The sequence below is a fragment of the Cryptomeria japonica genome, chromosome 7 (assembly GCF_030272615.1).
Source record: "Cryptomeria japonica chromosome 7, Sugi_1.0, whole genome shotgun sequence".
NCBI classification, from domain to species: domain Eukaryota; kingdom Viridiplantae; phylum Streptophyta; class Pinopsida; order Cupressales; family Cupressaceae; genus Cryptomeria; species Cryptomeria japonica.
The window spans coordinates 415908990-415981078 of record NC_081411.1 but is presented as its reverse complement, the minus strand read 5'-3'; the positions used below and the strand labels follow the sequence as shown (position 1 = coordinate 415981078).

The 72089-nt window shown below is 35.5% G+C and overlaps 1 non-coding gene and 1 pseudogene across 1 annotated transcript; one reads left to right on the top strand and one right to left on the bottom strand.

Moving 5' to 3' along the window:
* Positions 1-16649: 16649 nt before the first annotated feature.
* On the bottom strand, positions 16650-64144 carry LOC131855834 (elongation factor 2-like; annotated as a pseudogene).
* Positions 33412-33483, top strand: TRNAV-UAC (transfer RNA valine (anticodon UAC)). The gene has a single exon. It is a non-coding gene; the product is annotated as a tRNA-Val (tRNA).
* Positions 64145-72089: the final 7945 nt, after the last annotated feature.

The window sequence follows — 72089 nt, the reverse complement described above, 5'->3', positions numbered from 1 at the left end:
GTTAAAACACCAAGTTTCACTGATGAATACCATGATATTTATGACCCTGTTATCCATGGTGAAAAGCGTATCATAGATATTAGATATACATTGTCTAGTAAGGTGGCAGATGCATCCAAGGCAAAATTTACTATTTTCAACCCAATGTTACAACAAAAAACAAATAAAATCGCATTGTGGGATGTTGGATTGGGAAGCATGGTGTTACCTGAAGTATTCCCTTGCCCTGATTTTGTCATGGTCTACGCCGAAAATTATGATGAAGATAAAAAAGCAATTGTCAATAAAAATACAAAAGAGGAAATTCTATCCATAAACGAGGGAGAATTTGCTCGTTTGTTGAACCTAGGATTTGAAGCCCAAAACTCAAACGTCCAAATTGACCTAGGAAAGCTGGCAGAGAATTATGAGAGTCTTGATCCAAGTCGCAAAGATTCATTTATCAAAGGTCTAATAAAGATTGGTACTGGTATTGTGTTGGATCAGAATCCTAAGCCTCCTTATGATTCTAAAATTTTTGTTCCATGGGTTGGGGATGCTATTTCCTTGCTATCGTTTTGCCTGGGATTGGAAAATGATAGGGAAGTGGGTGCAAGCCTTCTTGAATTGATTTATAATATCCATTGTGCAAGTCAGCCAGTAAGATATAATTTTATTGAGCACATTGTAAAATCCATGCAAAAACAGTTACTAATGATAAAAAAAGGTTCTTGTAAGACATTTAGGTTCTCATCCTACTTGTGCTATATCCTTCTATCCAAGTATCGTGCAATATTTGAGACTAACAAGCTTCAAATTGTGAGCTATAAGATTGATGAGAAGATTGGGAAGAGAACAGAGTGTCCAATATATGATTGGACCCCAAAGATAAGGATGCATGATAACAGAAAGAACTACAACCATTTTGTAGACTTCTTTTTGGCACCAATGTATAATGAAATTACAAGCACTCCAATGCCTAGGTTGCCTGTGTCTTGTAGAGATTGCATTCAACTCGGAAGTCAAATAGAATTGGCTGACTGGTTCTTCATGGAAGAATTCACTGTGTTAAGGTTTTACGGATCGGCAGTAAAACCATACAGACTTCCAATACATGTGACAGAGAGGGTATTTGCATTAGAGTATGTATGACAATTGGAGAGCACAGGTAGACACTTCCATGGTTAGCAAAAGAAGAGCATATTTCCTTCCTTGCCTTTCTCATGTGGAGGGTTCACATTTGAGAGAAAAACATTCATTGTGGCACATGATTTCTTGACAATTTTTAACTTTGGTGATGAGGGTCTCTGGCAGTATGATCCAATCGGTGTAGTTCAAGCAAGGCTTAAGAAAAATGGGAACTCTTCGACATTATGTCAACATGAAAGTAAGCCATTGCTAGAAAAGCTTAGAAACAAGGACTCTTGGGATGAGGCTAAAAAAGAGATGGAGAAAATTGCAGCTGACAATAACATTTCAATAGAAGAAATTTCATCACAAATTATGGCATTGCAAATGCACACAGAGAGGACAACAGAGGAGGGCCAGGGCATCCAAAATAGGAGGTCCTACAATTTCTACCTAAAATCTGCTAATCCATCTAAAAAAACTATTCCCAAATCAATTATGCACGAATGTAAAGAGAATTATTTCACTCAAACCAAAATAAATGATTTTTGGACTATGAGGAGGAATCTCGGTGAACCAAAGACAAGTGCAGAATTTGAGAGCATCGATGAGGATGCAGAGTTTAGCAAATTTTGGGATATGAAGCATGGTGGGACTGAAGGTGATGATGATGAGCATGAGGTTTCCATTGAGCCCCCTCCAACAACTACTACAGTCCCTAAAATATTAGGTGGAGTCAGTGAGTCCATGAAAGAAAAATATAGCAAATGGGCAAACCTTGTGGAAAAAATGGGTTTTGAAGGTGGTGGTCTAGGTCCCAGAGGAGAGGGCATTTGGTATCCACTTTAGGTACAACTTCCATCACAGTCAAAATCAAAAGGTCCTTATAAACCAGTCATTGGACTTGATTCTTTAGATTCATCAGGGATAGGTACTACTCATTACCCTCAGGGTACACCTACATTTGTTTCAGGTTCAAATCCACAACCACCACCACATCATGGTATTCCCATTGGTGGTGAATCAAGTGCCACTGCCACTGGTGGGGAATCTGGGGATAGTATTCCTATTAATGTTCAGTCAAGTGTCGCTGTGATTGGTGGGGTTGGCATGGGTACTACTACTGATACTAGTTGTCTTGGTGTTGGACAAGGGCAACAACAAAAAATCTCTCGTAAGAGGCCACTAGAGGTATATACTCAATCTCATACTATTGAGAATCCTATATCAAGTGCCACTGACACTACAAATCAATCATTTGCAGCTTCAGATCACACACCTCAAAAGACTATGAAAACTACACATGAAAGTGTCAGTGAGAGTGGGACAACATTAGGAACTGTTGTTGGTAATCCTTGTCAAGCATTAGTTAAAACCATAGGAATAAGTGGAACTAGAACCTATGGTATTCCTATGTCACCTTTCAAACATTCAATTGCTTCAGCAAGCCCAGATTTTCAATTTCGTGATTACTATGAAAAATATGAACACACAACAAAAGCAAATAAAGAAAAAAAGAAAGCATTTCATAGGAATTCTATGTCTGAAGTTGTAAACGAACAACCTACAAGGAACAGGGTATTTCCAACATATGACCCACAGAAAGATATGATGGAGTTCCTGGTTGTTATGCCCCCAGACACATCTAAAGATAAAAATCCACCACACAGTCAGATAGATCCCTCTCAATTTCAAGTTAGCACCCTCCAAATGGATTTTTCCAAAGTACATAATGTGGACAAAATTAGTGTGTCAAAAAGGACTAATGAAGTGGTCTACACTTCACTACTAAAGGTGGAGAGAGAAAAAAATAAATTGGAGAAACAAATAGAAAAGTTACAGGCAAACCTGGAAAACGAAAAATCAAGGAGGAAAGCAAAAAATAGCAAGTGCAATGATTTACAGAAAAGGATTAAAAATTTGGGCTTTGCAGTAGAAATTGCAGAGCAGGAGAAGAAGGATGCAGAATTGAAGGACTTGACTGAAAAACTGGCTAAAAGCAGTAAAAAAATTGTTGAGGAAAAAGCTAGTTTTCAAAAATTATACAAAAGTTATGAGTCTGCTGCAGTAAAAATGAGAAAGTTACAGGACCTATTGGATCATGGGAAGGAAAAAGAAAAACATTTGCAAGAGGAAGTAGAGGAAGAAAGAAAAAAATGTGCACAAATGAAAGAAGACCTGCACAATGCAAATGATAAAATAAAAACTTTGGAGGATACATTGAAAGACAATATGAAAAATACAACGAAGTATATACAAGAAAACATTTGGCGGCGAATAATGCAGAGTAGTGAGAAGTTGTGTGAATGGTTTCAATTGACTGAAAGTATGAGACAATTTTTTATAAAAATCAAAGGGCACTATGAGAAGAGCACACATGTTTATTCAAAAGAGGAAATGGCAAAAAAGATTTTGAAAGTAGTCTACAGTTCCAGTGATAGCTACTTGGCATCCAAGGGAATTAAGAGCCGCATTGATGCCACAGTTAAGACATCATCTATCATTCAAAAATGTCAGAAGCTAAGGGAAACATCAGAAGTTATGGACAGTTGTGGAAAAAAGATAGTGAAGCTGCAAGATATGAAAAATAATTTGATTAAACTTGGTTTGCCTAAGCCTGTTGACACATCAAGTAAATTCATTGGAGAAGAAGCTTACAAAAAAATCATGGAGATAAAAATGAAGTCTGATTTAGACTTGCTTCCAAAGGACACAACTCCCAAAAGCTTTCTGGAATTCATCCAACCATTTACAACTCTAAATACGATATTGGATGAAACAGTGATGTCAAGTAAATCTTATAAATATGGAATGTTGACGAAATTGGAGTTGACTTTCCATAGTTTACAGAATATTGACCTTCCATCAGACGAAGAGTGGAGCACCCTACAAAAACTAACATAGAATTCTTAAGAATCATAGTATGTATTGCACAATTTTCTTCTTTTATTCTTAATTTCAAGGTTTTATGTTTTTTCTGTTTGCTAATCCAACCTATGAATCTATGATGCACTGGCTAATGCTATTTTGCTAATCCAGCCTATGAATCTATTTTATGAATAGGAAAAAAATAGCACTCACTATTGCTATTTTGCTAATCCAGCCTATGAATCTATGATGCATAGTGCAAAACTTCAGCCAGTAAATTTGTATTCTCAAATTCTCCCTTGCTTTAACATTTATGCATTTCTCTATTTCTGATTAGTAGGTTTTAGGCACTGCTATTATCTATGTTTAATTTGTCATGACGTGAATTAATATTTAATTTTGAACTTTGTTTTTTGAACAGGAGACATCAAACATGTAGCAGATGTTAAATTGCTAATACGGCCTGTGATGGCCATATAAATATGTTATGAGTTTGTGATTTTGATGTTCAATGTTCACATGTTGCAAACTTGCAATTCGACTTGAAGTTGTTGTTGCTCCCTTGTTTCTATAAAATGGAATTCAGGGTCATTTGCAATTTTGCAAAGGGTTCTACTTCTGAAACTTTGTATTCATTTTTGCATGGACATTGGAGAATCACACAAGAGTTGTTGTTGCTCTCTTGTTTTTATAAAAGGGAATTTAGGGTCATTTGCAAAGGGTTCTGAAACTTTGTATTCACTTTTGAAATTGGTATGGAGAATCACACAGATTGGAATTTGGTGTATTACTATTGAATGAATTGTATCATATGGCTATATTTTGAAAGAATTAATGAAAATCTAAGTTTTGGACATATGTATTACTATTGAATGAATTGTATCATATGGTTCTGAAATGTATCACACAGATTTGAGACTCAAACATGTATAAATAAACAATAAACATCTCTGTATCAATAAAAACATTATGGCTTTTTTTTTATTATGCTATTTTAAATCTGGAAATAGAAAGTTGAAAAATATAATTACAAATCAATATTAAATTCTAATTGCAAAAAGTAATATGCTTTTGTAATATGAATGATGAGATACAATAATAAGATTAATAAATACCAATCTCTTACTATTACAGTTGCCATTCATCCTCATCAAATTTAGTGCTTTCTTGATTCCGTCTGTGGTTTCTTCACTCTAAGTTTGAGTCTGCATATCTTCGCTGAACTGCATCTCAATGCTACTAGTAGCTCCAGTAGTCCCACTGGCACTTTGGTTTGAAGTGTTGCCCAAACCTCTTCTTTCACATTTGGACCTCCAAATTTGCAGTGCCCTATCATAAGGAAAAGTGTGGACATCATACCTAGATGTATAGAGCCTCTTCTTAGCTTTGATTTTAGGAACCCCAAAGCACTGAAAACTCTCTCATCTTCCACCGAACCCAATATCATGGTAAGGTATAAATCAGCAAGCTTCACATATTCTGGCATTGAATCATGCAAGGTTTTGCTCTCAGCTATATATTTCCAAACCCTTGTTACTAATCCCTCTTCGTGGGGGTTATCCATTTTGGCATATTGTTCTTTCATAGTGTATGCAAAATGAGCTGATTGCTCTCAAAGATGAGTTTCGTCTAATATTCCATTTATAGTTACTCCATTAAATTCTCTGGAAATGTAAAATTGTTTTACCAAAGTCAGTAGCTTACTTCAAAAATCAGATGCATTGTTGAGACTCCAATAATGAGGAAACACAATAGACATGGCTTCGAGTAGGTTGTCAGGAGGGAATTTGCTTCTAATTTGTAAGGAAAGATCATATGCAATTTTCTTCACAAAAGTAGTTACAGTCTCAACAATCTTGTTGAAATATTCCTTTGTAACTCTTGCTAGTTTCTTCCTGGGGCGCTTTCCTGGTTCCTTGGGGTCGACTTTGGCATATAAGTGCATTGGTATCTCAACTCCCTGTACATTGGCACATACCTCCCTGTCTGCACCGATTTGTAAAAAGTTATCAGGATTGTTCAAATCTATGAGTGTCCGCCACTTAACAAATTTTTCATCAAATAGTGTTGGTTGATTTTGATAGAGATTGTCGAGGGTCAGGCATGTCATCTTACGCAACGTAGCATATTCTGCAATATACAGAGCTCTTTTTTGGGCAGCCTTCATAATATTCCTCATTTCCTCTAGCATGGGCAGAAGAGTTGCTAAAGTTAAGAGTGTCTCTAAATTACTTAACCTACCAAGAAGTTCTGGAAATTTTGGTTGATCTAATTCGTCTCGAGTTGTGTGAAATAGTCCAATCAAGGATGGATATTCTGAAAACACTTGATGCGCTGAACCATCCAAAGAGATCCATCTGGTATCATTATCCTTGAGAAGCTTGTTCCCATCAGTTAATCCATCAGCAAAGTTTTGAAATTCCATAAATCGCTTGGGACTTTGACATAAGTGTGAGTAGAGCTCTCTGATTAAAATTTCATTTTTTTTAACCGAAGCAAACTTGCTTACAATTCCAAAAGTTAGATTCATTCTATGAGTCATGCAGTGAATTGCAGTAATGTACGGTGCAAATGAAGTTTCAATCTTTGTACAAAGTCCGTTCCTGTGACCTTGCATTACTAAAGCTCCATCTGCTCCAACACAAACCAATTTTTTGGCTACTGTCATGTCATCCATACCTCCATATTCAATTAAATTTCTCTTTACTAGTTGAAATAAATTTTCCACTGTCGCACTCTCCTTCATTTTAGCAACAGATAGTAGATGAGGTTGGCAGGTATGATTCTCTACAGTATAAACATGCATGCATACCCATGAAGTATTGTCTACTGCGGTAACGTCGTCTAAAGAAAATGCAATGAAGTTTGACTCTCTTATTTTTTCCTGTACATCTTCTTTTTCAACCTCAGCAAGACAACTTGCCCATTCCCATCCACTGTTTACTGACCAATGTCTATTAGGATAGTTAGGAACTTTCAAAAAGTGTAATAAACCACTAATTGATGGGAAATCTGTCATAGCACACCCTCTGCTCAAAATATGAAAAACAACGCTTAACTGAATAACTTTTCCTAGTTGTTCTATTTGCATTGCTTTTCCAAAAACAACTTCAATAGAACCTTTAACTTCAACAAGCTTCATCTGTAATTTCTCATGAAAATAATACTCTTCGACATTCCTCACATGCTTACATTCATCTTTTGTTTTCCATCTTATCACTGATTTTTTAACCCCGTCTATCATTTGTTTTTCATAAACTTTACCCATATGCTTTTCTATGGTGTCAAATTTTAGCTGCAACCTAATTTCCTTGTTATGTTTCCAAGTGCAAATCTTACACCTGCATTCTATTAGAGGCTCGCCTTCAATTGGATTCTCGACTGGTTCAATGAATGGATACTTTGATGCCCAATTAATTTAAAAATTCCTCACTGACATATCCCACTCCTGATCCTTTTTTGATTGTGGTTCACCCTTTTTTGATATGACTATTCTTTTCCCCTTCCGTGCATTATCATCAATGGCATTATCACCCAAGTCGATTATATTATTCTAGCCAACTTGGGTATCTACCAGATAATCTTCTTCAAGATCATCCTGATCTGAGATATCAGGTTCGCCGCCGTCTTCAACATGCGGTGCAGGTGGCGAATTTTGTACTTGTACTTGTGATGATGTACCTTCCTGATTTTCACATCCAATGCTAAAGTACGAAGACAGCGTTATGCTTTTTGTTGGCCTCTCCTGGCCTTCCCCACTTGTAGGTTTCCTACCCCTCTTCCTATTCGACATCTCCAACGAAATAAAGGCTGCCAAAAAAATATCAATTTGTTGAAGAAGCAATAATAGGCTATAATGTATAATATACCACTTCAAAAATATGATCACTCACCTTTAGGCTTTAGGTCACTAGCAGTCACCAATACAGTCAACGACTCAACAACAATGATTTTCCTTGGTCTGAAACTTCACTATTGATCAGAATTCAGAGCCTAGAATCCACTAGATTGTGTTGAGATATTGAGATAGATCTGATCTTTGCATGTATTTATACCAATCCTTATATGGTGAATTCTGCGGGAATTTTATATGGTATACAAATATTTGACGAATCTCGCGTAACTATAACACGTCTTATGTAATTTTCGAGGCGATTATAGGTCATCCAAATATGACTCATGTAATTTTCGAGGTGATTATAGGTCGTCCAAATAATAGGCGAATACAATATTGTTGGCGAAAGTTGGGGTGAATGGAGACACGCGTCAACAAGATGTCGGGCGAATTGGGTCCCCCTGGCTAACAAATCTTTGCATGCCTATAGGCGAATTAAGGTAATCTATTAAGGCAACCACAGAGAGTGTAGGTGAAACAATTATATTTACCGTGGGTCCACCATATATTGTATTGGCGAAATCATCGCATAGAAACATTTATTTGCATAAAACATATGGCGATCGAGCTGTGACTATGACGAAAAATGATAATGTTCTGGCGACATGGCCACCCCCAAATGGTACAAAATATTTGCCATTTTCGACATGGCCGACGTGAAAAATTCGCCACTAAAGTAAACTCTGATGGGGACATGGGGAAACATGGGTGACATGTCCCCTTCTAACCCTAGGGAATGTAGGTAAAAGCAATTCTGGTTATATTAATTAGGTTAGAGAAATTGACACAAGATGGAATAACAATCCAAACATGCCATTTTTTTTTATCTATTCTAGATAATGATGATTAGGATCTATTTGTTTGCATTGTTTCTCAGGGGTTATAGAATGATTACTGGATGGTTCCATTTCTAGGTGATTGTATAGTAAATGGAGTTGTATTTAGCTTAAAATCAAACTCAAGCTATCTCAAAATTACAAACTCTAGGATGATCTTGAGTTGTGATAGATTCTATAACACTCTATACTCTTTTGATAGTTGTAGACACCTAAAATTGTCATGTCTAATTAAATGAATATCTTTATTTATTTAATTATTTAAGCCTAATTCTTCTATTAATTAAATAAATCTTTATTTATTTAATTAATTCATTTATCCTCTTTTAGCCTTATTTCTCATTTTATTTATTTAAATTATCATTTTCCCTAAATTAAATAAATAAATATTTGTATTTATTTAATTGATCCCACTTCTTCTATTATTTAAATAAATCTTTATTTATTTAATTAATTCATTAACCTTTTCTACCCATGACATATGTCATTCATCTCTTAATTCATACACTACCTACCCTCTCATTATTTTCTTATTTCCTCTACCTACCCTCTAATCATAGCCGACCATTTATCTTTTACATCTCTTAATCTTATCCCTCCATTTCTTAGGGTGTCTTCTATATAAGGAGATGCTTCCTTCATTATCAAACCCCAACTGACTAATCAATTGACTACACTACGCATTCGATTTTTCATATGCAATCCTACTTGCAACCACATTTTCGTTTTTTGTTGAACTCTTGTGCACATAAAATCTGAGAGCAAATATATCAAGTAAGATCAATGGAGATAGGAAGAATGGAGATCCAAACCCTATTGGACATGTGATGGTATAATCTTTGTGATTTCATTTGATTTGCATTGTCTTAGGTAATCTTCATATGTTATGGTGGATCTTTGTTGTTGTTAGGCTAAGGTTTTGTGGTTGAATCTATTTAGTCTTTCAATATTGTTGTTATCCATTTTCACCATATACAAACTTTAGGATGATCTTGAGTTGTGATAGATTCTATAACACTCTATACTCTTTTGATAGTAATTTGTATTCATACTATTGTAATTTCTCGATTCTTAAGTGACCAATTAATTAAATTAATTTTTTATTAAGTCATCCAAAATTAAAATCAAATATCTTAAGATGAATTAATATTGATTAATTTAATTAATTAATTGTAAAGTAATAAAAGTTCCTCAAATCGGCTTCTAGAAGTGTTGTAGAAATATTATTGAGTTAGCCATATCCATCATTGAGTAACGACTACCTTAAGGATTTGGCTGGCAATAAATATCATGAAGTCTCCTCCTACACTCAGTCCCGGGTATGTGTAGATTTTATGTGATGTCAAAGTCTGAAATGAAATTATCTGTTTGTGATCAGATCTGATAGGATATAGATAAAATCGAACTTAAGGTTGGGTGTTAGTATTTGTTTATGTTAAGTTGTGGTTATCATTTCTATGATTATATAAATTTCTTGACATTGAAATCCATAAAAAAAACCAGACCATAGAAAATTCAGAAAATAAGAACTCATTGCTTACATGCAAAGTGTTTGACGGAATGTAAAAACACTAGGATTCAGAAAAATAAAGCGATTTATAGCTATTACAGAATTTGCATTGAATTTAAGATCTGAGCCATTCCCAATCCAATTGGGTACAATATGTGGTTTGTATGCATTATACATATACTTCATTGGCAACATCAATTTTTTTTTCATTGCGAAATCTCAAGCAACACTCAAACAAAGAAAGACAAATTCAGAAATTCAATACAGTAAGGACAAGAAATCAGTCATTACTTGTTAGAGATACTTCTGTGGTATTAGAGCATAAGCACACAAACCTCAGCTCAACACTCGAAAATAAAATCAGTTTTTGAACACAAACTGTTTGACAAAATGCCAATAGGTCGAAATCGAAGAATTAAGGCAGAATAGGCAAAGGGTTATTACAGTGGTATCAAGCGAATTGAAACAGAAGGTCTATGATCTATAGCAAATAGCTTCTACAGTGTCCAAAATATATGTATTATATGGTGCCTTGAACCTCTTCATGGACATGGTCAAGCCAATTGAAACGGAAGGTCTATGATCTATAGGATACAACTTCTACAGTGTCTAAAATATATGTATCACATGGTGCCTTGAACCTCTTCATTGACATGGTCAAGCCAATCAGACTCGCTGTGCATTTTGATTCATTTTCTATTAACCAAATAAATGCATCTAACACTTCCACATCACATGCCCTGCACTGTATTTAGTACATAGCAAGGAAGCAAAAATCGTTTGGGGAATTAATCGGCAAATCAAAAGTATATGATTTTTTCAAAAAATTGGGAAAAAATCGGGAAAAAATCAGATTTACAAAAAAACGTAAAAAATTGTAGAAAAGCAATCAAAAACTACTTTTTTTATATATATTAAGTTATTTCCATAGCGTAGAGATATTGTAGGCAAATAAAATAGACACTTGAACACATGCATTGCAGGAAATAGATTTCCGTTGTTTATGTTCATATCACCGATTACGTTGCACAAAATATACTACACCATAAATAATATCTAGATGGTGATAGATGTCAAAATGTCAATTACAATAGAGTTTGTGACTTTGAACAAAGTCAACTTGTAAACTAAGTACAAAATTCCAAATTATCAAATGTAGGCAATGACATGCTAGAGGGCAGGAGGCTCTTATGATGAAGCTCCTGAGTGAGAGCTTGTCCTAATTCGATCAATCCATTGAGGAGCAAAGTTGGCTTGCCTCATGATATCAAAATCGTCAGTCTCAAGTGGACGATCAGCAACAACATCATCATCATCATAAACATCATCATCATCATCATCAACATCTTCAGCAGCAATCAACTCACACTCTGGATATATCTCATTGAGGTCAATTGGCAAGCCATCCTCAATAGTTCCTGATTTTGCCCATGTAGAAATTAGTGTTTCCCTTACAAGTGAAAAACACAATGAATAGTGAATAGTGAATAGAATTTCAAAAACTGCAACTATATTTTAATATTCTCACCTTGAGCTTTCCTTATCTTCAAGCGAAGGTTGTGATGAACAAATACCAAGTCATTCAGCCGTTGTTGTGATAGGCGGTTGCGTTTTTTGGAATGTAGGTGTTCAAAAACACTCCAATTACGCTCACAAGATGATGAGCTGCACGGTTGGCTCAAAATGCGCACTGCCATCCACCTTAAATTTGGTATTTCATCTCCAAAAGAAGCCCACCATGCAGCTGAAAAACACATCAGATGGAGATGATATTGTAAAACTAATAATATCTTATAATCTTAACGAGCTTAATGAGCATGTTGGCAAAATAAAGAGATTCTTAAAAGTTTATAGTCTACCTGGTCGAATAGTCTTTCTGCTTTGTATAGCAGCCCTAGAAGAGAGAAAACCGTTAGCATGCTTGTACACTTCCAACTCTATCGTAGCCGCATCAAATTTTTCCGTCAGGAAACATTTTTTCCAAGCACTTGAAAAATCCTCGTTTGATCTCAGCATCAATTTCCAAGAAGTCAGTCTTATAGAATAACAAAGGATTGAGAAAGTATCCTACAACATGGAGAGGAGTGTGCATCTGTCCATCCCATCTCCTATCAATTATGTCCCACAATGGCATATACCTATCCCTGTTATTTTCCAACTTACTCCTTATCACCTCCTTGGCCCTATCCATGGCCTCATACACATATCCCATGGGGGGTTTTTCCCCATCCACTAGTCTCAAGACTTTTACTAAAGGCTCTGAAAATTCTACAATCTGCTCAATTGATTCCCAAAAGGTGGTAGAATACATATACTTTGCCACTGCTATGCCATTTGCTTGAAGCCAGACTCCATCCACTCAGCTGAAACAAACATTTGCCTCAAATTATCTTTCTGTTCACATGATGTTTGTAATGCAAGGAAATATGTTGCAAATCTTGTCACCCCTGGTCGAACTAGCTCCTTGCCTCCTGTGAAAGAGCACATTATAGCCAAAACCCTCGTGTGATTATAAACAAATTTGGTAACCTTGTGAGTCTTCTGAAAGGCCACCTTAACCCATTCTATTTTTCCAATGTCCTCTAGGGTTAGATCAAGGCAATGTGCTGCACATGGTGTAAAAAACATAGAAGGGTATTTATTTGTCAGAAGTCTCCCTGCAGCAACACAGGCAACAACATTGTCTGTGATAAATTGAACCACATTTTGTGGCCCTACATCCATAACTACCACGTCATACATCTTAAACAATGCATTTGTGCATTTCATCATATGAGATGCATCCACAGATTTTAGAAAAACAGTGCCAATCTCACAAGAGACAAGGAAGTTAATGAGAGTTCAGTTCCTTCTATCTGTCCAACCATCTGACATGATACTGCAACCAGTTCTAGCCCACCGTAACCAATGTTGTTTAACAACATCTTGAACATCGTCTACTGCATCTTTCAACATACCAACCCTCAATGACTCATAAGATGGGGCTTGAAACCCAGGTCCTATAGCTGCAATAGCATCTACCATGGGTTGCCAATATGGATTTCTCGAAGCATGGAATGCCATGTGAGAGGAGTACCAAAAATTACCAATTGCCTTCTTTGCTTGTTCAGTGACAGTTTTCCTCCATCCCGTACTCTCCAAAGTGGTTTGTGATCCTGGTGTAGTACGAGGTTGGAAGAAAGTATTAATGTTTCCTCCACCTGTGTTTGGTCCACGTGCTATAGAATTAGGAGTTGACCCACATTCCCTAAAACTCCCATCTTCGCCATCCTCCTCACCCAAATGCTTCGTCTTGGGATCTGCAGAACTAGAACCTAGTTCAACCCCAATTCTTGCCTTTTTGGCCCTACTCTCAGCAGTCCTGTCAAGAGATTGCTTTGCCTGATACGAGACATCTGCAGGGCATGCTTTGCATATCACGGTGTTATTTCCTCGTTCTTTGGACAAATGCCATTTGAAACGATAAATTCCACCACTGATCTCTTCTAGACACCAATTGCACTTGACCTTCGTGCTACCAGGAATTGCTGTGCAATGTGTCCACGCAAAGTCTTTTTGACGTGGCATTTTGATCAAGAATCAGATCTGTAAAAACATTACACTCAGTCTTAAACTTTTGAGGGATCTAGGGTTGGGCTTGTGTATAATAATTGCATTTTAATTACATTGACATGGGAAATTGGAAACCTAAATGTACTTGAATTTCAAGTTTACACCAATGGTATACTTCAATCATTGCTCAATACATAATCTAGTAGATGACCACAAACAACAGTGACATTAATTCATAAATTTACGACATCAAGACAAAGAACTAATAGTAGAAGTCACACAGTTATATGGGCACCTATATTAGACCTTTGACACTTAAAGAATCAATAATATGTAAGGTAGATGTAAGAGCAATGTCTGTGACAATGTTAAGAGCAGTGTTAAGAAGAGTAAAATGACTATTGGAGGAGGATGCCATGCAAAGTTATATCAAAATCAAGATCAAATAGAATATTAGTTGGGCAAAGCTAAGACTTCATATTGTCACAAGTCATAATAAAGACACAATTTCATAAGCATGTTAAGTAGACTGGTTTCTAAATGCCCTATGACAAGTAATTCCCCATCCTTTGTTAGGATTGATGATTAGGAAATAAGGATTGGGGCTTAAGTATAGTAACTGCCAAATGTATTATGAATCCTAATTGTTCCTTCACTTATGAATTGTTTTCTATCACAAAAAACCAAAACAAGGAAATTCTTAAGTGATATGGTTGAGCAGTAGGGTTTCTGTGGTAGTCTACCCAATTTTATAAAAAATATATCTCTATTTTCTGTACAATTTAAACTGTATAAATTAATAAAGAAAATGGAGTTTAATATGATTTTTATTATATAGAAAATAGAGCAAAAATATATATACAAAAAACATATACATAAATTTTTAAAAAATATTTTATGTATAAATTTCCTATATATACTTTATTTTTTGTAAAAATTTATACAGAAAATATAGCCACTGTATAAATTACAGTGGCTACATTTTCTGTATAAATTTTTTATAGTGGCTACATTTTTTGTATAAATTTTTTATAGTGGCTACATTTTCTAATTTATACAGAAAATAGAGTATATATTTTCTACATTAATCTATGATTCTATACTAATACAAAAAATATATAATTAATTCTGTATACAGCCATTAATATAGAAAATTAATACAAAAAAATTATAAAGAAAAATTAATACTATATTAAATAAAGAAATATACAAAAAATACTCAGTTTTTTTAATTAATTTTCTATAAAATACATAAAATTAATATAGGAAAATTAATACTCTATTAATACAGAAAATCACATAAAAAAATTCTATTTAATATAGTCTATTTTTCTGCATATAAATACTCTATTTTTTGTATTAATTTTCTATAAAATACATAAAATTAATATAGTAAAATTAATAATCTATTAATACAGAAAATCACATAAAAAAATTAATAATCTATTAATACATAAAATTAATAATCTATTAATATATAAAATTAATATAGGAAAATTAATAATCTATTAATATTTATTTCTGTATATTTCTAGCAAATCACATAAAAAATACAGAAAATCACATAAAACTTTGTATGTCATTCAATATAAAAAAATTCGTGTAAAAACCTGGCAATGGCGGAAGACCTCTTCCTGTTTTCGTCGAGCTCCTGTGCCTCTTCTCTTCCCGTCGAGCTATTCCGCGACCCCACAATGGCTTCTGTCTTCTCTTCCGATCAAGCTATTACGCGACCCCACAGTGGCTTCCGTTGTTAATTTACAAACACCTTCCGCGTTTTTATAAAAATTCTCACATTTTCTAACATTTCGCGGCGTGTTTAGGGTTTTCGTGGGGATTTTTAGGGTTTTCGCGGGTTATTATTCCGCACTGGCGATTTTTACGGATTAATCGCGTCTAATATGTTCGTTATTTTGCCGATTATACCCGAAAAAATCGTTGACCGCGTTGACCGATTAAAACGTGATTTTTGGGGGGAATTAATCGGCTAGACACCTGATCAACGATTAATCGGGTATAATCGCGTTTTTTTCCAGATTGTTGCTTCTATGGTACATAGAGAAAGAAGGGCTGAGTTTCAAGTAAGGAGACAAATGATAGACTCTGAAAGGATATGACCTCAAAATAAAGAAAAGAGGGCAGATTATGGAAAAATAGGCATTTCATCAGGATTGTTTTCATGGTTGCCTAACACTGCAAACAATCACTCAGGTTGTGGATGAAACAATGCTGATATAGTGTTGTTGTTCCTGCCCACAATAAATAGTGCCTAGTTCAAAATTTTAAAAAATCAAATTGTAGCATACCACGTTTGAATGATCATACATCCATACATCACACTTTTATATATATGTACTATTTCATGTTTCAAGCATGCTTTCATTTGAATATATAAAATAATCATATGACTAATCAGATTAGGTAATTATACGATCTAAGGAATGAAAATTAAACAAAATAAACAAATGATAGCAAATCATCAGAAAATTAATTTTGATATGATAATTTTCAAATTTTATAATCACTTCTAACATCTCATTGGAAGATAGTTGGCTAGACTAAATATGTTAATTTCAAAGTTGCGATGATAGCCATAGATATTTGAAGAATAGAGTGTGTCTTCTTCAGTTTCAAATTACAAGGTGATCAATGTGATTAGAAGTATCACAATCAAAACCTTGTGGACTATAATTGAACCAAAAATAGAATAAACAAAAATTCGATCTCTCAAGACCTCAAATGCCTAACTCTATGAATATCCTGGAAATGAGAATGAAAATGGGTTAAAGACACAACTAATAGTCTAAGAATACTCAAGATAACTAAGTAATTGGAAAAATTAAGAATAATAAAAATACTTGAACCTAAACCAATGTAAGCTTTACAACTTATCCTCAAACTCAAACAAGGGCATCATTTGCTCCTTCAGACCCTTTCTCTTACGGATATCAAGAACCAGCTTCTCAGCTTGAGTACCATGCTCTAGTGGATCAGAGCCCATCATATCCCAGTGATCAAACACACATTAAGGGAAAGCTTGACTAGAAGTTGTTGCTTAGAGAGTGCTAGACAACCCAAATGACTCTATGATTGGCAAATATGCCTTGATGTTGTAGAGCGGAGTTCCTGGCCTCCACATTTCCTCAAACATGTGGCCCCTCTTTTGATTCGGCACACCGTAAATGCCTCCAAGTTCCTATTTAGGAGCCTGGATTTCTACAAGATATACTAGCTCTAGAAGCCTTGGTTTGATAGTGAGCTGAGCTGCATACATAACCCTTCTGGCTGTTGGAATAATCTGGCCACCTCCTCTATGGATGGCATCAGTATGTAAAACAACATCACAAACCTCAAAGCAAATGCCACACATGTTCTCCTCTGCTAGAGAACCTTCCTTGGATTCCCACTAAAATGCTGCAACAAATGAATCCTTAATTTCATTCAAGTACGAAACTCCCTTACACATATCTACAACCATGTTGGGACCAGTTGTTTTAGGCCCAAAACACCAAATCTTCTTAGCCAGATCTTTGTCCCATCTAAACTCCTCAAAAAGGATTTTGGCACAAGCCTTAGGATCATCTCTTGGGCCAATGCAAACTTCATCAATCTCTTCTGGAAGACCTTCTTCAAGAGGTCTTGCTTCAAAATAGAGTCTGTGGTGTTTATTTGGAGACTTGCTCATTACAAAACGAGATGACTTTGTTGGCAATTTGGCACTAAGTTGTCATTGATGTCAACCGGTTTGGCAAGATCACTGGTAAGTTAGAAGTGGTGACTGATATGATGGTGATACACATGAGAGTGAGAAGACAGAAGGAAGGCTACTGGTACACATGACTCGGGTCATCTACCGGTAAGGCATAAACCGGAATGAAGGCACAACAACCAGTGGACGACCGGTGAACAAAACTGAAAGGATGGTTGATGGTCATATCGGTGAGATAAGCTAAACCGATAGTCAACCTGGGTCGACAAAGTATGTCAAACCGACATAGGAATCCAAGCAAAGGAGGATGTTGACAAGCACGACAACTGGATGTCAGGTGGAGGTATTGCACAGGTCGGTGGAGTGTGCATCAATGTAACAAATCTGCATGCAGGTTGGCTTTTATGAGGAATCCGCAAGTCACGGAGGATGCCATAAGATTGCGGCTCGAGGAAGGCTAGCTGGAAAAGCAATCGCACTGATCTTGCAAGAAGATTTGATCTTCGTACCTGATAGTTGAAGGAAACAGCAAAGCCATTAATGGCGAGTGATAGAGAAAAGCAGAAAAGTGTGGTGCAGATCTCCAGATTTAGAAAACGGACATTGGAATGCGAAGTTCGGATGGCGATTGATTATTGTCATAAAGATCACATCCCTGAAAAGCAGATTGAATCAAAGTGGATTCAGATTGAGCTGGAAAAGGAAAACCTAACATGGCAGTGTTTGAATGCATTCTTGACGAGAATCCATGATTATAAATATACAAGCTCGAAACAAAAAAGATTGATGCTTGTAGAGAAGAAAAAGAGAAAAGAGAGCTTAAGTGCAAAGAAGGATCATTTTGCCTTAGAATTTATTCTAAGAAAGTTGCAGAGTGAGTGAGCAAGCAGACCGGTGAGAGGGTTTTACCGACAGTGATTGAGTACTGGTATAATTGTAGCAGGTGCAATAGTTAAGAAAACCAGTGAGGTGTGTTAGAGCAAGACAACATCCAAGCGTGACACAGAAAGTTGCGAGACTATGAGAGAGAGAGAGAGAAGAGAGGCCAAGAATCAGAGAGTGATCTCACAACTGGTAGTGTGAGATCCAGTGGAGAAGAAAAGACTATCAACCGACAGTAAGCCATTTGATGAAGAGTTGTAGAATTGATTTGCAACAGGAAGCCTTAACTGTGTCTAAATTGTTTTTCAATATATACATCACCAAGTTGGAGCTTGGTGCAGGGGTTGGTGCTCCTTGGGCTGGTGCCCTGAAACAGAAGGGGTTGGTGCTCCTTGGGTAGGTGCCCTAAATCTTTGTAATCCAGTGTTTTACTTGTGAGGTTGGATTGGAGTAGTAGTCTCCAGCAACATTTCTCACCGAGGTTTTTCCCATATTGGGTTTTCCTCGTATATCTAGTGTTGTGGGTTGCATTTATGTGATTGTTCTCTTTGTTTTCCCTTTTTGCTTTACTGGTTTGATTGTTTGGTGCTTAAGATAATAACCGGTAATCTGAAGTTGTTTTAAACATTGTAAAAGAGTTTAGGAACCACTGATTCACCCCCTCTCAGTGGTACTCTATGTTCAACAATTGGTATCAGAGCATAGGTTCTCGGTTGTTTATAAACCTTGGGTAGGTTCTGGACTTGAACACAATGGCAAGAAATGAGTTTGCTTCCTCAAAAGCCCCCATGTTTGATGTATCCAACTATGCCTTTTGGAGCAAAATAATGTAGACCTATATTTCCTCCCTTGGTTTTGATGTGTGGATGTCTGTCAAGAATGGGTATGTTGTCCCTAGTGTTCCTCCCACTGATCCAGATGCCAAGAAGGAGTAAGAGAACAATGCAAAGGCCAAACATGCTATCTTGAGTGGATTGTATGATAACGAGTTTGTCAAAGTCATGCATTGTGCATCAGCCAAGGAAACTTGGGATAAATTGCAGAGATTATTTGAAGGAGATGCAAAAGTCAAAGAGGCCAAGCTGCAAGCACTAAGGAGCCAACTTGAAGGCATCAAGATGAAGGATGATGAAAAGATTGCAGATTATCTTCACAGATTTGATGAAATTGTGAATACCATCAAAGGGCTTGGTGAAGAAATTGCAGATGAGATCCTTGTAAAGAAGGTACTTAGGTCTCTTACACCTAAGTATGATACAAAGGTGTCTGCCATAGAAGAAGCCAAGGATCTAAAGATCTTTTCAATGGATGAACTATCTGGCTCACTAACAGCCTAAGAGATGAGAACAGCCGGTGATGCTTCCTTAAGAAAAGAAGCAGCGTTCAACATCACCCAAAAGGGCAAAGAAGTAGCTGCTCATAAAGGATCCAGTGAAGACTCTGATGCAGAGGTAGCAAACTTTGTTAGAAAGCTGAAAAGAGGATCTGGCAAGTATAAAGGAAAGCTACCACTCAAATGTTTCAGCTGTGGTAAGGTTGGACACTTTGCTGCAAAATGTCCTTACAATGAAACTGGTGGAGATTAGTCAAGAGAGTTTAGCAAATTTGCTGGGAAAGATAGAGAAAAAAATGTTTACCGGCAATGAAGGAGAGGCTACCAAAAGCAAAACAACCTCTATACTATTGAAGATGATGCCACATAGGAAGAAAGTGCATCAGAAGATGACTGCCATGAGAATGACATAAAAGTTAATCTCTTTATGGCACTTGATGAACCAGTTGGTGAAGATGAAGAAGAAGAGGATATTGAAGTTGAAGTGGATTTAGAAGGAGAGCTTATAAGTTCTCTTGAGGAACTGAGTAAAACAAGAAGAGAACTCAAGAAGGTCAAGCATGCAGTAGTAGATGAACAAGGTCTCTTGAAGCAATCCCTGGATGAGTCCAGTCAAGTCATATCTGACTTGAAACTGTAGCTGGAAGAAACCAAGAGAATATGTGAAGTTACATCCTTTGATCTGATGAAGAAGGAAAAGGAGCATCAAGATCTGGAAGCAGAGATAGTGAAGCTCAGAAAGGAGCTTGAGGAAAGTAAGGAAGAAATAAAAGTAAGGAGCAAGTATGAAGGCAACACTAAAGCCTTAGATAAGATATTGAGCAAACAAAAGCAATCCAAAGATACCAATGGCTTAGGCTTTGAAGAAGGTCAAAGTTCAAACAACAAAGACAGATCCAATAAAGAAATAAAGTCCACCTCCTCAAATGAAGGTGAAGAAAAGAGGACATTCACTGTAGGCAAGGATACCAGTAAAAAGACATGTGGATGCTGTTGGAAATTGCCACACAAACTGGTATACACAAGCAATGAACCGGAGGCCACACTCATCGTACCGACATGCAGATCCTAAGAGAAATGCAAGAGTTGACCATGAAGGATTCACTAGAGTCAACCGTATGAAGGGAAGACCTCCGATGAGACAGTCCTTTGCAGGACCAAGGCAACCTAACTGGTATGTTTCTAACTTTCATGGTTATTGTTACCGGTGTAACAAATTTGGGCATAGCATAGCTGACTGTAGATTAACCAATAAGCCCTCCATGAGTTGTGAAAGTAGAAATACATTTAATGCACTCTGGGATATGAATGTTGTTTGTTATCAGTGCAATGGATATGGTCATAGGAGTTTAGAATGTAGGAAGAATAAACTGGTGCCCCACAATAATGTTAAGGATTTATCTTTAAATGAAAATGTGAAATGCTATAATTGTCAAGAGCATATAGAAACGGGACTCGCTCGGACTCGCCTAAACTCGGCGAGTCTGAGTCCGAGTCATGCTTGCCGAGTCTCTGGGACTCGGACTCGTCCGAGTCTGGCGAGCAAACTCGCCAGACTCGCCGAGTCGGCGAGTCCCAAGCCCCAAACTGGGCGAGTCCCAAGCCCCAAACTCGGCTACTGGCTAGGTTAGTAAAATGACAAAAAAAATACATTTAAATTTTTTTTTTTAAATGAATGGTATCGTCTTTGTTCACTACAACCTTCGCCTGAGAATGAGAAAAATTAGGGTTACAAAATGTCAGCCAATAGAAAAATAACTCCAGACACCTTTATTAAATAATAAGTTTTTTTGGCCTCGTGGGGCGTTGCCCCTCGACCCTTCTCTGTATCGTGATAGGGAGCGCGCAAGGGGCGATGCCCCTTGACCCCACCTTGGGGGCGCTGCCCCCAAACCCCTGTCGAAAAATATGGGGGGAAACTACGTCAATAGAAGTAGGGAAAATTTAAGCTCCGAGTCTGATACTGATTGGATCGACCAGGTAGATATAGAGGTTGAGACTGTAGCCATGGCAGAGGAGGAGCGGAGAGCACGAGCACAGACAGGAGATTCAGAGGCAAATAGTGACACGGATGTTCCTGATGTTGGTGAGCATGGCATGGTGTCACGAGGAGCAGCTATGGCTGTTGAATCATCCAGGACCTACCTTAGACGCCTTCGCAGAGTGCTGGGGCCGGAGGGTGCAGGCTCCTCTAAGCCATAGGCTTGTAGTTGTATTTACCTTTGGTATTTGTATGAAACATTTGATGATGATCATATGATGACATGGATTTTTTATTCCATGAGTTTTGCAATATTGTATACATTTGACAATATTTATATATCTATGTTTGTTATTTCCTTCAGCTACAATTTGCGTTTATGCTTATGTGATTGATGTATACTTGTGTATGTAATCAAATGAGCCAAATTTGATTATGTTATTGTGTCTTTAAGGTGTATTCAATAAAGGGTGCCTAAAACAAGTTTTAAATCTTTAAAAATCTCTAAATTTCTTGAGTTTTTCACTTTCCCGAGTCCAGCCGAGTCTGGAGCCGAGTTTGACGCTGAGTCCTGAGTCCGAGTCCGAGTCGGCCTTGCCGAGTATGAGCCGAGTCCGAGTCCCGTTTCTTTGGTCAAGTGTTTGGACACATAGCAAGGCTTTGTAAAAACAGGAAAATCAAGCAGAAGAAGACAAATCTTGATCAAGAACAGGTAGTTGAATCTAAGCACAAAATTGCAGCTGACAAAAAGAAGGAAACCAAACCGGTATGGGTTGAGAAAGAAAAGAAAAAGGTTGAATCAAGTCTGATAGTGCAAATTGCCTTACATGCTAAAAGGAAAAATCTATGGGTTGTAGATAGTGGTTGCTCCAACCACATGACAGGTGACAAAAAGAAATTCATCAAACTTGAAGACTGAAATGGTGGTTCAGTAATATTTGGAGACAACTCATCCATCAAAATAAAGGGAAAAGGCACTCTAACTACTGATGAAAAATTGAAGGCACATGATGTATATTATGTGGAAGGCCTAAAGCACAATTTGCTGAGTGTGAGTAAGATTTGTGACAAAGGTTTTAAATTCATCTTTGACTCAACCGGTTGCCAGATAAAGAAAGACAGTATCGGTGAGGTTGTGGCAGAAGGAAAGAGAACAAATGGAAATGTTTATAATCTGAAGGAATGCTATGAGTCCCAATGCATGATAGGACATGTTGTGATGAAAGCTGGATGTGGCACTGAAGATTAGGCCACACAAACTTTGATAACTTAGTTACAGTGAGCAGAAAGGGGTGTGTTAGGAATATTCCACCCATCATCAAACCAGTAAGCACATTTTGTGATGAATGTGTGAAAGGAAAACAAACTAAAGTGAGTTTCAAGACAAAAGAGCACAACACCTCCAGACCACTTGAGATTGTGCATACAGATCTATGTGGTCCAACTAGGACAAGAGCTCTTGCCGGTGAAAGATATTTTATCTTTATTGATGATTACTCAAGAATGACTTGGGTCACCTTCCTGCGAGATAAGTCACAAGCATTTGACAGATTCAAGATCTTTAGGAAAATGGTGGAGAAAGAAAGTGGGTGCGAGTTAAAATGTCTAAGATCAGACCAGGGTGGAGAGTTCACATCAAATCAGTTTGAAGATTATTGTGAAAAACATGGAATAAGAAGGCAATATTCAGCCCCTAGGACACCACAGCAAAATGGTGTGGTAGAAAGAAAGAACAAAAGAGTTAAGGAGATGGTCAGAACCATGTTAAATGAGGCCAGTCTTCCAGACACATATTGGAAGGAATTTGTTCATATTGCTGCATATACTTTGAACTGGGTTCAATTAAGAACAAACTGCAAAATGACACCTTATGAGTTGTGGTATGACCGAAAGCCATCAATCAAATACTTCAAAGTATTTGGAAGCAAGTGCTTTATCAAGAGAGATATGGATGATCTAGGAAGTTTTGACTCCAGAAGTGATGAAGGAATCTTCCTTGGTTACTCATCTAACTGCAAGGCCTACAAATGCTACAAAAAAGACTAAGAAGAGTCATTGAGAGTACGCATGTAAAAGTTGATGAGGATATGCACAAAGGAAGTCAACCTCAGGTTAAACGGTATGATGATTCCGGTGATGAAACTCAGTCAGACAATGAACCAGAAGAAGCATCCAAGAAGACTCCCAACCGGTATGTGCAACTGAATCACCCGGAAGAGCAAATTAAGGGAAATAAGAGTGATGGTGTGCAGACTAGAAGAAGACTTGCTCGAAATGATGAACAAGTCAACCTCTACCTCATGACTGAAGTAGAACCTAAAACATTCAATTAGGGAAGCAAAAGACAAGAATGGATGGATGCCATGGAAGAAGAACTACAATAGATTGAGAAGAACAAGACTTGGGAATTAGTCGCCAAACCAGAAGACAATAACATCATTGGCACTAAATGGGTCTACTGGAACAAGATGAATGAAGAAGGTAAACTTGTTCGGCATAAAGCTAGACTAGTGTGCAAAGGATACTCACAGGTAGAAGGAATTGACTTTGAAGAAACATTTGCACCTGTAGCTAGACTAGAAGCAATTAGAATGTTTTTAGCCTTCTCTACCTACAAGGGTTATAAAGTATATCAAATGGATGTAAAATTTGCCTTCCTTAATGGAAATTTGGAAGAAGTGTACATGGAGCAACCGGAAAGGTTTATGTTGCATGATGATGAAACATTTGTGTGTCGGTTGAAGAAGGCCCTGTATGGTCTAAAGCAAGCTCCTAGAGCATAGTATTCAAGATTAGATCAGTACCTGAAGGAGTAGGGATTCAAAAAGGGGAGTGCTGACAGCAATTTGTACATAAAGAAAGATGGGAACCACATGATCATTGTGGTTGTGTATGTAGATGACATTATCTTTGGAGGCAACAAAGACGCCCTCTGCAAAGAATTTGCTGTTCAGATGTAGTTAGAATTTGAGATGTCAATGCTTGGTGAATTAACATACTTCCTTGGTTTGCAAATATTACAGCAAGATAAGGGAATCTTTATCTCACAAACCAAGTATGCAAAGGATATGTTGAAGAAATTTCAACTGGAGGATTGCAAACCAATAAGTACCCCCATGGTGACTGGAAGTAAATTGAGCAAGAATGATGAATCGCCGGTTGTGGATCAGACTTTGTATAGGTCCATGATAGGCAGTCTATTGTATCTAGCTACTTCTAGACCGGATATAGTACAAGTAGTATGCATGGTGGCCAGATTCCAAGCTACACCCAAGCAGTCACATATGAATGTTGTAAGCAGAATCTTTAGGTACCTACAAGGGACAGTTATGGGTTGTGGTACCCTAAACAAGGGAAATTCATCTTGGAAGCATACACTAATGCTGATTGGCCAGGTTGCATTGATGATCAAAAGAGCACAAGTGGTGGTGCATTCTTCCTAGGTGACCGGTTGGTCTCATGGCATAGCAAGAAGCAGGATGCTGTCTCTCTATCAACTGCTGAAGCAGAATACATTGCTGCTGCTACATGCTTCTCTCAAGTTCTTTGGATGAAGCAGACCCTCAAGGACATCCAGGTGGACATCATTGATCCTATTCTCATCTGGTGTGATAATTCGAGTGCAATCAACATAGCAAAGAATCTGGTGATGCATTCCAGAACAAAGCACATTGCTATCAAGTATCATTTTCTCATAGAGAAGGTTGAAGGATAAGAGGTAAGGATGGATTATGTTCCTACCGGAGAACAAGTAGCAGACATTTTCAGCAAACCATTACCAGTAAGCACCTTTGAGTACCTTTGACACAAGTTGGGAGTTGTGTCATCTGCCTTATGCACTTGAACACGAAAGAATTTATATGGTGCAGGGGGAGATCGGTATGGATCAAAGGGGGAGTGTACAGTACCCTTTGTCATTGTGTCAAAGGGGGAGAAATATACCGGTATGAAGTGTCTTGTGGTAAGTTGACATCAATGCCAAAGGTGGAGATTGTTGGCAATTTGGCCCTAAGTTGTCATTGATGTCAACCGGTTTGGCAAGATCATCGGTAAATTAGAAGTGGTGACCGATATGATGGTGATACACATGAGAGTGAGCAGACAGAAGGAAGGCTACCGGTACACATGACTCGAGTCATCTACCGGTAAAGAAGGCTTACCAGTAAGGCATAAACCGGAATGAAGGCACAACAACTAGTGGATGATCGGTGAGATAAGCTAAACCGATAGTCAACCTGGGTCGACAAAGTATGTCAAACCAACATAGGAATCCAAGAAAAGGAGGATGTCGACAAGCATGAAAGTTGGATGCTAGGTGGAGGTATTGTACAGATCGGTGAAGTGTGCATCGATCTAACAAATCTGCATGCAAGTTGGCTTTTATGAGGAACCCGTAAGTCACGGAGGATGCCAGAAGATTGCGGCTCGAGGAAGGCTAGCAAGAAAAGCAATCACACTGATCTTGCAAGAAGATTTGATCTTCGTACGTGATAGGTGAAGGAAACAGCAAAGCCATTTATGGTGAGTGACAGAGAAAAGCAGAAAAGCATGGTGCAGACCTCCAAATTTAGAAAACGCACATTGGAATGTGAAGTTCGGTTGAAGATTGATCGTTGTCATAAAGATCACATCCCTGAAAAGAAGATCAAATCAAAGGGGATTCGAATTGAGCTGGAAAAGGAAAACCTAACACAACAGTGTTTGAATGCATTCTTGGCGGGAATCCATGATTATAAATATACAAGCTCGAAACAGAAAAGATTGATGCTTGTAGAGAAGAAAAAGAGAAAAGAGAGCTTAAGTGCATAGAAGGATTATTTTGCCTTAGAATTAATTCTAAGAAAGTTGCAGAGTGAGTGAGCAAGCAGACCGGTGAGAGGGTTTTACCGGCAATGATTGAGTATCGGTATAACTGTAGTAGGTGTAACAGTTAAGCAAACCGGTGAGGTGTGTTAAAGCAAGACAGCATCCAAGCGTGACACAATAAGTTGCGAGACTATAAGAGAGAGAGAGAGAAGAGAGGCCAAGAATCAGGGAGAGTGATCTCACAACCAGTAGTGTGAGATCTAGTGGAGAAGAAAAGATTGTCAACCGGCAGTAAGCCATTTGATCAAGAGTTGCAGAATTGATTTGCAACAAGAAGCCTTAACTGTGTCTAAATTTGTTTTCAATATATACATCACCAATTTGGAGCTTGGTGCAGGGGTTTGTTCCCTGAAACAAAAGGGGTTGGTGCTCCTTGGGTAGGTTCCCTAAATCTTTGTAATCCAGTGTTTTACTTGTCAGGTTGGATTGGAGCACTAGTCTCCAGCAGCATTTCTCACCGAGGTTTTTCCCATATTGGGTTTTCCTCGTATATCTGGTGTTGTGGGTTGCATTTATGTGATTGTTCTCTTTGGTTTCTCTTTTTGGTTTACTGGTTTGATTGTTTGGTGCTTAAGATAATAACCGGTACTCAGAAGTTGTTTTAAACATTGTAAAAGAGTTTAGGAACCACTGATTCACCCCCCTCTCAATGGTACTCTGTGTTCAACAGACTTCTCCAATAAGGTTTCTCGAAATGAGACAACAGGATCAGAAACAACAATCAATATTGTTATCTATTGTATTTGTATTATAGATATTTCTACTCCTTAACTATAAGAGGACATTTTGTGCCGTTGTTTTTGAAAAAACACATCTTAGAATAGGTTTCACTTCAATGGTTTAGTCATTTCAAGATTGCATCTTATCTTCTCTGCATCTGGTTTTTTCAGGCCCAGAACCAATGGAAATTACAACTGCCACATCTTCATGCCCATTTGATGAAATTTTAAGCTCAAATATTAGTATTTTGGAAGGACATACCTCTGAGGTTTGCATTCTCATAAATGAGTAGTAAGCTTTTTCCATTTGTGAAAAGTTAAAACCAATGCTGCTAAATGTGTTTGATTCCTGATATGCAGGTTTTCATTTGTGCATGGAGTACAACTAGTTCGTTGCTTGCTTCAAGGCAAGTTAAATTAATTGTTTTGGGAAAAGCTAGTAGCTGTATGCTTTAATATATACCTTATCTATACTATTTCATGATGGTTGTCATGTTTATCAAAGGTAATTGTCGCTATATGCTTCAATGTATAACTATGACTATACTAGGTCAGATTTCATATTTAATTATTGTTTATGAGTTATTATGTAAATGCTTTGGGAACACAGTCTTGTTATTATTCATTGTAACAGCCCATTGTTTACACATGAAGTCTTGGTATTTATTCATGTACATTATATTTCAACATTCTACTCAGTTTTGTATTTCAAGTTTTTATTTTTTCCTTTTGTTTTACTTTTTTGAATTGATATCGATTACAAATATCTTGCTCAAATGAGAATTACCATTAGACCAATACAAGCTCCTTACGAGCAAACACATTAGAAATCACCTATGGAAGACGAAGAGTTAGTACTTAGAAATGCACTTTTATTTAGAACCCACCTCCTATGGAAGATCAAGAGTCACAATTTAGAAACCACCTCCAATGGGGAATTGAACTTGGGTCTCCACAATGAGAACCCATTGTTTTAACCAATTATTCTCAACTTGCTTGAACAATTTACAAGTTTTGTTGGTTGATGTTGAATTTATATTTTCAATGTCATAGATATTTGTCATTTGAACTTAAGATATTTAGAATTAGAAGGTTTAATGATGTTTAGCAGCTTTATTATAAAATTCAAAGCCAAGTCTATATAAAATTTTCTTTCCCTTGTATGTGCCCCCTACAAACCCTCAAAATTCAAAAAATTTCACCATCTTGGAAATACTGCTTTTGTGCCTGATAGAATGGATCTTGTTTCTCCAAAATTAGGTGTGGAGATTGACGTTTTTGCATTTTGGAGGATTCAATCATAATGCTTTTCTAGTGTTTTCATTTCAGCTAGTGTGTGACATTTTCGATGCACTAAAAAAAACTCATTTTCTAATATTGTATTATATTGAGACATATTTTCAGAACCAATGTCTGTGCTTAATTTGTTTGCTGTGCTATATATTTATTTATTTGTTGTGCCATATATTTATTATCATTGAATTCTGCTATAAAGTATCTTCAAGCTATCCTTTATTATCATGCAACCCTCACCTCTTCAAGGTTTTGTTTACTATGTCTTGGAGTTTTTGAATGAGATCTACACTTAATGATTAATTCGAAGGGTAAATGCATGATAAAGAGGATTGTATTTGGACTTTGAGTTTCAACTTATCCTCTATTAGGCATAGGGATCCTGACTTTAGTTCATCACTTCGCATTGATGATTTCTACTATATTTATCATTTGACAGCTACAAAACTTTAGTTCCTTTTAAGCTCTATGACTGCACGATATTGTCTCCTTGAAGTATTCAATGTAACATATGGTTTCCAGTATGTATGTTGTCCAATATCCTTATAAAGGCTCAAGACTTCTCTAACACTGTCTTTTTTCTTGAGTCCCATGTATGATGCTCATGCATTATTTTTAGGTTCATACCACTGTCTTTGATTCTTACACCTTGCAAATATTTGGAGTTTTCACTGTGGTTCATGACTGTCTAGGCTAGAATCAATGTTCTTTCTGTGGCTTAGGACAGTCACTTTCTCACAACAACCTTTCTTCTCAGGTTTTGGGACTGCCCTTTTATTCTTAAGTGCCATGTATGATGCCCATGCAATAATCATTTCCCCATTTGTCAGCATTGTCTTTGGCCATGACAACCTATACCACTATCAAAAGGGCTGTACCATGCATGCATTTAAAAAACCTTTGCTATCAATGCTGCCATTATGAGGTCTTTGAGGTGAATTATAGACTATATGTTTCCACTCCTATAGGCCCTTCAATCAAAGGGTTTTGAATTAAATTTGGGACTAACATTTATGATTAATGCAACCTTTATTTATTTGTCCTTGGTTTCTCTATGCTTCAAGGAGAAAAACCTTACTGTCTCTGTAATGCAGTGTTAAAGTCTTGGACAACAAGACTATTTTCTTTCTTGATCTTCATACATTGTACCCTTAAATTCCTCTAAGTCTCTCTTCATCTACTCACTGTAATGTCTTCATGTTCTCAAATCCATCTTGCTTATTTGATATGACTGTTCTTCTTGGACTCTTGCTAGTCCATGACTGCATTACTTCTCCTCAAGCCTCTTGCACGTACCACAAATCAACTAAACTATAAAGGAAAACATTGTTGTTTCTTTAGGAGAGATTGTTTGTTGCTTCTCATATGGTGATAATTTTCTAAGAACCTCTATATGATAAGCTTTGTTATGGCATGTTCACTGTAACTGATTTTTTATTGCTAATATATCAGATTATGGTATTTTTTGTAATTATTGATGATAGGTTTCACTATTTTGCTTGAAATAATACCCATACCTCTCTTTGAATCTAGGCACCTAATTCCATAATATATGTAATAAAACCTTCATGAATATACAAAACACTTCATTTTCTTTTGCCAAACAAGAATGTGAATATAGTGGCTATTATGAACCAAGGGTACATTGATAAAAATAGGCAACAAAATTATGGAATCAAAAAAGATTTGTCTATAGCAATTGAAAAAATTGGACAAATTTCTCTGCTTGGGAGATCCAGACTAAATCAAATTTGGTAACTATGATCATTAGAGGTATGATCTCCACATGAAATCTCCTTTTGATTTGGTTACTATAATATTAAGATCATATCTATATGCTATGTATAATTAATAATATACAATCCCTTTGCATCCATGAGTTCAAATGTTACAAGCTTTTAGTTATCATCAAACTCATATTCTTTTGGGGATTTAGGCATGCATTGCTTCTTGGGCATAGTATTAAATTTTTTATTTATCTCATTGGAATTTTCTTGCTTTCTTTTCCATGATCTGGACTGTATCTCCATTTTGCCCTATTATCAAGAGGCCACATCGTTTAGCCATAAATGTTGCATCCATAGTTGCATTATAGGTACATGGGAATGGCGTGACAAACCAAAAGTACAAATGGAATTCAATTACATGGGTTTAAAATGGAAAAAAAATGGCAAATTAAAAGATGTTGGAATACTCTAAAAATCATGGAAAAAAATACAAATGTTAGAGGGTTCCATAGACAAAAATCCCTGAGCTGACTGAAAATCAGGCATTTTTTTGAATTAGACATGCATAAAACATGGTTTTTCAATTACTTGTGTATAAATCATTCTTTTTACGTTTTTTCAATTACCTGCATTTATTCACCGTTTCACCCACATTGACCTAGTTTCAACTCATTTTTGGAAAAAAAATTGGGCATGGCAAGTTTGAACTGTGTGGTTTTGGTGTTGGTTACAAATTACCCACAGTTATATTTGCATTTTTTTGGCGTTTCTATTACTATGGTGGCATCTACTACTGAAATCAAGTCTAGATTTACATGTCCATCTTTCTCTGTTTGTTCTACCTTATGACAGAGACCTTTATACTATACAAAGGCATGCTTTATTTCAAACCTTGGGGGTTTTGTTCACATGGTTGTAAGAGGTCTTCTTTTCTCCATCATTGTGTGATGACAGTGAAGTGTATCTTCATTGAAGCTGGGCACCATCTTGAAGATTGGCTCTATGACATGCCCTAATGTGGTTGAGATCTTTGTGTTAGGCTCTGTCATTGATAGTTAAGATTGCAAACCTGAGGCTCATATCTCTATATCTCTACCATGGACTGCTTTTCCAAAACTAGAATATAGCCATGGACTGCTAATTCTGATTGTTCAAAGTCGCATTATGGCTGTTTTCTGATGCTTTTGGCATTTTATGTCCTTTTGATGGATCATTCTTTTGCTACTCATTGTTATTATGGATTGTCCTGAGGTGTCTTAATACTGTAACCTTTTCTATTTATATTATCAATCTCAATAGAAACATTCTTTCTATTGGTTGTGCTTTTGAATGAATGGACTGTAATTTGACCGAACCATGTGTGTAATATGACCTCCCTTTTAACAGTGTATTGCTTGTTGACTGTGGTTTGCATTTCAAAATCCCTTGTACCTTTGTCTTGCCTTCATTTTGACATTGACAAACTGCCATAAATTTGCCTCTATAATAGAGATCCTCTAATGAGCGTTGCATTGTTTGAACTGTCCTAAGGTCTTTTACGACTGCCTTTTTCCTTGGCACTACTCCAGGCACTCTTTCTCCTCGCTGCAATTCATAGAAGATCTCTATCATCATTGTTTCTAATGCTTCTATGAGGACTGTAATACTTAGTCTTTTGGCACTGTGACTGATAGATCTTAGAATTTTGAATTTAAAACCTCTGTCTTTCCTGGTTGCTACTAAATGGATCTGTTACACAGAAACTCTAATGAATATCATCTATGTTCCATGCTTTCAATGTTCCTTTGTGAAAGGATCTGTTATTTTATTTATTTGTATCTTTGGAGCTTTTTTCCATGATATCTCTCTTGCAACTTCTTTCCATGATATCCCTTTTAAACTTATTTGTGAAAAGGGCAAACTCTTATTGCTGCACTTAATGATCATTTCATGGTGATTTTTGTCCCTTAACTATTTCTTTTTCTGATTCCATGATTGTAGTCTTTAAACTCTGTAAGACTGCATTTGGAAGCTTTTGATTATAATCTTGATGAATATTGTAGCTCTGTACCTCTGTGGATGAAGATGTCACTGTATCATTGCATCTCTTAAAGTCTATTAGCACAGCTCTCTTTAATCCTTGAACCTCCCAAGACAATGATGAGTACCATGCTCAAAACTATCTTTCATCAGTGATTTGCCCCCTTTTCATCTCTGTGGCATGCTCCTTTGATCTTCTTTGCCTTTCAATATGCACTAACTGTCATTATCTTTCTTTCTTTGTGTTATCACTGTGACTAAAACTCACTGCTATTGCTTGCACAAAGGAACTATTTGTGGTTGACAGTGACTCTTTCGTTGTTAAGGTTGTTCATTACCTTATATGACATAACTACTATTATCCTCTGATAATTTTGTTATTAGGTCTACAATATTAGCCCAGTGTGCAATCTCTGCTATTTGATCCTAGACTTTCTTGAACTATTTTGCTCTGTATCATATGGTTAAGACTCTTTCTAACATTTCAAGATTGTCTTCTTTGCTCTGTTCCCTAGCATGGAGACCTCTGTTTTTGAATTGATCTTTGTATCTGTTTGTAGATTTTTCCTCTTGGTTGTCATAGCAATGAGGATCTAACCTTTGTTCTTTACCATGCAACACTGTTTACTTGACCTCTTTCGGGCAGTCATAAGTATCTTTTGACTTGAACAAACTCTATTACCTCACTGCTGCTACAGTTCTTGACCTTAAGGCTTAATACTGTCTTGAGCTTATAAGGTATTCAATCTATATCCAAAACTGAACCTTTATCTCAGTTGATCCATGGAATGTTGAGTGGGTATATTGGCCTATGATGCCTTTTGACAATATTTTAGTGTCTGATGACCTTGAATATGCAAGAAGTTAGCAGAAGAGATATGGGGCAAATACAAAGATGTGAGTCAATCTTGTTATTTTGAAAACCTCTCTTGTAGATATTTTAGCTGAGTGTAGAGTTGGTCATTGGTCATTGAAATCCTCTTTTGCAAATATTTTAGATAGTGATGTGATGTCCTTAAACATTGATTCTTTGTCATCAAATAGTTGATTTTGTATTTTGTGGAATTGTATGTTTATAGGCTAACATAGGATACATGGTATAATTATTTTTTAAAGGGTGCTAGCTCAATGGAAGAGCACCTGCTTTACAAGCAGAAGGGTGGTGGTTCGAGTCCATCGTGCCCTAATATGACTAAATATATGACCAGTTGATGGCAAAATAATGATAAAAAACACTAAATATACTACCAATTGACAATAATTAATGACTAAATAAATGACCAATTAACAACAATCAATGACTAAATTAATGACTAAATCAATAACCAAATCAATGACTAAATCAATGACTGGTCAACAACAATCAATGACTAAATAAATGACTGGTCGACAACAATCAATGACTAAATTAATGACCAAATTAATGAATAAATCAATGACCAAATTGATCAATCAAAACAACCCATAAATGACTAAAATAGTTTATTCATAAATTTGGTCGCATGATTAATGACTGGCAATAAACTAATACTAGTCACGTGATCAAATTTAGTCATTTATATGCAATTTTTGGTAGTTTTTTAAGTCATATATTGTTGTTTTTGTACTAGTGGATTAATCCATTAAATCACACTATGTATTCTCAAAATCATCAAAAAATCCAAAAATAATACATCTTTCAAAAATAAATCCCAAAATATATGCATCCACATAAACAACCATCCTGCATCCACCAAAGTGTTAGTAATATATCATAAACACATCCATATATAAGTATCCATCCTGCACTCACCAAAGTGTTAGTAACATATCATAAGTATTGGCATAAGTAAGCATCCATCCTGAATCACAAACATGTCAAAACAAAACATCCATAATCATCATCAATGCATCACATCATAAAACAATAAATAATGTCCATCATAATGTCCATAATAAAATACATGAATGAATAAGGGCCGCCAAAAATTATATATCGCATATATATGTCTCTCAAAAATTAATATAACAGTCATTGTACAATGGTCGCCCCGAAGGGTAAAAAATAATACATAAGGTCATATGGAGCTAACTCCCCCCTCTTGTATCTCCAACCCTCTCCTCATCTCCTTCTCCTCCTCTGGATCCCTTTCCTTCCCCTATCCTAGGTGGTCTCATTCCCATCGATCCGTCGGACTGTTGGCTCTACGTCGGACGCTGGTTGTGGGTCCTATGAGAACGTACACTCTCTGTGTACGATGCTGCTCTCTTCTCTGTTGGGACCACCCAATGATATAATCCTTTATAGTACACAGCCTCATGTCCTGCCCTCCCCGCCCTCTCATGTTGCTTCATCATAACAAAGTACATCTATCCTAGCCCTGCTTGTTCATAGTCCCACCATAATAATGCATGTCCTTTTAGCTTTGTCTTTTCTATCTTCACCTGCTGCTCATCAGGAACATCTTCACATTCAAAGTGATTATCCATAGCTGCAATCCAATCTAGATGATCTTCTTCATCCAAATTACCTCCATACATAGGAAGTTCAACTTTCACCTTATGTTTATCACCTTGAACTGCTTTTAGAAGACCGACTGTCCTCTGTTCCTCAGGGTCCAATTGCTCTTCTCCTTCCGCTTCTTGAAACTCTTCTTCTTCCTCTTCACTCACATCTCCCAAATCAACATTACTTCTCTAATTAGAATCTAAGGCTTCAATCCTTGCCAACACAACATTGTAGGACTACTGCAACCTTGTATTATTCTCTCTCAACTCTTGCAACTCTCTGGCAGTACCAACGTTCTTAGGAGGCATCTTGTCTGATATCACTTACTCTTCTCTCAACTTCCAACTATCTCATTTCAAGGAAACTACTCCCTCGCTTTGATACCACTTGATGCATTACAAAAACCCCTTCCCTTTAGACCTACAAAATTCAAAACACGGAGTACCCTTACAGGGACTCTTTGCTACCAAATTAACAGTCAAATTGCAACAAAACTTAAGCTTATATGCTCATCAAATTAGCAACCATAATTGTAACTATAGATATAATTAGACTGATGCCTCTTCTTGATGTTGATTCTACCCTCTAACCCCTCTTGGGACCTCACACCAAGTTTCAAGGTGTTTTGACAATCAAGTTAGGGAGAAATAGTCATTTTTCTATTAGAACCCTAGCTATCCTAACTAGCTAGGCAACCCCGTGAAAAAAATTGCAAAATCTTTCTAGTTCAGAATTTCAATCATCGGCAAATGGAACATTACACACACTTATACACCCACATGTTCTCACTTAAATAGTTTTAATTCAAACAACAATATGTAAACACAAAATTAGAGAAAATTGCAGAAATAGGGTGAATTACAGAGAATATGCTTCCAATTTTGTGTCAATGATTTCATTATTGAACGAAAACAATCATAGAGTTTACATTGCAGAACTTATAGTTCTCTCCTTCTCTTCCCTCTCTACCCGTTGCTCATACAATTTATACCAAATTTAAATTTTCCCGCCATGACCATTGGATTGCATGACTGTTCAAATTCAAAAATTGATAAGTTGTTGTCGGACACAGGTATTAGAATAGCAATTCCAAGCTGATAAATCACTCTTAGACACCGGTATTGGAATAGAAATTCTGAAAATGTCTTCTTGATCACCCATCAGAATAACCCTTCAAGGCGGAGCAACAATTTCATGTGATTTCGATAGAACAAACTACCCCGATGTTGCTCATTTCGGTATAGCTTATGCCAAACAAGACATTTAGAGGTCTATCGGTATAACCCATCGAAGTCAGTTGAACAATATTTTGTAATCCAGATAGTGTAAACTATCTTGACGACAACCTTATCGAATTAACTATTCCGATGATAACTTTTTGCCACCACGATGCTTTATCGGGTCAACTATCTCGATGCTAATATCTTATCAGAATAACTATTCAAAGTCGACCAAATAGGATTTTGCAAATCTGACAATGTAACCTATCCCGATAACAACAATGATGCCTTATCAGTTTAACCTATCCCGATAATAGTAATGACAATATTTTATCACAATGACATTTTATCGGTATAACTTATCTTGATGACATAAATGACAACATTTTGAGCAACTTTACAAATTTGAAAATCATGACTCCAATTTTGACCAACAGACCCAGAAACATGAAATAACATTATAAATGGTCTCGATGGACCTTAATGAATCAAAATAGACCTAACCCTAACTCCTAAGACTCAAAACACCAAATTGACAAATTTACTAGACCTTAGGAGCTCCTGCACCAGCCTAGAATGACGTGATCAACTACCTTGTTCTCTTGAAAGGTATGTTGGTTTTGCATGAGTTTGAATGGGGGTTGAGCATCGGGAGAAGCTGCCAAGGTAACTCAGGATGGGGGTCGGGGCCTATGGAGACCTGCCAGGATAACCCATATCAAGTTATGCGATGACACTCCTCCCTTGTGTACACCTTTGTTATGATCCTGTGCTGAGACTTTTGGAATTACTTTGTGTTGACATTTTATCTTTGTGAGTTTGATTGAGTCCTTACTCGGTAGACCTTTGTTTAGACCATGTAGTGTGTATTTTGCTTGTGTGCTTGAGGGCCTTATGTTATCTCCTAGCACAGGGGGTGGAGCTTCAAGTTCCACATGGTCGGGTGGTAGTTGCCTTCTTCCATCAGGGGTTTTGTTCGTGGCCTTGTGTGGATTGGATTCATTCATGTTCCTGAATACTTTTCATGGATAGGGACATCTCATTTTTTTCAGATGTAGACCTTATGTATTTGACTTGATACTTATGTGTACCTTTTGTAATCATATGTATATTCATGTCTTCATGGCGATATTGTAAATGATGTACCTATGAGGTGTATGTAATTTATCTATAATGTAACCATGATGTAAACTATGGAATATTCATGATGTATATTTGATGTGTATGTATTGAGAATTAGCTGATAGGTTATATGTTAGGAATTGGCAATATTGACTTTAAATTTAAATGTGGATATGTTTGTTAATCATTGCTCTTTATGTTATGTTAATTGTTGTAATGGGTTTCTTTAGAAGTAGTTTAAAAAATTGATTATGGAATGCAATGCAATTGTGTAGTTAAATATTTAGTTTTAATGGAATACTTTAATCATTCATTAGAAATATGTTTTTTATTTTAGAAATGCTATTCTTGTTAGTAACAGTAGCTTAAACTGATGTTAGATTAAATTTGTATCAACGTTAGGAAATCTTAGGGGAAAGATTTAATTTGACTTCCGCTTGTGCATTTTAGAACCTTTCTTATAATTCTTTTGTTTAAAACATTATTAAACAGTTTAAAAAATATATATTTCACCTTTAATTGCTTAAGTTAGCTTTTTCCTCTAGGTTTTCTTGGTGGGATGTTATGCTTATAGATGTGTTTCATGCTTCTAATATTCATCTTAAGACATAAGGATCTCATCCCTTGCTTTGTCTTGAAGAGATATCCATAGGAACAACAAAAAATGTTCTTACAAGTACAATTGATGAGAGAAAACTTGTCTTAAGGTTAAAAAAATTCAAAATTTAGTTAGAGATCCTCCCATTGAGAAGATTTAGTTAAAATGATCATTGCTTAAGGACAATCAAATTTTGGATGGGGAGATTGGACATTATGCCCCTAATCATATTTTCTATTATTAGTGATGAAATTGTCTTACAAGGTAAGACTCCACAATTTCATAAGATAAAAACTTATGCTTCAATCATCTATCTCTTGCAATCAAATTGGTCATCACCACCAACCTTGTGTATTGCTCGTTCTCCTCAATCAATACAATGATTTTATTCACAAAATTATTCTTTAATGATTAATAGTTAAGATAGGAAAAACGGTTTAGAAGTAAACAATGTGTCTTTTGGTAAAGAGATGAAGGGCTACAATCACATAAAAGGAGGTGTCTCTTCATAGCCGACATAACCTTGGGAAAGAAGATGACTTCTTGGCATCGGAGGAATTATATAAGAGACCATTCCAACATCCAAGGAAATGGATCAAAGGATTTAGACCTAATATTTTATAAGATATTAATACTTAGTAGTCCGTCTAGTGATCACAATTTGGTCTTTAATCAAGTGAAAAGTATTTCTAACCCAACTTATTCATTTGGAAATTGAGAACAAGGAAAAAGGAAATTGAATCACAAGGAAAGAAATAATACTCAGTAGTGTGATTTATATATTGGTTGTCGTATGGATTTCCATACATAATGTAATAATCCTATGTATATCTCCATACTTCTAAATTAATATGCATCATTTTATGATTTTGACATAGCATAATAGATATATTGTTGATTCATGTTGTATTACTACCTATGACTAGTTTAATACATTGTCCATATGGGAAATATTTGATTATTTATATAAGATGTTATGCGTATTTATTCTATGTGACTATTGTAACCAGCCATGGTAGGAAATTTGGGGAATTACAAGTTGGGGAACAATGATGGGGTCATCTTCTATGTACGCCACATCATGGTATAAGTTTGGGGAACTCTATGGGGGAAAATGGGTACAAGGGTACAAGGGAGTGCCATAGTAGAATAATAGGGAATAGAAGAATCCGTCAAAATCAACAACTTTTGTTTTCAGCTGGGTTGGGCAAGATAAGGTTCAATCATAGGAGTAGGTAAAGGTAAGGAAAGTTGGATACGTAAGACTAAATCAACATCTAACTATTTAGAGGAAGTCTCACTTTTTGTATTAAGATAATAATATATAGAATGACATCTCATGTGGCATTCTCTTGCATTATATTTTTCTAGTGACAACTTAGAGTTTTTATAGAAGGAGGTGGGGTAACATCAATTCCTTATCTTCCTTTTCTCTAGGAATAGAAGGAGGAACATAAGGAAACTATAAAGTGATGTAGAGAAGGGCTTATTATATCTATACAAACTCAATCAAGCACTCCCAACAAGTCTTTGGGATGGTTCAATGGTATATTGTTCACAACTAGACCTCTTTCCTAATAGCCCTCCAGATAGGTCTGACAGGGCATAACTTTCAACACGGGACTCATAGGACAAAACTAAAATTAATTTTTGATACCCATTTGGACATTTTAAAACATAATTTGGAATAGATAGGGTTTACTTTAAATTTAAGGGGTAAAAAATTGACAGGTAATGTTGCAACTAGGTCTAATTTCATGAACAAACTTATAGCAGTAAATGAGGTTTTTCGCTCATAACTTTCAAACCAGAACTGATCTCTAAGAAAGAAAACTTCAATTCAAAATACCCATTTGAGATTTATATAACATATGTGAAAATGGGTTGTGGTTCCTTTGTACAGACTAGGGAAAAAGCAAGTCTGCTCCTGTGTAAAACCCTAGGATTGCTACAAAACTGATTTCACCAAAATAGCCATAACTTTCATAAATCTTAATGAAAATTGATGCCACAAAAATAAAAATGAAGTAGACTCAATTAAATTTCATTTCCCATTGGTCTCATATCATAAAACAATTGTACAGGTCTGTACCACAATAAAGAACAGTGAAGAAAAATCTCGATTTGCAGAAACAAAGATGTCTTTATTGAATTTCACTTAAAAAATGTAACCACGCCCTTCTCCAACCACCTCCAACCATGTAATTAGAGTTGAAGTCCATATTTAATCCTTTTCCAACCAACAATAATCAGTTACAACTAGCTTTTGAATTACCTGATCCTTCAACTTCCAAATATGATAAAATTACAAAGTTGCAAAGCAACGTTTGCAACAAATTACAAAAAATGACAAAATATACTCAAACTGACCCATGCGACTTATTACATTGCAAATGATCTAAATATATCTTATTATACCAAAAAAGACTTCTAAACACTTAACATGTGACCATATTTACAAAAGTTGACTAGGTGCCACTGCACCATAAAGGTTGAGATCTATAGGAGGTGTTTTAGATGGCGCTGGGATTTTTTCTCATTCTCATTTATAGAATGGATGAGATGCAAACATAGTATACATATCAAACTCTCTAGGAAGGGGAATGATACCTAGGGTAGGATTTGGTTCACTCATTACCTATGGGGAGGGTAAAAGCACAACTTTTCCAATTGGAATTGTCCACTAAATGTTTATTTTATCCCACTTTGGGTTTAATTACCAATTTTAAAATTTGTTTTTTAAAACTCGATGTTTCAACAACTCCTACTCTTATAAATAATATTTTTTTTGAAATATAAAAATACCTTTTCATAGATCTATAAGTGAATTTTTCAAAATATATATCTTTTAATATTTTAATTAGTTTTTATAATTTATATTTTATTTTATTTTTATTGAAAGTGGGTCATCAACACTAAAATATAAGGTTGATTATCTTGTAAAAGAAAAATACTAAAATTTATTAAAATTTTTTGAAAACAATTTGATGTACTAGAGAAAAGAGTCTATGTCAAGATGATGTAATTACAAAAAATATATATTTAGTTTACATCATTTCAAAATTCAAAACATATATTTCACTTTCTATTGATTCAACTTAATCAGCATTGGTCATTTTCTTTATAAAAGTGTGACATAGCTTTGTGCTTTTATATAGAAAGAAGAATTAGTTTCATATCCATAGACATCATAGGACCCTCAAGGATAAGAGTTGGAGTGGGACTCAAGGAAATACCTAAGGAAGTATCTAAGTTTCTTGATTCAATTCATGTGTGTAAAGAAATTCATCTATAACCACATTTACCATGCATACGTGATTACTGAGCATGCCATGTGTGGGTTTGTCATTAATTCTATCAATGACATATAGCTGTCCATCAAGTGCATGGATTGAATTGTTACTTTGGTGCATGGTGATAGTAAGTTCAATATTTATGTTATTAAAATTTGTCTCTACAACACTTATTAAATGGGAATGTAATTGATTAGTGAAAATTTGCAAGTTTTGATTATGATGATCTACACATTTATTACTTTTACCATTTACAATAGACATCTATATAATATTGGACACAATGACGTCTTGGACTTCATAAAACACTTGTTATCATTATCAAGGAGTAGGATGATATTAAAAAAAAATGCCTTGAGATCAAAGAAAGGAGGTAAAGAGAGGTAAAAGATCTACACATTTATTACTTTTACCATTTACAATAGACATCTATATAATATTGGACACAATGACGTCTTGGACTTCATAAATCACTCGTTATCATTGTCAAGGAGTAGGATTATATTAAAAAAAAATGCCTTGAGATCAAAGAAAGGAGGTAAAGAGAGGTAAAAGATCTACACATTTATTACTTTTACCATTTACAATAGACATCTATATAATATTGGACACAATGACGTCTTGGACTTCATAAATCACTCGTTATCATTGTCAAATAGTAGGATGATATTAAAAAAATGCCTTGAGGTTAAAAAAAGGAGGTAAAGGTTTTGAAGTGTATCCAAGATTGTTTTAAGAACGAATTCAATATCGATTGCTAAATAAAAAGAAGCTGTCACAATGGAATTTGAAACCTCAAAATAAGATTAACAAATTAATGCAACTCTGAGATCATGAATGTGATTACCTGCATTTCGAATAAGAGATTTAGCAAACCGAAAGATTTATAATAGTCATGGGAAGAAAATAATTACATGCAAATTGAAGGAGCTCAAAACAAAACACACATTCAGGTTGAATCTAGGAATGCCATGAGGCGTGGTGAAGACAAAAGAGTTTCTTGCTCAAAATACAGCATTCAACTTCAAATCCTCTCGAGAGTTCCTAGCTAACATGAAAGTTCTTACAACGAAAGCAATGAAAGCACTTGTTAACAATAGCTGCGCTAAAGCTACAGTCCCTTTCAAACAGTTGAATATGTTGACAACATACAGTTGAGTTCTGTGATCCTCGAGACAATTAATGGTATACATTGCAAATTAACAACAAAGTCACTATGAAGTACCGTAAGCTTATCCATTTAGGTGCTACAATTTTCTTCCATCATGTTAAATATGTAGATTAGTTGACTATCTTAGAATAGAATGCAGAAAACGAAATGCTCTGCAATTGCTAAGAGTAGCGAGGTAGCTGAGTGTGGAAAGAGATCTGTGTGCACTATCTTACATAACATAGTATTTTTTAAACATTTTGATAATGGATCATAGAGTGTGATTCAAACATTTTGATGCTACAAAAGTTACAAAATCAAATTCAGAAAAAAATTAATGAAAAAAATGAATCGAAAATTGAAAGGCTTATTCACTCACTTGTATAATTTCCTTGATACATTGAAAGATTTTCATTATCATAACCCTATAACATAAAGTTTTTGAACACACTCTTTGATCCTAACATACAAGCTTACACCTCCTAGACCATTCAAACAAGTGAAGGAAATGCGATAAAGGAGGGAGAAAATTTCTCCCGGGCCCTGCCATTCCTGAGCTTTCTTGAACAACTACTTTTCTAAAATCGGGATTTTGCATTTAGCCTAGTAGATTTGTGCCATTTTCCAATTAGAAAGCTCCATGTGTGTGCTAAAGGCACAACAAATTTCTTCCGGTTTTTGTTGCATTGTGTCTGGGTAACTTTAAAAATTGGCACTTTTTTGAGAAAGGCCCGCATAACCTCCTAATAGTCACCTTTCGTCTTCTTGAGCAGACGAAAACCATCGTTAGGAATACTAGTAGCAAGGGGAATAGTCTTGGCCAAGACCTGAAAAGAAATCCTACTTGATCACCATGACCAGACCCTTTTTTTCAAGAGTCGGCAAATTCCAGACTTTTAAATTATTTGATACTTTATTAACTTTATATAAGTTTTTCTATAATATATATAAACACATAAATATTTTAAATGACATTAAAAAAAAAAATTTAATCAAAATATTTCACTATCCACAATCATATTATATTAGATATTTACATTATAAATACAGAAAATGATTAATTTAATATTGAAATATTGAGCTCTTCAAAATGATTAATATCAAGAATTATATAAATTGAAATAAATAATATTTTCTCTTTTAAAATTTGTTAACACTTACCTTTCAGTATTGCTCAAGAATCACAAAGCCTACCTACCCATTACAAAAGCCTTCTGGGCGCATTCCACCAAAATCCCATCCCATATTACATAATCTTTTCATTATTTTCATTAGACACAAAAGAAGTTGTCATGAGAGGCATACAAGCATAAATTGCCATTCGAATCATCAGGAAGATCAACATCCACCAAAAAACTGAAAGATCAGCAGAAAAAGTCGACCACGAACCACTGCCTATAAAGAACAAGTCTCCAAGCCACTGATTAGCAAGAACCATAAGCAAACACAAAATAATCCATATAAGAAAAAGGAGGGGATGCTGGAAACCCGAAGGAACCAAAATGAGGCCAAGTCAAAGAATAGCCCATAAAAATAGCCAAATAAGCAAAAGAGAGATGAGAAACCACCGCATATACCATACCACCTGCAATTTCCAAGGCCCCAAGACAACCACCATCTTCCAAGCCTTAACAAAATCATTCGAAAGAAACAGAGCATCTTGCATCTTAACATATGAAAAGAACCACCAGAATAAAGGAGTGAATAGCATGGAAAAAGAAAAACAGAGCCGGTATATAAGCAACCATGGAAAAGCACAATACAACACAGAAAGTGCAGGAACCAACATATCCAAACATAATTACCAAACCCATTTGTCCAAGGAGTGAACAAAGCACAACCAGACATAATTACTCAATCAAGCAACCAGGCTGCAAACCATGATAAAGAAAGCTGCTAAAAAAATGATTAACCGATACCACATCACGAAGAAGCTGCAGCAAACCAACTTACCCAAACTCATCCCACCATGATTACCAAATCAAGCAGCCAACTGCGGATCTGACTGGCAGACAGATAACACCATATGGATGAAATTCAAGCACCCACTGCACTCAAAAAAACAGACCTTACCGTAAAAGTCATCATCAAAGAAAGTTGCCATCCTCTTTAATGTAATGAAAATAAGGAAAACTTCCCACCATGATAACCAAAACAAAAACAGCCAGCCTGCAATGATCTTAGCCAAAATGCCACAAGTCTGGCTTCTTCCCTAAAATGCAATCTGTCCAGCAACAGCATATTCCACCACGTGCGATACGAATAACATAAATAACATCCACAGCACTTTAAAAAGCTCTGAAATAATAACATCCACGCGTGAAAAACAGAAACGGATGTTTCACTAAAACGCCACTTCATGTATTTCCCCACGCTCAGTTTGGGAAGTTTTCAGAAGCTCTTCAAAAGGATTTTTAGGTTTTAAAACCTTAATCAAAAGATGACTGATTTTCTCCTTTTGTTGAAAACCTGATAAAGTTTCTTAGTCTGTCAACGCCACTTTAAATTTAGGTATTTCCTCTTTCATACTAATTCCATGTAACATAATGTCACCGTATTTCTGCACGGTGGGTTAGGGAAGCTTTCAGAGACACTTCAAAAGGATTTTTAGTTTCAGTTAGTTATGAATGAAAGTACCCAAAAAAATGGAAACAATTTATCTCAAAAACAGATAATATCAATAATGTATTTTTGAAAACATTAAAGAATTTGGTATATATTGTTCAAATCGTAAATCAAGAACACATTATTTCATAATGAAAATCTAAAATTAATAAAGAAAACTATTGGGTTACTTATTCAATGAGATCAATGATAACTTTTCAGTCATCATACTAAAATAAACCATTGACCAGTATTCAAAAACACTACATATTTTTCTGGTCTTAAAAACCTTCATTAGATGAGTGATTTCCTTCTTTTGTAAAAAATTATAATAAAAATAAATCATTAATCATAGTAAAATAACACATTTTATCATCCAGATAAACGTTTTTCTGTATAATATTGGTGAAACCTCAGCAATGTACAAAAAATTTATGCCGTGCATGCATCCACAAATTATGGACATGCATTAATACCCTTTTCTTAAAAACCAGGGCGCTAGCACAAACATCGGATGGGCACCCAATATCAAAAATACTTGAGGACAAAATTGTGGTACGAATAGAACCCAACAATAGAGCAGATAAAACTAAATTAAACAATTCGTAAGGGTGGTCCTTATGTGTAAAAAAAAATCAACGCCAAAAAAATCACTGCTTAAAAGATTCATTCACAAAGCACCGGCCTCCTGAAGTGAACTAACTATCAGAAATTGACAGAAACATATGGAATGATATAAACATGTTCATACACAGAAGAATAAAATAGATACTTTGTATTTTGAGAAAGCTGTGGATTCTCCTTGCTTTGTGACAATTAACAGAATCATTAACTGTTTGATCAAGCAATTAACGGAACCATTAACTGCTTGATCAAGCAATTAATGGTTCTATTAAATTGACACAAAGCAAGGAAAAACTAAGCTTTCTGAATATATACTAGCAGTATAAGTAAGTATCTATTTTATTTTTCTGTGCATGGATATGAGAAACAACATTTGCAATGCCTATATCATTCCATATGTTTCTAACAATTTCTGATGGTTAATTCAATTCAGGAGGCCAGTGCTTTGTGAAGGAATCTTCTATGCGGTGATTTTTTCGGCGTTTATTTTTTTTGACACATAGGGAGCACTCTTACGAATTGTTTAATTTGGTTTTATCTGCTATATTCTTGGGTTCTACTCAGATCACAATTTTGTCCTCAAGTATTTTTGATGTTGGGTTCCCATTCGAGGGTTGTGTTTGTGCTAATGAATCCTCCATTAATGAAATGCTGCAATTGCTAAGGGTGGCCAGGTAGCTGAGTGTGGAAAGAGATCTGTGTGCGCACTATCTTACTATCTTACATAACATGGCATTCTTTAAACATTTTGATGATGGATCATAGAGTGTGATCCAAAAACTTTGATGCTAAAAAAGTTACAAAATCAAATCTAGAAAAAACTTAATGAAAAAAAAGAATCCAAAATTGAAAGGCTTATTCACTCACTTGTATAATTTTCTTGATACATTGAAAGATTTTCATTGTCACAGCCCTGCAACATAAAGTTTTTGAACACACTCTTTGATCCTAACGTACAAGCTTACACCTCTTAGGCCATTCAAACAAGTGAAGGAAATGAGATAGAGGAGGGAGAAATTGATGGAGAAGATTGACGAATAGAACAAATTAAATAGTTGAATGGCTAAATGGAAATTCCTCAAAGTCAATAGTGGGTCAGTAGACAAAATAAATGGTTTGAAATAAGTCGTCCAATAGTTAAGAAGGGTAGGTAAGAGAAATATAGTTTTATTACTAAGATCAATCAATGCTTTCAATTTCCAAAGTGTTGTCTATATCATCGTCCAATAATTAAGAAGGGTAGGTAAGAGAAATGTAATTTTATTCCTAAGGTCAATCAATGGTTTCAGTTTCCAAAGTGTTGTCTATATCATCATCCATGGGTTACATAGGGTAGTTAATATTTCCAAAGAGTTGTTTCTATAGTTTTCTACTAAATTTAAGCATCGTGGAAAATAAGTCATCCAATAGTTAAGAAGAGTAGGTAAGAGAAATATTGTTTTATTTTTAAAGAAAATCAATAGTTTCAATTTACAAAGATTTGCTTATCTTTGATCCAATGGTTACATAGGATAGTTAAAATTTTCAAGGATTTGTTTCTATTCTTTTCCACTAAGCTTATGCCCTTTGACAAATAAGTGATCCGTAGTTTCAATTTTCAAAGAATTACTTATCTGGTGATCCAATTCTTACATAAGGGAGTAAATATTTCCATGGAGTTGTTTCTATAATTTCCCCCTAAACTTATGCCTTGTGGCAAATATCATTTTATTTTTAAGACAAATCAATAGTTTCAATTTTCAAAGATTTGCTTATCTTGTGATCTAATGGTTATATAGGGTAGTTAAAATTTTCAACCATTTTTTTCTATAGTTTTCCTCTAAACTTATGCCCCGTGCCAAATAAATGACCCAATGGTTAAGAAGGGTAGGTGAGAGAAATATTATTTTATTTTAAGGAAAATTAATGTTTCAATTTTCAAAGAGTTAACTATCTAGTGATACAGTCACAAAGAGTAGTTCAAATTTTCAAAAACTTGTTTCTATAATTTTTCACTATACTTGTGTTGTATGGCATATTGATCAGATGGTTATGTTGGGTAAATAAGAATATTATTTATTTATCATTTTTGTTCTAGAGAAAACATAAACTAAATGATCCAAAAAAATAAAATTAAAATAATCTTTAAATGTTATATTGAAAGAGAGAATATAGAGAGTGATTTTCTTTCCAAGAGTCTATATTGTGTCATAAATTATAAATATATAATTAATATTATTGCATTTCTTATCAAATAATTTGTTCAACCAAAACATAAGTAGTATACATTCTTCCATCTACTTGAGAGCTTTTCTATTGTCATATTCATGTAGCTTAAAATTAAAATAATCTTTAAATATGATATTGGACTTGAATTATTTTATAAGAAAAGAAAATAAATAATTTAATATTTTTGTATGTGAAAAAAAGTGATATAAATAGTTAAATAAGATAAATGAATATTTAAAAATAATTAAATAATAATTTATTAACATTATTATATTATATTTTAAATATTTTTTTTGAGCAAATTATCATATATATTTATAGAGAAAGAGAGAAATTCATAATTTATATTTCCAAAAAGCTACTTATAATAAACTTATATGTAGAATAGCTAAGAGAAATATTATTTTATTCTAAAGAGTAATGGAAACTAAATTATCAAAATAAATAAAATTAAAATAATATTTAAATGTCATATTGAACTTGAATTATCTTATAAGAAAAGAAAATAAATAATTTAATAGTTAAGTATGTGACAAAGTTGATAAAAATAGTTTAACAAGAAAAAGTGAATATTTAAATATAATTAAATAATAATTAATTAATATTATTATGTTTAATATTAAATAATTTGTTAGACTAAATTATTATTATATATAGAAAGAGATGTTCTCTCCAAGGGTCTATATTGTGACATAAATAATAAAGAAATAGTTAATATTATTGTATTATTAACAAATAATTTGTTTGATTAAAACATTAGTAATATAGTTCCTCCATCATAGGTTTCCATTGTCATAGCCATGCAACATAAAAAAAATTGAACACTCTTTGGTCCTTACCCACAAGCCTACACCTCCTAGGTCATTCAAGCAAGTGAAGACTATGAGATAGAGGGGGACACATTGACAAAAATTGTTGGATGAAGCATAATAAATAGTAGAATAACTAAATGAAAATTGCTCAAAGTAGATAGTGGGAAGGTAAAGAAAATAAATGATTTGAAATAAGTGATCCAATGGTTAAGAAGGGTAGGTAAAATATTTTTTTATTTTTAAGGTGAATCAATAGTTTTAATTTTCAAAGAGCTGGGTATGTCATGATCCAATGGTTATATAGGGTAGTTAATATTTTCAAGGTGTTGTTTCTATAATTTTCCACTAAACTTAGGCCTCATTGAAAATAAGTGATTAGATGGTTATGCTAGGCAGGTTAGAGAATATTATTTATTTATTTAGTTTTGTTTTCAAGTAGAATAGGGAAATTTAGATTTGGGAAAGATTATTTCTATAATTTTCCACTAAATCTATGACTCATGGAAAATAGATAATCCAATGGTTTCAAAGATTAGATAAGAAAAACATTATTTATTTTTTAATTTTATTTTCGAGAAAAACCCACTAAATTTATGCCTCATGATAAATAAATAATCCAATAGTTATATAGGTTAGGTAAGAAAAATGTCATTTTTTTATTTTTTTATTTTAGAGAAAAAATGACAAATTATATTTCCAAAGAGTTGTTCTATAATTTTATTATAAACATATGCTACTTCAAATCATAGATGAAACAATGATTATCTACAATAGCTAATAAAATTATTATTTTATTTTAAAGAAGAATGAAAAATAAATGATCAAAATAAATAAACAAAATAATCATTTAATATGATATTAGACTTGAATTATCTTATAAGAAAAATAAAATAAAAAATTAAATAGTCTAGTATGTGAAAAATGTGACATAATTAGTTAAATAAATAAAATGTCTATTTAAATATAATAAAATGATAGTTAATTATTATTATTATATTTGATTTTTAATATATTTTTTTTGGTAGGAACTACCAAGGGGGTGAATCCCTAATATAAATCATGACTAAAACAATCTCAAATAGAAGTGCATCAAACCCTTGAAGGGGTGCATTCCAATTAGAATTAGTATTACTTTTTTTGAGGTGAGAATGCAAAGACATCTTATGGGGACCCAAACTTGAGGTTTTCTTTCATTTTCCTTTGAACCACTTTCCACTCAGTTGTTTCAATTTTAGATAGGCGGGGTTCACCAAGATCTAAAGACTCATTAACTGTGCTAGACTCAATGAGAGTTTCAAATTTATTTGGTGGGGCATGAGAAACATTCAACTGTGGGAAAAAAGGTCAACAATTTAGGACACTACATTTAGCTCGCACTTTATCAAGAGTATGAATGTATTCTTTTACTCATGGTAAAGTATGAAGAACCTAAAGATTATCTCATTGAAACAATTAAGAGATGAGATGAATGTAATCTTAGTGAGGCAGTAAGCCCCATGACTTAGGATCTTATCAATCTACAATATTAAATGAAAGGTCAAGCACAAGTGACCAAATATGGTCAACATTGGAAATATACATGGAGCATGTATACAAGACAAGGTATGACATCTAGGACTAGTAAAATCCTTAGATACATAATAGGAGCCATATCCAAAAAAATAAGGCATGACCTCTAGGACTAGTAATAGCCTTGATACTTACTAGGAGTCATGCCACAAACACACAAAGCATGTCCTCTATGACTATCAAGATCTGCAGATACTTACAAAGATCCATGTCCATAAGGGGCTCATAAGTCACAAAGAGAGAAATTTATGTTATGCTACCTATGGCTCATGAATTGGCGAAGGACTCAAAAGCTAATAAAAACCCTCACATATACTAGTTGAGTTTTATGAAAATGGTATTGGAGATTATAAACAAGTAAAAATACTTTATTTATCAGATAATCTTGATTTAATTATACTAAAATAGGATATTATGATCTAGCACAGAGAACTTCATGGTGTGTGCTCAAAGTGAACAACCAATCTCATGGTGTGTGCACAAAGTGAAAGACATAGAGGAATGTATGCCCACACCTTAATGTTATTTCATATGCCAACTAGGAGAAATTTCCTTTAAGGTAGTATCCATTCCAAGACAAGCACGTCGCAACAATGAATTGACCCCAACATAGGCAATTCCTAGTGATACAACACCACATAAGGGATCCAAAATCCGAGGGTCAATATGAATAAAAGGTAAATGTTGTAAATCAATATGATTTTTTTGAATTGACCTCATCCTTGAAATATAATGTAATTATGAGTACAAACTATTGAACACAATGTACCACTAAGAGGGGGATGAATCAATGGTTCCCAATATTCTATTCCTTCTAAACCAAACTCTTGGTCCTGGTTAGCAAATCAGACACAAGGAGGATATACCGGTGACATAAGGAAAGTGATAAAATACAAACACACAAAGATACACAACACATAACACCGGATATATGAGGAAAACCCAAAATGGGAGAAAACTCAATGAGAAATTCCAGCCTTACAATAAACACGGTTACAATGTTTAGGGCACCAACCCCTTATTTAGGGCACTAACCCAAGGAGCACTAACCCCTGATTTTAGGGCACCAACCCCTGCACCGAGCTCCAACTCAGTGATCACAATGATTATAAGAAATATAATAGTTATAGCCTTGTTACAAGTGAGTTTTGTAACACTTGCAATCTAAATAGTTCATCGGTTTAACTCTTCTCTATCAGTTCTCTTCTGTTCAATTCTCTGTTGGTTCACTGTCCTCTGTTTATATCCTTTCTGCCTTGACTCTATCTTCCATAACCTCCACTAGTACACTCTCTCTTTTCCTTCACCTTCAACAACTTTCTTCTTGAATCTCCCTTGCTAGTTGACACAATTTTTATCCTTTCTGGCAGCTTGCCAGTTGCTCTAACCTTACTAGTAAAACCTCTGATAAACCCTCTTACCGGTTCAACTTTTATGTCAGTCAGCTCCAACACTTAGATGCTTTTGATCTTCTCTCTAATCACTCTTTTCTCTCTCAGTTACTCTATCTTTTCTAGCATCTAGCATCATCATCTTTCATCTTCGGTCTGCATACTTATACTTGGATTTCCCACCAAGACTAGAGTTCAAACAGTGGCACACTAGGGATTTTCTCCACCAACTCAATCTGTATCAAATATGATCGGATCTCATCTCCTCGATTGATGATTTGCAGTAGATCAACCATCACCGCCATTTCTAATGAAATCTGTACACGCTTTCTATATTTAGCAGCCTGCAACTTGTTTTCCGGCCTTGCTCTGTCAATCACCATTAATGCCTCAGTTGTTTCCTTCAACCAAGGAGAACAAAGATCAAATTGTCCTACTTGATTTACATCACCAAAAAGATTTTGCATCTTGATCCGCCTCGAGCCACACTTCTTTTGTCATTGACTCATGATTTACGATTTCCTTATTTAAAGTCGACCTCTCATCACCTACCACGTCGACGGACACTTCACCGACCTATGGATGCTTGCCACCTGGTATCCACATGTCATCCTTGTCGACATCCACCTCTGTTCAGTCTACTGAGTCAGTTTAGATTCATCTACCGACCAAGAAATACTATCGGTGCTTGCTCACCGGTTCACTAACCCTGCCTGTACATGTCACCATACCGATTATCCTTCATGCCTGTCTTCCTCTGTTCTGTCGATGGGTCAAACTGACTTGTCATCAAACACATCGATTCATTTCCTAATTCTATTTACTGATGATATTATACCTGCCTTCATACTTATATTATCCTTGAGTAAAACATGTCATTAATGCACATCCTGATAATCATGCCTACCGATGGATTACACTCTTCTCTGTTGTCTTTTTCTTTCTTACCAGTGGTCATATTTACTTACCGATAAACATACATGTCGGTAACATCTCCTTCTTGGAACCTTCATTCACCTTGCATACCGGTAACCATCCATATAGTGACATGCTATACATACCAGTTGACATCAATGACAATGCAATGCCAACAATCTCCCCCTTTGGCATTGATGTCAACATACTCTACATTTATTCAACCAATTCATTCTCCCCCTTTGAAAACAATGACAAAGGGCACAAAATCTGCACGTACTTATCTCTCCCTTTGTCAAATCTCCCCCTTTGTCCAGCAAATGGTTCAAGAGTAAAAAGCTATGGCAGTGAACTCCCCCTGAACCATAGATCTCGATACACATTTAAGTGCATGAAGCAAGTGACACAACTCTGAACTTGTGTCTTAGATACTCAAATGGGCTTACCGGTAGAGGCATGGTGAAGATATCAACTACTTGTTCACCCATAGGGACATACTCTACCTTAACCTCCTGATCTACCACCTTCTCCGTGAGAAAATGATATTTGATGGCAATATGCTTTGTCCTTGAGTGCATAATTGGGTTATTTGATATGTTAATTGCACTAGAATTGTCACACGGGATGGAAATAGGGTCAGACATCTCTACCTAAATATCCTTGAGGGTCTGCTTCATCCATAGCACCTGAGAACAAAATGTGGTAGCAACAATATATTCTACCTCAGCAGTAGATAGGGAAATTGAATCCTGCTTCTTGTTGTGCCATGAGACCAACCAATTACCTAGGAAGAATGCACCACCACTTATGCTCTTTCAATCATCAATGCAACCTACCCAATCAACATCAGTGTAGGCATGTAAGGTAAAATCCCCTTTCTTGGGATACCATAGTCCATAATCAAGTATCCCTTGTAGATACTGGAATATTCTCCTAACTAGATTCACATTTGACTGTTTGGGTGCAACTTGAAATCTAGCCACCATGCATATTGCCTGCACTATCTCCGGTCTAGAAGCAGTAAGATATAAAAAATTGCCAATCATGGATCTATACAATGTCTGATCCACTACCGGTGATTCATCATCCTTGCTCATCTTGCATCAGATCACCATGGGAGTACTTACCGGTTTGTTGTCTTCCATTTGGAACTTCTTCAACATATCTTTGGCATACTTGGTTTGAGAGATAAATATCCCTTTACCTTGTTGTGAAATTTGCAAACCAAGAAAGTAGGACAACTCTCCAAGCATTGACATCTCAAACTCTGATTGCATCTGATCAGCAAACTCTTTACACAAGATATCCTTATTGCCTCCAAAAATGATGTCATCCACATATATGACCATAATAATCATGTGGCTTCCATCCACTTTAATACAGATTACTATTTGCACTCCCTTTTTTGAACCCCTTCTCCTTTAGATACTTATCTAACCTTGAGTACCATGCTCTGGGAGCCTGCTTTAAACCATGTAGTGCTTTCTTCAACCAACACACAAAGGTTTCATCATCATGTAGCAAAAAACCTTCTGTTTTTTCCATTTATACTTCCTCTTCTAAATTTCCATTTAGGAAAGAAGATTTGACATCCATTTGATCAACTTTATAACCCTTGTAGGAAGAGAAAGAAAGAAACATCCTAATAGCTTCTAGCCTAGCCACTGGTGCAAATATTTCTTCAAAATCAGTACCTTCTACTTGATAATATCCTTGGCAAACTAACCTTGCTTGTACCTCACAATCTTCCCTTCTTCATTCATCTTGTTCCAGTATACCCACTTTGTTCCAATGACATTTTTATCAACCGGTCTAGGAATTAATTCCCAAGTCTTATTCTTCTCAATTTGTTGTAGTTACTCTTCCAATGTATCCATCCATTTCTGACTTTTGTTGGCCTCATTGAATGTCTTAGGTTCCATTTCAGTCATGAGGCATAAATTGACTTGTTCATCATTTCGGGTAAGTCTTCTTCTAGTCTGCACACCATCACTCTTGTTACCTAAAATCTTCTCTTCGGGGTGGTTTTTCTGCACATACTAGTTAAGGACCTTATTGGATGCTTCTTCGGATTCATTGTCTGACTAAGCTTCTTCACCTTCATCACCAGAATCATCATGCCGGTTGACTTGAGTATTTATTCCTTTAAGAATATCTTCATCTACTCTCACATTCACACTCTCAATGACTCTTCTTAGTATTTTGTTGTAGCATTTCTAGGCCTTACTGTGAGTTGAGTAACCAAGGAAAATACCTTCATCACTCCTAGAATCAAAGCTTCCCAAGCCATCCTAATCTCTTCTAATGAAGCATTTACTCCCAAACACCTTGAAGTACTTGACTGGTGGTTTCCAGACATATCACAGCCCATAAGGTGTCATCTTGTTATTTGTTCTCAATTGAACCCGGTTCAAAGTATATGTTGCAGTATGAACCGCTTCCTTCCAATAAATATCTGGTAAGTTTGCCTCATTCAACATAGTTATATCCATCTCCTTGACTATCTTGTTCTTCCTTTTTACCACACCATTTTGTTGTGGTGTCCTAGGGGCTGAGTATTGTCTTCTGATTCCATGTCTTTCACAGTAGTCCTCAAACTCATTTGATGTGAACTCTCCACCCTGGTCTGATCTTAGGCATTTCAGCTTGCATCCGCTTTCCTTCCCTGCCATCTTCTGTAAGATCTTAAATCTATCAAATGCTTTTGATTTATCATGAAGGAAACTGACCCATGTCATTCTTGAGTAGTCATCAATGAAGAGCATAAAGTATCTCTCACTGGTAAGAGCTCTTGTCCTAGTTGGACCACACAGATCAGTATGCACTAGTTCTAGTGGTCTTGAAGTATTATATTCCTTAGTCTTGAAGCTCACCTTAGTCTGCTTTCCTCTTACACATTCATCAAAAAATGTGCTTACTGGTTTGATGATCAGTGGTATATTTATCACAGAGCCCTTTTTTCTTACTATAACCAGATTATCAAAATTTATGTGGCCTAATCTCTTGTGCCACAACCATCTCTCATCTACCCATCCCATCATGCATTGGGACTCATAGCATTCCTCTAGATTGTACACATTTCCAGCTGTTCTTTTACCTTCTGGTACAATCTAACCAATACTCTCTTTTCTTATCTGGAAACCGGTAGAGTCAAAAGTGAATTTATATCCTTTATCACACATCTAACTCACACTTAGCAAATTGTGTTTTAGACCTTCTACATAATATACATCATGTGCCTTCAATTTATCATCAATATTCAAAGTACCTTTGCATTTTATCTTGATGGAGGAGTTATCTCCAAATCTTATTGAGCCTCCAATCCAATCTTCAAGCTTGATAAATTTATGTTTATCACCAGTCATGTGGTTGGAGCAACCACTATCTACAACCCACAAGTTTCTTCTTTCTGCATGTAGGGTAGTCTACACAATCAGACTTGATTATGCTTTGTTCTTGTGTTTCTCAACCCAAACCAGTTTCTCTTCTTTCTTTTTGTATGTTGCAACTTCTTGTTTTAGTTTAACTATCGGTTCTTGATCCGGTACTAACTTCTTTGGCTTGGTTGTCCTGAGTTTGCAATGTTTTGAAATGTACCCAAACTTTTGACAATTATAACACTTTATATTGACATTAAAAGATGAATCTTTAAAACTATTGTAGGATACTAGTTGACTTCTCCTACATTCAAAACTCCTATGACCAAATCCATTACACTGATAACAAACAACATCCATACCCCGAAGTGTAGAAAAATATGTTTTTCTTTCAAAACTAACAAGGGCCTTATTCATTAGTCTACAAATGACAACTCCATGTCCGAACTTATTACACTGATAGCAATAACCATGGAAATTGGGTACATACCAGTCTTGTTTCTTTGAACCGTAAAATCTTTGTCTTACCGGATGTCTTCCTCTCATGTTGTTGATTCTGGTGAATCCTTCACTATCCACCTTGGGCTTTCTTTTATGATTTGAATACCGATATGATGTGTGAACCTTTTGCTTTTGAGTATACCGGTTCATAGGATGATTTCTTGTAGCCTCAGCATAGGTCTTCTTGTTGGTATCTTTGCTAACTCTAAAGATTTGCTTCTCTTTACTTTCACTTGAGGAAGCGAATTGTATCTCCTTACCGGATGTGTCTTGGCTATTTGAACATTGTCCTTCCTCAAATCCTAAACCATCGGTGTCTTTTGAATGCCTATGTTTGTTCAACATCTTGTCTAAAGCTTCAGTGTTGCCCTCATACTTTCTCCTCATCTTCAATTCATCCTTGCTCTTTTCTAGCTCCTTTCTGAGCCTTACAATTTCTTCTTCCAAATTTTGCTGCTACTTTTCCTTATTTATCAATTCGGAGGATGTAGCTTCACATATCCTCTTAGCTTCTTCCAACTAGAGTTGTAGATTAGAGATTGTTTTCTTGGAATCCTCCAGAGATTCCTCCAATTGTTCTTGTTCCTTTGCAATAGCATGCTTAACCTTTTTTATTTCTTTTCTTGTCTTACTTAGCTCCTCAAGAGCACTTATGAGCTCACCTTCTAGATCCACTTCAGCTTCAATATCTTCATCTTCCTCATATTCAACAACCAATTCATCCAGTGCCATAAAGAGATTAACTTCTCTTTCATCCTCATGACAATCATCTTTTGATGTACTTTCTTCATCTATGGCATCATCCTCAATGGTATATAGGTTTTTCTACTTCTGGTAGCTTCTTCTTCCTTGTTAGTTTACTTTCTTCTCTTTGTCTTTATCGGAAGATCTGCCAGAGCTCCTTTTCTCATCTCCACTAGTTTCACTATAGGGACATTTTGTAGCAAAGTGTTTTATTTTACCATAGTTGAAGCATTTGAGTGGCAGCTTTCCTTTATACTTACTGGATCTTGTCTTGAGATTTCTAACAAATTTTGCTACCTCTACATCCGAGACTTCACTAGATCCTTTATGAGAAACTTCTTCCTTGCCCTTTTTTTATGGAATTGAAAGCAACCTCTTTCCTTGAAGATCCTTCTCTGGATGTCCTCATCTCATAAGCAATTAAGGAGCCAAATAACTCATCCATTGTGAAGGTTTTCAAATCCTTGGATTCCTCTATAGTAGAGACTTTAGTATCATACTTAGATGTGAGTGATCTAAGTACCTTTTTGACAGTAACTTCATCAGTAACTTCTTCTCCAAGTCCCCTAATGGTGTTCATAGTTTCATCTACCCTATGAAGATAATCTGCAATCTTTTCTTCATCTTTCATCTTCAAGCCTTCAAGTTGACCTCTTAGTGATTTCAGCTTGGCCTCTTTGACTTTTCCATCTCCTTCAAAGAATCTCTGCAATTTATCTTGTCTTCTTGACGGATGAGCAGTGCATAACCTTAACAAACTCATTATCTGACAACCCACTGATAAGTGGGGAATAGACTTTATTGGTCCTATTGATCCTCCCTCTAATGGTAAATCTTATATCCTTGTATGTATTGATTATATTACCAAATGGGTGGAAGTTAGAGCTATGATACATGCTAGGGATAATAAAGTTGTAGAATTCATTTATGAAGAAATTTTTACTAGGTATGGAGTCCCCACGGAGCTAATAATTAATCAAGGGCCACAATTCACTTCTAGTTTAATAACAAACCTAATGAATGATTAATATATTTATCATAAAAAGTCAACTCCATACCATCCCCAACTCAATGGCTAGGCAGAGGTCACAAACAGGGAAATTGAGGCCATTCTCACAAAAATAATAAGTCTCCATAAGATGGACTAGGCATCTAGGTTACCTGAGGCAGTCTGGGCTTGCAGAATAACATGGAAGACAACTATCGACTTCACACCATTTGAGCTACTTTACAGAAAAATAATTGTTCTTCCAATAGAATTTGAATACAAGACTCTACGGACGACCCTTGACTTGGATATAAATATTGCTAAAGCAGAGCAGGAACGTATTATGCAGCTTAATGCCCTTGATGAATATAGAAAGAAATCTCTTCATCATATAGAGATCATCTAGCAACAACAGGCCTAATGGCATGATAAGCATCTCAGAAATAAGAAATTTTCCCCTGGAGATTGGGCGTTGTTATATGACTCTAAATATCAAGATACTCAGGTTAAGTTGCAGACACGTTGGATGGGACCCTATGAAGTTACTGAGGTCTTTGACAATGGTGTTGTGCGACTCACCATAATAGATCTGGTCCATTTCAAGTTGTTGGTAAATGGCCATAGGCTTCACCTTTATCACAAGACTAGTTCTAAACAGGAGTTCCTGCAACAATTCACGGATAATCCAAATTTCAAATTTGCTACGGGAAACTTTGGCGGACTTCCTAGTTCGCCACGTGCTAAATAAGGTTCTATTTTACAACTTCCTAATAAATTTTTCACGTCCACATGGAAATGCTTTCTTCTTTCTTCTTCCTTCATTCCACCTCATCTCTATCTTTCACTTTTTCATCTATCCTCATTTTATTTAATTATTTGGCTCTATTGTTGCATTGCACGCTTATTGGCAACCACATAAACACCAATAATTATTACTTATTATGCATCACAACTTCAGGTATGTGTGCACATATTTTTGTACTTATTACTCTTAATTACATTTAATTTGAGTTTTTTCCTTATCATTACTGAATATCATTTATTTTTCAACCTGCCTGTATTGACATCCCTTCCCATGTGTGGACCCATGTGAAATTTTGGTTGTGGGGAGGGGTTATTTGATGATGTGTTTTTTTTTTGCAAAGTGCGAAGTAGAATTCTTCAAATTTTCACATTAGTCACCTTGCAAAAAAAAATTTATTTTAAGCTATCCTAAGCTTAGAGTCATGCTTTTCCTTTGAAATATCTTTCTTGTCACCCTGTTGTCTTCAGTTTAGACGTGTGATAAATGAAGTGCCATAACTAGCTCCATAATATGTAACGATTGGGGGTGGCAAGTTAAAAAAAATTGTTACGCTTCAGAAGGAAGGGAATCGCCTTGTATTGAGAGAATATTGAGTCTTCAAAAATGGGAGGACCACCAATCAGGCATGAACTAGTAGACCATGAACTTCTTCTTCTAGATGTAGACTGTGAGCCAGTATTTCAAGCAAGTGGGGGGTTGGATTACTTTCTTAAGCTCGACAGTCTTAACAATGTTGTGGCCTATGAGTTTGAATCCACATTTCAAGATGGGGAAGCCATAGTACGAGGGGTTAAAGTAGTAGCCACAAAAGAACACATAGCTGAGATAATCAGACTACTTGCAGTTGGATAAAAATTCTTAGACACCTTTGATGCATGAACAACAAGGGCTGGATTCACACTTTCAAGAGATCCTCCATTAATGGTTACCAGGCAAGGTACAAGTAAGACATCTCTGCTAGAAGAATGGGATCCTAGAGTAGTGTACATTATTAAGTATCTTACCTATGAGGGTTGTCAATCTCTTCTATATGCTATACATTTTAGCTTCTCTCTCATCTCCACCACGAAAGATACATGAATGTTCCAAGTGTTTTGTACCACGTGCTAAATAAGATGTCTATGGAAACACAAAAAGGTAGGGAATAATTTGTGTCCCACCGTTGTTTGATTAAGTTATTGGTAGAGAGAAGTGTACAAGAAACAACCCTCGGTTATCTTGGGATAGTTTTCTTAGAGGAGAACGAATTTAGAATTTACGATCTGTATCTCAACCCAAGACTTCTAGAAAGAAAAGGTAGAGAAAATAAGTTTCAGAAGCCTCCTCTTCAAAAGACCATAATGATCAATCTTTTCTGAAAAAGATGCAGAGAAAATGAAAACCCTAGCACCCTCACCCTCTTCTAAAAAGCAGAAGGAGGAGTCTGTAAAAGTTAAAACACCATTAAAGGAAACATCTAAAGAGTAGGAAGAATTTTTTATGCAAAGGGTGTCTGATCTTCTGCAGTCAAAGCAAAAATAATGCATTCCAAACCCTCTGATTCGCCTTTAAGGCATCTAAGTAACTGTAATTTAGGCAAATCTAAAAGAAAAGTAAAGATAATTCCCAACAAGTGGTTATAGATGTATACACCTAAAAAATGGTCTGAAGATAATTAATTAAACAAGCAATTATTTAATTAATCCCCCTTCCTAATTTAATTGAATTCATTAAGCAATTTGATTAAATTCTCCCTTTCATCTACTTATTAATAAATCTAAGGATTTATTTAATAGGTTCATTTCAATAGTCCCCTTTGATTAATTAATTCAAATTAATTAATCCTCCTCCCACTTCAATTAATTCTTCTAATCTCCTAATTAATTAAAACAAATCAATTTATGAATTGTTGAGAATCAATTAGTCTTTTCATATTATTTGAATTTTTAAATTCAAATTACTCACGTGCCTCCTAACTTCTAATCACCTAACCTAACCATCCCTCTAACCTAACCCATTCCACCTAGCCTTGTGTTTTACCAACCCTATCCTATCTTGCACATCCTAACCTCCTTATTCTAACCTCCTATGGTGTGGATATTTTCTTTTTGAGACACATGGCACTTTGACCACATGTCTCCTCTCTTGGACACTTGCCCTTTTATGAGAAAATATCCTTGACACTTGTCACCACAAAGATGACAAGTGTCTCTTCCTCCAACCTCTTCTCCAACCTCCTCCAATTTCACCCTTGATATCTTCAGACTCAATCTTGACCGTCGATTCCTGCCACCTCAGCTTTGGCCTTGGAATTCCTATAAATATCCCCTATTTTGGAGCAATAAAGATCCCATCTCATTTTCATCTTATGTGTTGGTACTATAGGCATATCCATTCTAGCATATCATTTGAGCATTGTTATTATAGGCATTTGCATCTTAGATCTAGTTTAATTTGATCATTTCCTAGCATAATTGTTGAATCATGTAGCTTAATCAATCTCTTTTCTAGCTTAATTGCATCATCATCATAGCTTAATCATGCATATCATTAGCTTAATTAGTCTCTTGGATCAATCTAGAATAATCAATCTCATCTTTTCACATCATTATCATTTCAAATCCTCCGTCTAGGTGTAGTCAAGTCACTGGGATTGCTTATCCAACTCTGAGAGAAAATCCATACTCGCATCTCTTAGGAGGTGATACGTCGCTTTGTCATGTTTTTATCTTTCTTTTTCTTATGATTTCCTAACCATGCTTGTAATGATCTATTGAGTGTTTTGTGTTGTAGCTGCAGGTATCACACTTCTCATAGAGCACGACAATAGAAAGTGAAATTGAGTAAGATGACAATTCTGTAGGAGAATTGGTAAGGAAGATGTACAATAAACCACTATCCAGAGTTCCAACTCCTCCCTCTCCTCATTATTTTCCACAAGAAAATATATGCACGGAGAAGAAAGAGGGGATAGATCTAACTATTAATCTGAATGTGTTGCTGCAAGATGGTACTCAATTAGGAACTGAAGGGATGGTTGGTTTGGATAATCTTGCAGTCACTGTGGAGCAAATGGCTTCTGCAAGTCAAGAAGAAATAATGATGTGCTTACCAATTCCTCCAACATTCAGGTGGCCAGAATTGTTGTTTCAGATATACCAAACCATTCAAGAGGAACATGAAACCTGGAAATAAGAGAAGGGAAAATTGTAGAATGAAATTAATAGGAAGGATAAGGAAATTTTTAAATTGAAAGCCAATTTGGGAGAGTTCATGGAGTTAGTCCCTCAAATTGCGCAATGTCGGCCTCCACCCAAAGTATATATTATTATACTTAATAGAACTATATCTTTCCTATTAGTTATCAAGGGAGTTTTTTTGTTTATGTTCTTCTCTGCTAACCCCAAGAGAGTTTCTATGTGCATATGAGACTTCAAATTCTATTGATAAAAACTTGCTTTGTGAGTTATATTTGCATAATTATGCAGTTCTAGTTGACACTCATTGGAACCCTCTATTATACGTTGGTGATGTTCAGCTCAAGGCATTCATGTCTTACATCCAGAATCAGAATAGTTGGGGCAATAGTTTAGGCAATACAGGGATCTGGAATTAAGAGCTGAGACATCTGACTCAGACAATGTATTATACCAATGGAATCAAATTTTAAGTGACAACAAGAAAAAAGACCTTATTTTGACAAAAAGGGAACAAGTGTATAGAGAATATGAAGCAAGGCTAAGACTTCAGCATGCATGGTGTTTGGATACCTTGCTTAATGATGGAACAGGCTACCAAATGAGTTAAAGCAGCAAGAACCACACTCTCTGCAAAACTACCATGCAATGTTTAAAAGGGAAATTAGGTACATCCAGTTGGGAAGATCATTGCAGGAAAGGTGGATTCCTCTCACATTTTACCCTCCACTTTTACTATACCCTGTTCCAAATTGGAAGAACCTTCAGACATATGACAAAGAAGCTGAGGATACCCGTTGGAAAGAAATAGAATAAAATCAGGGTTTTTACTTGGATCTATATGTTTAGGCTATAGGGGAGATAGGGGTGACAGATTTTAGAAATGAAATATTTCAGGAACATGAAAATGCTTGAGAACAAGCATTAGTTAGGTTGGGGGGAAATGACGAGTCATCTTTTTGGCTATTTTATATGAACTTTATATTATGGTAGATTTTTCATTTTGTGACTCAGACATTATGGTTGAGATAGATATAATCTTTTTTTGTGTTTAACCTATGAACTTTACTACCTATTAAACAACCTTATAAATGATATATGAAATCCATTTTAATGATAAGGGAATGCTTGATTAAATGTTGATTAAAAGTAGTATTGTTCAAATATATGTTTTTGATTAAGTAAAAACAGGTTTTAGGGGACCTGCAACCCTATTACAATTCAAAAGATAAGCAATAAAGAGACGAAACAAAACAGCTGCAAACACCGGCACAAAAACCAGCAACAAAGAAAAAGATAACAAGAAGCCAACAAGAAGTTGGCTCCAAACCTAGCATTACAAATTACTTGAAAACTTTAATAGATTCCTCAACATTTTGAACCAAGAGCATCATCGCCTTGGCCGCTTCCCTTGGGTCATTGTTTTCCTCTCTCAGATGGCTATCTTTCGTATTGATCTCCATCCCAGTAGTGTTTTGCCTTGTTTTGTGCCTGGGAGTCTGGTGGGTGGTGCTGGAAGTTGGAATATCATCAATAACAACCAGATTCTTTTCCTGATTTTTCCTTTCTAGATGATCCACCAAAGCATTCATGTTCTGTGATGAGACTTTGAGGACCTGGAGACTATGGTTCATGAATTTTTTTAGAGCCTTCTCAGTACGGTCGACCTTGGAGTTGATGTTGTCTTTATCCTCTTCAGCCTGTTCTTTCAAGGTTCTTATAACATCCTCTAGGTGTTTCAAATCCCCTTTGATCAAATCCTTTTCCAGCCAATCCTCCATCTCGATTTCCTCTTTAGCTTCACTGGTTTCCATCTCATCATTCTTTTTCCCATCGTCCTTAATCAGCTTATTAATCTTGTTGTCCAATTCCCTCTATTTACTTTGCATGCTGGTAATGTTGTCGACAACCCATTTCTGGAAGTTGAAGGTCTCTAGAGCACAGTTACAGGCAATATTTAGGATGGTGTTGTTAGGATTGTCATCCTCCTTAAAATTCAGAGCCACATTCCTGCTGTCCGATCCCATAGGGTTAGAGTGAGGGTTTTTTAGATTTACCCCCTTCATCCTCTTCACCAATGTTCGCATCCTTTTCATACTCCATATCATTTTCAGATTCCTTACCCTTTTCCTCCTCCACATCACAGTGCACCTCCATGTCCGCATTATCTGTGTCAGCTTTCCTTTTTTTGTGGGTAGAAGCGCTAAGCTGTTTTGAATCTGAATCCAAATCTTTGCTGCTCTCAGAAATATGTGCATTCATGATCAGAGGGTCATCTTTGGCCACCCTAGTCTTGTCCTTCAGATGTTCATAGATGAGCAATATAAGCCCCTGATGGGCTATAGGGTAGGAGTTTGGCTTTTTAGCGTGGTCAGCAAGACTCTCATTCAGAGAGGACGCTAAATAAAAAGGTAGGGAAATTTTGGCCCCATGACGGAAGTGATTCAAAATAGCAAAGTGATAGTTATAAATTTTTGTAAATCTATCGTCAACAATTAAATACTCCATTAAAACCCTTAAAACTTTTTGCCAAAAGGGCTTTACCTGCTGAGGAATGTAATAGGAAATGTTGTCTTTCTTCACAAGTTGTCCCTTCTCATCCTTCGATTTCGGGAAGATTTTGAACACCTCAAATATATGTTGTGTGTTAACTTCTATATATACAGCAGGAGGAAAGACCAAGTCAACAAAGGAAATTTGTTGTTGATTCGATGCAATCTTGATCAAATAGAACTATTGAACTAGTCAAGCCAACAACTGATAACTATCATAAAACTCCTAGTTGCCGTTGATGCAATTGTTGGTTCAAAACATGTCAGTTTGTTGAGGAAATCTAGAGGAAACCTTGGCCTATATTTGTGCATGAGACTGAGTCCTTGGTTAGAATCTTTGAGTTGACTGTCATGCAGCCACAAAAACTCTATTTTGTGATTGTTCTTGCAACCAAAAGAAAGTAGAGTTTATGGTTACTAGGTGGTTAGTTCATTTTCTGCATAAAGTTATAAGTTTCATATTAAGTAGATTAAGTTGATATCAGAAGAACCAACTTTAGAATTCAGTGCTTTCCATCAATTTCTTATTTAGTTGCTTCAAGCTTAAGTTAAGTGTCCCTTATGAGTTTCTTAGTGCATATATAGTGCAGACCTATTTCAAGTATATGTTCTTAGGTTGACAAGTGAATGGATTTCTGATTAATGAATTAGTAGTCGAATGATGCAGAGAATTGAACCTTTCGGTCAAGAAAATGTGTCTTATTTACTAGGGCATTATTAGGAACCAATAGAAGGATTAACATATTATAATTGATTAAAGTGGGATAGGCCCAAGCCTTTACATAACCACCACGTAAGCACACAAAAGGAGGAAATCTTGAGCAATGAGACCACCAAGACCAAAAGACCCAAAAAAGGACAAACCCTTTTTTGACATGATGCTTTTTCCCAAAGCACCTAACCAACGAGACCATAGGCCCACACTAAAATCACATAATCAGAACAAGGGGGTTTAAGATAGCACCTCGAACCAACTTCCAAACAAAACCCTTACACTGAAAACAAAACATTCGAAGAAATGGAAAACAATTAACATGTTTTGAAAGGCTTTCCGCAACCTTTAGTATAGAATCTTTTCTCATACCATTTAATGTTTTCTTGTATAAAAAGTTCAATAGTAGTAGCATTGTAGTTAGATTGATGCCCATTAGATAAAAAAATTGGCAAGCTATTAGTTCTTCCACTTGATATTTCAATGGGGTCCCTCTCATATCAAAATAGAAGTAGTATAAATTTGTCATTTTTTTTTATTTGAATATGATTCAATTCTGCCTGTTGTTTGTACCCAATATATAACATATATAATATTACCATATCAAAATTTTAAAATCTAGAGGATTCTGTGATGGTTTATGAAGTGGATGAACTATCTGCAATTAGATTTGAACCTTTGTCTACCATGTTTCATCGCTTCTCTATTTAGGTACCTTTCTATCATTCTATAACGTCTTCCATTACGATTGTGTTTTCTTCATTCACTTCGCACTTCTGCAAGCCTGGTTAAGTTTATTTTGTATCTTGTAATTAAGTTTATTTTGTATCTTGTAACGTCTTTGTTATTTTTTAATTATGCCTTTGTTCACTAGCTTCACTTGCTATCTTTAGTTACGTATCTCACCTTTTTTTTCCAAATCTTTATGCGTGTAAAAGATTCCATTTTCTTTAAAGTTAAAATTTAAAATTTCAAGCTTTTAATTTAACTTGCATTTACGTACAATTTTTTACAAGAACTAGCTATGTCTTTCATTTTTAAAAAAAAATGTATAACACGAAGATTAATGAACCGTTTTAGAACCAGATTAACAGCGTCCATTTTTTTCATATCTATTTCATTATTTTTTAACTCTCAGATTTTTTTTAATTAAAAGAAGCTTTCAACAATTCTCTCTATAATTAAATTTCAATTTACTTAGATGAAAGTTAAAAGTTTTTTTTTTTTAAAGTTGTGTTTAAGTTTCTTAATATAAAGTTTTAATTTAAACTTTTGAGTTAAGTTTATATTTTCTATTAAAGTTTTTTAGAAAAACAAATATGATTTAAAGTTTTAAATTTAAACAAAATATTTTAAATTATTGTATTTATCTTTTAAAAGATTTGATTTTTTTAAAAAATAAATTTCATTTATTCTTAAAGTTTTTTTAAGTCATTTAAACAAAGGGGTAATTTTTTTTCATTTTCCAACTAACATATTTTTCAAAATTTTGAATAATGTCTATTTTTAAGAAGCAAAAGATATGTACCATATGAACGACCCAAGCAAATAAAGTCATTACTAATGCTAAATTATAATTTGTTCAAGCATTATGAGATTTCTCACAATATTGCCTTGATGAGTATTATTATTGATGTCGATGTTTAGCATGAAATGCTAACAATTTTTCTTGATGTAAAAATCTAATATGGTATTATACCATCTATTTGTATACATAACGATGCATGTTCTGGTAAGATGTGTAGGGAGCCCTTTCTTCAAGGTTAACCATGAAGGGCAACTCAATTGCACCTCATTCATAGTAACCTCTTGGGACCCATGGAGAATACCTCTATCCAGAGCATGGTATGCACTTACATTTGGTGATGATTATGAACTTGGATCTTTTCTTCATAGAAAGGATCAAGTTCTTGAATTTTCTTTTGTTGGATGTCTCATTTCTATTGGAAGGCAATCTAGTTTTAAACTCATAGTTCTTGCAACTGATTACGATAAGGCATATGTTAATAATGTTTTCAATGGTTCTATATAATCATTTGGTGTTAATCTTGAGCTATCCACTCCCTACATAGCTCAAAAAAATGGTGTAGCAGAAAGGAAGGATATAGTGTTGGTTTAGTTTCTAGATTTATGTTTAAACCTCAACAAACTCATTTCAAAGTTGCAAAAAGAGTTTTGAGGTTTGTTAAAGGTACTATTAATGTTGGCTTATTTTATGATGCAAATTGTGCTTTTAATTTAAAAGGATATACTGATTCAAATCTAGAAGGAGATCCCAATGATGGGAAATCTAACTTGTGGATATTTTTTTTTGTTGGTTCAAGTGTAATTTCTTGGAATAGTAAAAAAACAACAATCTACTTCTCTTGGTTCCACATAAGTTGAGTATAAAGCTTGTACTAATGCATCTTAAGAAGCTCTTTGGTTACAAAGATTACTTGAAGAATTGGGGCTACCTCTTGCTCACTTCATTTTAGAGCAAATTGAAAACAAGAAAATTTCTCTTTTGTATTGTAACAATGAAGATCAAGTTGTAGACATTCTCATCAAAGCTACTTTGTAAAGAGAAGTTCCAATTTCATTATAAAAATCTTGATTTGTAACCGATTGAATGGTTTGATGTAAACTCCCCAAGTAAAGCTTAAGGGGGGTTGTTAGGAATTAATCTTTACCTTGTAAAGTTACTTTCCTTTTCCTTTTTACTTGTAGGAATATTCCTAAGGAATCCATACAAATCCTTTGTCTTATTTGAGTTCTCACAACTCATTTTGTTTATTCCAAATATGTGGAATATTAAAATCCCTGCTTATGAGGACTGTGACACTTTGGACACACATAGAATGATAGATGACATCCTTAGACTTGGGAGTTATATTTGCAACTCCTCTCTCACCTCTATATATTGAAGCACCTCTCTCATTTCTTCCATGGAAGCATTTCTATGCTAAGCTCATTCTCTATTTCTCTTCATAATCATGGGGTTTTTTTCTTTGTTTTTCTCCCCTTACAAATCTAGTGTCTCCTTCTTGGATTATGGTGTGCTTGCTCTTGGTTTTGGCTTCTCATTTTTATTGTAAAATTCTACCTTCAAACAATTTCTCATTGATTAGTTCTTTCTTGGTACTTCATGTTATTCTTCTTTCAAGGACCATTGTGAATAGTGATAGACACAAACAAGGATGGAGACCACAAAAATTGGTTTTGAAAGGCACCTAGAAACCTTATAACAGTTGAATCACCTAGCCATTCCAAATATTAAACATCAGAGAATGGACTAGAACAATAAAGTCTAGAGGGTTTTGAAAGGTGTCCCTAAATCTTTTATTGGCAAAAAATCCTACAAACAAAGCTTTATGGACCACCTTAACAGGTCCATAGACAACAATATTCATAGTCACTGCAGAACAACCAACACCAAAAGAGGTGTCATAATCCTCTGAATCACGCTCAACGGAACCTCCAAACTCCAAAAATTCTATTTGTAGAGGACTAGGAATAGGGGAAGTAGTAGAAAGCACCAAGTTGTCCAAACAATAGGAGTGAATATAAATGGAAATCTCCAAGAGAGAAATAGAAACCTTCATCCATCACTGTAAATGAGAACGAGATCTACCCAACTAAGTAGCCTCCACCTCTAGAGGAGGCTCAAAAGGAAACATGGGGATCAACAATATAGGAACCTCCACTAAGATGGGACATCTACCCACCACATCCAAATCCACCACCAGAGCCACCCCAATAGGAATAGTAGGAAATATCATTATCAAAAGCCAATGTCATTACCATTGAGTTTGGAAATCAATGAGGACATGTTCTCTAGCATCATAGAATTTTTTTCTCATGTATTGATGACAAGTTGTTGGTTTATGAGAAGGAAAATGAAGACAACCATGCTTTTCAAAATGAAGAAGTTAACATACACAAGGTTGTTGGTCAAGATGAACATGATGTCAAATTAGAACTCCTAATTCAAGAAGAGAGTTGTCATAAAGCCAAAATCAATCCTCTCATGCTAGAAGTAAAGAGGATATTGAATAAGAGTTTGGGATGACTTAGAGAGGTTTTTCTTATATTTGGATGCTAAACTAGCATCTTTTACAAAGAAAAATCATTAGAAATGAGAGAAAAGTGCAAAAAATTATGTGTTTCTATCAAATCAGTCACACGAAATGGAGTTTACAAATCAAGAAGAGGATAAAGTTCAACAACCGATCAACACCAAGAAAATAAGGAGGGTTCAAATTTTTTCTCTTTTACAAGGACACATCAGATATCTAGCTGAGATGGAGGCAAATAAAGTGTCACAACTTATGTTTGCACCCAAGTATAAAGTTACAATTGAACCCACACGAGTAGTGGAGTTGTCTTGGGTCGTGGGTTTGCTCCCCATTGGTCTTGACTTTGAATCTAAGGCTTGGGCCTACTTTAATGCGCATGGTTTATGGGTGATTGTGTGCATCCTCGAGGAATTAGTCTTGCCTCAACTTGCCCCTTCCTAGCCCCAATCTAGTAGTAATTAAAACCAAGGCAACAAAATTTGAGCAATAGGCTAGGTTGTGGTGATACCCTTGAGTTACCCAAAAAAAGATACAATTGAAGATGAATCCAAATTTTCAATTGAGTTGAAGGAGAATGGTTTCATCTCTTTTATCCACTTCAAAATAAGAATATATATTATTAATTTATGAAGTAGTGAGTGAGTGTACTGACACCTTTCCAACAATATTGTAGTTGTTTGTTACATTCCTACTGATATTGCAACTCTTTTTTGTTGCAAATAAGCACGTGAAGCATTGTAAGTTGCTGAGAAAATGTAGACATTTCACAAAACCAATGAATGGTTTTTTGTTTAGGTCATGTTTATTGGTTAGTGTAGGTTAGGATAGGTTTTTCATTAAATAAGTGCTCTTGCATAATGCCTTATATGCCATTTCATTTAATTGTTGAAGCATAGTTAGTTAGGTGTTGCCTGGTAAAGTTGTTTCCCCATTTTTTCTTATTTAAATGACTCTTTCAGAGGTGTTCACAACTAGTTGGTTGGTAATAATTCAAGGTCACTTATTTTTCAAGGTTGTGAATCAGTCATGTCTTCAATTTGAAAGAGAGTATTTCCATATGTTGTCAAAAAAAAATCCATTAGGTAGCTGGGTCTTTATGGAATCAAAAGTGTTTTTGATTATGGTAAAAAATAGTTTTGAAGGGACCTAAAACCCTTTAAAAATGGTTAGAACCAAGATAAATTATGAAGACCATTACAGAAAAACTAAATGCTGCCAAAGGATAAAATCAAAGAACAAGGCATCCCAATGCCAGCAAAAAACCTGCAAAAAACTAGACAAGGATGAAAGAAGATTAAGCCAAAGTCTTTAAAGTCTCAGTGACCTCTGCCTCCAACTGATTCATTATCTGAGCAACTTTCTTGAAATCCTGGATCTCCTACAAGGGTATTTCCTCCTTCCTCTTTATATTAGCCTGAGTTCTCTTGCTAGGACCCAATGACTCTTCGTTGTCTTTTTCCTTCTCAAGATCCAACTCCACCACCAAGCTACCTTTGTAACCTTAGTCCTTATTAATAACCATGGTGTTCATGCTCTCGACTATGGTCTTGATAACACTATGATTCTGAGACATGATCGAATGGAGAGAATCTTTTATGCTTTTAATTTTCTTCTCAAAAGCCGCAATCTTATTCTCATGGTCTTTTTTCAGAGTATCTAGAGCTTCAACAGTTTTGGTGAGACACTTAATAACTTAAAATTTTTCTTCCTCAATCTAGAGATCATTGCCTCTAGTGCCCTGTCTACCATGAGAGCCCTCACTACCAATATCAAACATTTCCAAATTAATGCCAATAGCCCTTTGTGTAATGTTCGAGTTCTTTATCTCGTGAAATGCCCACTTCATGATGTGAAAAGTGTCCACCACCCCATTTCTTTCAATTTCTAAAATATCATTGGGGTACTCTTCATCCAGGTTGTAAAGGGAAGAATTTGGGTTCAACTGAAGGGGAAAACGAGGCCTATTCTCCCTGTTTATGGAAGGATAAGAATTGAATGAGTACAGGGGAGAATGGGAAATTTGGTTAGCATTATTCAGGGAGGGAGCCTCAAATTTGAGAGATTTACCCTTTGACAAAGGGCGACCCTTATACATCTTTTTGACTTCTTTAGTTCCAAGGCTAGAAGGAAGGACAATCTTTGGGTCTTTAACCTTCCCCTTCCCAGCATGAGAGGGATTAACTAGCTTGGATCTAGTTTTATTTTTCTCCGGAGGGACAAAGAAATCATCCTTCATGTCCGTGTTCCAATCAGCATCATTGGAACTGTGGGTATCCGACTCCACATCCTCCAAAATTGAAATGAGGGGGTAGTTGGGCTTGGCAGATTTAGCTTTAAAATACTCATGGATTAAAACTAGCAAACCCTCATGAAGAATAGGATTAACCATAGGGTTATTTTTATACTCATAAATACTAGCATTGAGGGAAGACAAGAGATAGAAGGGGAAGGAAACCCTAACCTGGTGTCTGAAATGATTTAACAGAACAAAATGGTGTCCAAAAACCCTCAAGAATAGATCATCCATCGTGACATATTCCATAATCACCTTTAGCATCTCCCTCCATAGAGGCTTGATCATATCTACATCATAACAACTTTTATTTTTCTTTACCATTAATTTCCTCTCTTTATTAGTTTTTGAGAATTTCTTCACTGTTGATTCAAAGTATTTTGTCTCTGTAAAACTTGAGACCCTTAGCGGGGCGACCAATGATTTATGCAATCAAGTTCTTATCCACCACCACAGTCCTCCCAAATAGATTAATTTTACCGTCATTTCATCCTCTGAAAAATATTTTAGTCACTTTTGGATCCCATCTGTGCAATTTATCAATGTAGGGCGTAAAATTCCCCTTCTCTAGAATTTTCCAAATGGTCTGGCT